This window comes from Populus trichocarpa, chromosome 17 (genome assembly GCF_000002775.5).
Source record: "Populus trichocarpa isolate Nisqually-1 chromosome 17, P.trichocarpa_v4.1, whole genome shotgun sequence".
NCBI classification, from domain to species: Eukaryota; Viridiplantae; Streptophyta; class Magnoliopsida; order Malpighiales; family Salicaceae; genus Populus; species Populus trichocarpa.
Genome location: NC_037301.2, coordinates 9,709,429 through 9,781,517, shown reverse-complemented (window position 1 = coordinate 9,781,517; position 72,089 = coordinate 9,709,429). Strand labels below are relative to the sequence as shown.

Sequence of the window (72,089 nt, the reverse complement as noted above, 5' to 3'; positions counted from 1 at the left end):
CTTAATGATTGTTCAGAATATGGTTGTGACTATGAATAGCAGTGTAATTCATATTCAAGGAAAGTCTGTGCAGTATGATTTTTGATTTTGTAGTATCAGTAGTGTCTGCCTTCAATGACAACTCTCTCATGAAAGAATTAAGGAACCATTTTGTGGAAGTTAAAGCCAGTATTACTAAACCATGGTGTCTTGTAGGAAATTTTAACGAAACTATCTTTCCTTCTTATCGCAGAGGTGGAACTACTGAAAGCTTTCAGGGATTGTATAAATGCTTGTGATTTTCTTGAATTACCTTTAATGGTAAATGATTCACATGGTTTAGGGGCAACTCAGCTAGTCGTATTGATAGAGCTTTTGTATCTCCTAAATGGCTGAACAAACTCCTTTCCTTCTCTTTATGTGGTCTTGCCATATATGTTTTTCACCATAGGCCCGCTCATTTGATGTTGGATAAAACAAATGGGAGACCTAAGCCTTTCAGATTCATAAATTGTTGGCCGATGAGATCTGACTTTAAGAGAGTGATCCAAGATTTCCAGGGGTCAACTATGGAATGTGTTAGTGCTGGTGGAAAAGTTATCAAAGCTATCACTACAATATTTTAATTATAGTTTTACCGACTTAATTTTTCTATTGGCATGAGATTACCATTCTCTCAATAAAAGTTTTACCGACTAATTCACCAACACAATACATTTGTCGGTGTACCATTCGTCGGAAATTCCATCATCTATCGCTAATTTTGTCGGTAGAAAAATTATAAACCAATGGTTTTGCAGACGAAAAATGAGCGTAAAAAAACTTTTCCCGCTGGAAATTCACCGACGGAATAATTATGTCAGTATGTTTCCATCGGTGATAGTGGCATATGCAGTAATGTTTTTCCCGACTCTTTGGAATATACCGATGGATTGATTATGTATGTATTTTTGTCGGTGATTGTGGCATATGCAGTAAATTTTTTCCAACTCTCTGTAAAATACCAACAGATTTATTCTATCTGTAATTCCATCCGTGATAATTAAAAAATATTTTAAAAAATAAAATTGTACAGAATAATTAATATAAAATTGTATGACAAGATATATGCAACAAACCAGTTGATTTTATTTTATTTATACCAAAAATTTCAGATTATTCAATTTCATCTCATTTTCAACATCATAATATAATGTTTCTAATCATAAAATAGAGAAAAAGATCCTATAGATAAGCTATAATCTATACAAATTCAACGACTTCTTCTAATTTACCATAATAGTCAACTTCAAACTTATTACAAGTCGATCCCTTAACACAAACACCACTGTTATATGTCTTTCTTCCATGCTCGTATTCTTCAGTATGAAATACATATCCATTGATAAAATACTCATTGTAGCACTTCACTTTTCTTTCAGGACCCAGACTTAGTAAAGACAATGAAACACTAGCATTCTTTCTCATTTGATAAATCTTGTACATCAAGTACAACAATGAACAGTAAACAAGAATTCTGTAACGAAATTAAGCACCATGATAGATAATGAGTTTGTGATAGTACTTACATGTGTTTTGAACCACGTGGCAAATTGTTCATCTTATAATCGAAAGATTTGGGATTCGGTCTGCTGTGAGTTATTAGAGAGTAAATATTGTCGATATTGCCTACAATATTTTCAAAATTGTATGAGTTTGTGATGTTACAATAAATAAATAGTCCATTTATAACAAAGTTTAAGTAGTATATATACTTACTGAATAAAAAGTCTCAGTTCATCATAGTTAAATAGCACATAATTTTGTGCTTGTTTGAACTCTATTTTAGACAAATATCTTCCTCTTACAATATTTTTAGGTGTGGGTCGTCCAGGATTGAAGAATATTGACAAGTTCCCACTCAAAGGCATTTCACCTCCATCATCATACCGTGGAACGTAGTTGATTCTTATTGTCAAATGAGGCTCGAAATAGTATGAGATAAATGTTGAGATCTTCTTAACAATATACGCCTCACATATCAAAGTCTCAACATGCGTTTTATTCTTAATCTTTTTTTTTAGTTGAAAAAGTACATGCATGGAATTAAACAAATAATTAATCAAGAAAAACAATGAAAATACATTAATAATTACAACATCTGTAATATCTAACCTCTCAAATGGATACATCCATCTATAATGGATTGGGCCTTCAACTTTTGCCTCATACAGTAAATGTATGGGTAAATACTCCATCGAGTCAAAAAACGATGGAGGGAATATCATCCCAAGTTTGCATATTGTCTTGATGATATTCGTTTCAAGCCTCTCAATGTGATGTGTCTGCACCTTGCTGGAGCATATATCTATAAAGAAATAACTAATCTCCATGAGTGCATCTCATATCCCCTTTGGCAACAAATCACGATAAGCTAATGGAATAAGTGTTTGCATAAACACGTGGTAGTCATGGCTCTTCATTCCATACAATATGTATTTTTTCATATTAACCAACCTTGATATGTTCGAGGCATGTCCATTGGGAAAACACAGACTTTTAAGTCATTGGTAGACTAGTAGTTGTGTATTTTTTCTATAGCGAAGCTTGCTCTAGGCTTTGCGACCTGTGACCCATCAAAAACCAACTCTATATTTTTACGGTTACAAAACAATGTTATATCCATTCTAACCTTCATGTTGTCCTCTGTCTTCCCCTTCACGTCCATGACCGTGTTAAAAATATTCTCAAACACGTTCTTTTCTATGTGCATTACGTCAAGGTTATGACGAAGGAAATTGGTCTTCCAATAAGGAAGCTCTTATAAAATACTTTGTTCTACCCAGTTGTGGGTCAAACCAAAACCAGGAAACTTCTGCTTATCGGATTGAAAACCAAACACAATGTCACCATACTCTGACATCATGTCATGTAATTTTTCACCAGAAATATGTGGGGGTGCAACATCCTTTTCAACTCTACCAACAAAGAAATCATTTCTGTTCTTTATGTATATGTGATTCATTGGAAAAAAACGATGGTAACAATAAAAAAAAGACATTTTACCTCCGTTTGTTAACGTGAATGCCTTGTTGTTTTCCATGCAGCCCATTTTATAAGCTGGAAAATCATTAATAGTCTACATCAAAGCTGACTCATCAATCAACGATCGAAGAAAAACATCTATATTCCGGCCCAGACTGTTAGGATCGGGTATGACCAAAGATAAAAACATGAACTCTAGCCTCATACACATCCCCGGTTGCAAGTTGTAAACTATAAGTATAACCGGCCAGCAAGAATAAGGAGCAGCAAATGATTCGAATGGATTAAATCTGTTTGTACACAACCCAAGGCACACGTTCCTTGATTCAGCTAAAAAGTGAGGATGCACATTGTTAAAGTGTTTCCATGCTTCACAGTTAGAAGGATACACCATCACTTCATCCACCATATCATGTAATTGGTGTCATGTCATGTGCTCAACAGTTTTTGGTGACATGAATAACCCCTGCAGTCTAGGTGTGATTGAGAAGTATCTAAGTTTTTTATATGCCACGAAAGTCTTTCCCATGCTAGTTATGGGTTTATAACGAGAATGCCCACATGTCATGCACTCAGTCAGCTCAGCATTTTTAAGGTAGTACAGCATGCAGAAGTTAGGACACATGTCAATTTTTTGATATCCTAAACTGAGAGGTTTCATCATGGACTTGACAGCATAGAAGTTCTCTTTCAACATGTTCCCTTCAGGTAAAATACTTCTCGTCTATTCGATAATTCTGTCATAATCAGCCTCACTCAACCCATAATCTGACTTGACGGTGAACACCTATGCAATGACCGATAATTTACTGTGATTTTTGTAGCCATCTCATAATGGTTCATCAGAATCTTTCAATAGATCAAAAAACCTGGTTGTGTTTGCATTAGGTTCTTCTTCTATGATTGGACATTGACTAACATTACCTTGATTCATTCTTATTGCATCCATAACCATATTCATGTAAGGATTATTGTTGTCATATACAACTCCATGCACGTTGCTAGCACTAGAAGTTGACCCAACCATCTTTTCTACCATGCTCTCGTTACGAATAAATAGTTCTCCATATGCATACCAACACAGGTAATCCTCCATGAACCCTTTATGTAGAAGATGCATCATTACAACATCTGGATGCAGAAACTTTTTATTTTTACACCTCCTGCATTAATAACTAATACCGCCTCCACTAAAAGTTCTCGAAATAGATGTTGTGAAATTAATAAAACCCTGAACCACATTACAATAATCCACCATCTGCAATTCTTGGGGTGAATCTCGATACATTCATGAATGATCATTCATGACTTCTATCAAACCTCTATAAAATAATGATGACAACATGTATTAATTAACTACGTTAAGTAAATAAATTTGCAAAAATATTGGTTTAGCTCAAGATTATCCAACTTACTTTCAAACTTCTTTTAAATATTCATTATCAATTATCTGCGTCCATACAAATTTATACACATTAATTTACGGAAATTACAACTCGGCAATAAAATTAATAAAAATTAAAATGGACCCGTTAAACAAGCTATTATTTATTTCATCACAACACACCTAAGTCGGTAATTCGACATAAGTTTCAATAATTTACAAACAAATATAATTTTACAAAATCTAAAACAAATCATAACAAGTACAAAATTATAAATCCATACTATAAGTCTGGTTGAGAAAAAACAATACAACAAGTAAACATCTAAACAAAATACATATACTAAAAAAATATTCAATAATAATATAGTTGACATTTTAATGTTAAAATTAAAAAAAATATAGATTTACTTACTAAAATAAAAAAAAATCCGCAATAAATCAGAACACGGACACTATAACTACAAAAGTTAAAGAAGGGTGACTTGTGTTGAGAAGAGGAGGATATTTTAAGGGGGGTTGTTTGCAGTTGGGGGTGGGGGGCAGTTTGTTTATATGCAGGGGTAGGGGAAGAAGAAGAAGAAATAAGGGAGGTGAGGGTCAATAGTCATGCTATATATTAACTTTTTACCAAAGGAATCACTGATGGAATATTATGTCTATGAATCCATCAACAATTTTGTCGATGAAGTGGACACGTCACTGTATGGACATCCCGGTTTGAATCCCTTTGTAATTTCATCGGTAAAATCGCTCACAAAAACTTCCACGTCATCGCACTTCTTTGTTTTTTAAAATTCTTTATATTTCGTTTGGGTTTCCCTCAGTATATACCAACAAAATGTTAATATTGGTATATACCGATGGTTTTAACGAGGAAATTGATTCGGATGGTAAATATCACCATAAAATACCGATAGAAAAAGTATGTTGATAATGCAGTTGGTATTCGTTGAATTTTTGGTATTGTATCAAAGTCCTTAAAGAAGGTTTGAGATCATGGAATAATGATAGGGTTGGAAATATTGATGAGAAAATCAAAGCATTGAAGTTAGAAGTTGAAAATTTAAATAGTATTAAGGATAGCATGGATTTGTATTCTGATGGACTATTTAGAAGCAATCAAGTCAGTAATGAACTACGTACCTCATATCAAATGCATAAATCTCTTTAGCAACATAAATCAAGAATACAATGGTGCAAACTTGGTGATAGAAATACTTGGTTTTTCATATTTTTGCTATGACAAGGAAGAAAATGAATGTTATTCTTTCTATTTTGGTCGATGAGAGGACTTTCTTCAAGCCTTCTAAGGTAAAGTTTGAAGTTGCTAGATTCTTCAAAGGTTTTTACTCTCTTGAAAAATGGGATAGAACATCTTACTCAAAATTAAACTTCCAGAAACTTTTGTCATCTTCAATTTTTGTCCTAATGGTGTTAGCTTCTTTTTCATTAAAAAAGCATGGGATATAATCATTAGTGATATTCTTAACATGGTTGATGATTTCTATCTTTTAGGTGTTCTCCCTCATGGTATTAATAGCTTATTTATTACCTTAATCCCTAAGGTGGTTGGCTCTAACGATTTTAAAGATTTCATACTTATCAGTTTTATTGGAATCCTCTACAAAGTCATCTTAAAGGTGTTAGTTATCAGACTAAAAAGTGTTATGCTTGAAATTATTAGTGATTGCTCAAATGTCTTCATCAAGGGCAAACAAATCCTAGATAGTGCTCTTATTGTCAATAAAATCATTAACCACTTAAGTAGAAAGAAATTAAAAGGCTTTCTCTTTAAACTTGACTTTCATAAAGCTTTTGATTCTATGATTTAGAAATATCTTGATAAGGTTATGGATTGTATGGGATTTAGTTCTCATTGGAGAGGATGGATTTCATAGTATGTCTCAACTGCTAAAGTTTTAATTTTTATGAATGGTTTTCCAACTCTATAGTTCTCTATAGAAAAAGGGCTTAGGCAAAGTGATTCTTTATCACCATTTCTATTTAACATTGTAGTAGAGGGACTTAACAAAATGCTTAAGAAAGGTTATGATTTGGGCTTCACTTAAGGTATCGGGTTTGGTCAGGATCAAATGAACATCACTCATCTTCAGTTTGCAGATGACGCTCTCATATTCAGTTCATATAATTTCTCCTTTCTTCAAAACATTAAAAGAATCCTTCAATGTTTCGAATTGATTTCTAGCTTGAAGGTAAATTTCTATAAAAGCTCTATAATTGGAATTGGAATTGATGATGATGTTGTTTCCTTCATTGCAAATAACTTCATGTGTTGGAAGGAAAGGCTACCATTTAAGTACTTAGGATTGCCTACTAGAGCTTCATCATCCTATATTATGATGTGAAAGCCTATTATCACTAAAATTAGTAGTAGATTGGCTGCTTGGAAATGATATTTTTTGTTTATTGGTGTGAGGGTTTATGTGATCAAATTAGTGCTAAATAACCTTTATATTTACTATCTCTTTTTGTACCCCATTCCAATCATTGTAGCTACCAAAATTGAAAATCAAATCAAATCAGGTGAGGAAGGAAGGAAGGAAGAAATTGTGTAATGTTAAATGGACCTCGTTTGTTCTTCCAAAAAAAACTAGGCGGAATTGGTATTAGTTCCATTCTTAACAAAAAGAAAGCTTTATCACTTAAATGGTTTTGGAGATACTGATGCTCAGATTCAGGTTTATGGAAGAATACCATATGTAATCTACACAATTAGAAAGCTACTTTACATTTGCCTAATGTTAATGTTAATGTTAATTCCAGTGGAAGTACATGGTCTATGATCATCAAGATTTGTTATAGGGACGATAAGCTTTAAAATATTATCAATAAAGAAGTTTGTGTTTTGGTTGGGAATAACATGGATACTAGTTTCTGGCATGATGCATTGCTAGGGGATTCTTGTCCTGCATCCATTTTCCTGGACTTTTTAGCCTTTCAAAGGATTAGATCTCCTTTATTGCTAACATAGGAATGTGGGATGACTTCTATTGGATATGAAATTTTAGATGGAGAAGAGCTCTAAAAGAAAGAGAGACTGGGGCTTTTAAAGTTCTATTCAACAAATTATCTTGTGTTATGTTAGACTATAAAGTTGATGATAAACTAATCTGGAACCTAATTCTAATAGGGTTTATTCAGTAAAATCCACTTGTGGTTTGCTATCACCTTCAAGCCAGATTAATCTATGCAATTCTTTCAATGGTATATGAAAAGGATTGGTTCTTTTTAAGGTTGAAATTTTTTGTTGAATGACCATTTTTGGCAAAATTAATACTGGAGATGTGTTGGTCAGAGCCTCTCATAGAGGCAAGTGAAGTTGGTGAGTCGTATGATGGGCAACTATCTCCTACGGTTCGGAGAGGACTCAGTTATTAGTTAGTACCCTCTTGGTTTCAGGGTGGACTCTTTCACTCTATTTTATTATATACACTTAGCGAAAAGAATGTTTTTTGATACACATAGGACATGGATTCTATATGAACCAATGGAAGGTATTCTTAATGCAAGAGATGCTAATTGTCTTTTACGTTTGGGCTCTGAGGAAACTATTAAACACCTTCTTATACATTGTTATAATCATTGATATATTTGGGAAATATTTGTTGATTGGTGGGAACATCTTGTCTATGGGAAGTTTTAAAAAAATATATGGTTTATGTTGTTATTTGCAATCTTATGGTGTCTTTGGTTTGCTAGAAATAAATTTATCTTCAATAATAGGTAGCTTGATTATGATACCATCTTTCTTTTTATTTAATTATATTATATGTATGGTTTAAAGCTTTTTTTTAGAATTTTTTATTGTGCCCTTGATTTATTAATTTCAACTAGAGGATTGGCCTGTTGGTCAAATACCAAGTGTTCTAGACCCCCTCATTTCATGGTATCCTCCTGAACCATATACATTTAAGTAGAATGTTGATGGCTTTTCTATTGGAAAACCTTATCTTGTTGGTATTCGTGGGTTTTTTCGTGATCATAATAGCCTTGTGATGGGTTTTTTCTCTGCTCTTGTGGGAATTAAAGATTCAAATGAGGCTGAATTGCATGCTATAATTAAAGCTCTTAAATTATCTTATACACATGATGATTTTTTTGGTAGAAATTTCATATTTAAAACTGGATTATGTTTTTATGGTAAATTGGATGAATAAGCTATTTATTAGGTCATGGAGATTTCATAAACTTTTTATTCTAGCATCTTGTTTCTCCTCACAGTTGGGCTCTTTATCTTTCTGTCATATTTTATGTAAAGCTAATCATATGGTTGATAACTTTGCAAAACATGGTGTGAGAAGAAACGCTAAATTCTATTATATGGAACTCCCTGCTAATGTTTGGATAGAAGTCTTGGAAACGCCAAGTGTTAGTGAAGATGAGCGGGTAGCTATCCTCATTAATATAGCTGATGACTGGAGAATCCTTATTAGAAATTATTTACAAATAGAGGAGTTATTAAACATAAACGAAGCCGTTCGAATGATAGAACGCACATCAGGGTATTACATGATTGACGACATCTTCTATAAAAGATCTACCTCAGCTCCATTATTGAAATGCTTGTCCCCACAAAAAAGCTCTTATGTCTTGCAAGAAATATATGAAGGCGTATGTGGCTTACATACGAGCTCTAGTAGCTCAGGTGACATAAGCAGGATTTTACTGGCCAACCATACTCTAGGATGTCATGGACCTAGTGAATAAGTGTGATGAATATTAGAGGTTTACATTCATAAAATGCCTATCCCCTTCAAGCCCACAATGATTCACAGATAATGGTGTTGTTTCTGAGGAACATTTACAAAAAGTCATAAATAGCTTTATTGTTATATTGTTTTCCCTAATTACTATCATCAATGGTAGATAATCAACACACTCCTAGAATAGAATGATTTACTGATTTTCTTGTCACAGTAGATACTCTAACCCCCACACATCTAATTCTTCAATAATTGATGGAATAGATACAGCTCCTCACCTAGGCAGTTCTGGGAAATCAACAAGCGAGAGAAAATCCATCACCACTGATTGCAGCTCCTCCTCAACAAATTGCGGCAACTGTACACTCACCTCCACAACAGCAAGCCCTACCTAGTGTCCGTAGACGATTATATTATCCAAAAGGATGCGAAAAAAATGATCCAGTGAAGAATCCCCAACCTCAGAGATCATCAAGACATACCAAGAGCATACACGCCCTTGTGACACTCGGACACAAAATGGTTATTTTAGGCGACCATCTAGACAACGTAAAAACGAGGTAGTCCACCTATCACGCCATTCTACACCATGGATATCAAGTTCCCTTGAGCTCGATAAGCATAGGAGTGGCAAATAGTTAGAAGAAAAAGAAGTTCAAGTACGTGAATATATTAATTAACCGCTATCTCAAACACTAAATAACATTTTATTTATTTATCTTGAATTTTGGACATCATCACATCTAATTCTCATAATTCTCATAGTACATAATAGCTCACATGAACATATAACATCATCTAAACAAATAAATAGTTAAGCCTTAATCGTGCCAGGATTCTTTGCATAATGAAACAAAATCACACCCACTAAATTTAATAAAAAAAATTTAATTATAATCAAATCCAAAATAAATGTTAAAGGTGAATTGGTTTAATATTTGGTACTAACCAAAATGCTAACAAATTCCTATTCTAATGTTTGTTTTCTTTTTACTTAGACCCTGTTATTTTTTGCATTTCAAAAGCGCTTTTGAAAAAAATTGAAAATTTTGTACTTTTTTTCATTACTTCAAATTAATTTTTTTTTTTATGTTTTCATTTCATTTTGATGTGCTAATGTCAAAAATAATTTTTAAAAAAATAAAAAAAATATTATTTTAATGTATTTCTGAGTATAAAGGCACTTTAATTACGAATGTACTTTCAAATACCCTCTTAATCGAATAGGATTTATATAAAGATACTAGGAGAATAATTAATAAAAATCAACAATTAACTAATGGATTCTAACCAAAAAATTTGATTGATAATTTTTCAATAATTAGAAACTCAAAAAAGTATAAATATTCAATTAGAAACAAGTTGAAAACTCACCCAGACAAACTAAAGGACCACTTGAATAAATTGGGCATCCGTAAGCTAATTGAACTAACATATTTATTTTGTGTTCCCGCAATGTTGTCAAAATTTATTTATTGACAATATGTTGTTAACCAATCTTCTCCCTTCTTACAAGAAAGAAAGGGAGAAGCCCTGCACTTTCAAACATAAGGCCTTAGGATGACATTGGAGACAACTAGAAGTTAGAAGACCCACCTTGCGATTGCTGCAAAACCTAATCAAATCTAATGCTAAAGGCACAAAGAAAGGCTTATGTGCCATTCCGGCACGCGCCATTTCTACTCAGACCAAATGCTGTCTCGCCCTCCTCTCCTCTAGACCTCATTAAGCTCTTAAAACTGTCAGCTGATACTAAAAACCTCAAGGTTGGTAAAACAATCCATTCCCATTTGATCGTAACTTCCCGAGCCACAGAAAACAGCATAATTGAAGTTAATTCCTTGATAAATTTCTATGCAAAAGTTAATCAGGTCTCCATTGCCCACAACTTGTTTGATAGAATGCCTGAAAGAAATGTGGTTTCTTGGAGTGCTTTGATGACTGGGTATTTACTCAATGGGTTTTCTTTGAAAGTGATTAGGTTGTTGAAAGATATGATTTCGGAGGGTAATGTTAGCCCGAATGAGTATATATTAGCAATTGCGATTTCTTCTTGTTGTGATCGTGGGAGAGTTGAGGAGGGTAGGCAATGTCACGGGCTTTTGTTAAAGACTGGGTTCTCGTTTCATAATTATGTGAGGAATGCTCTTGTATCTATGTATTCTAAATGTTCGATTGTTCAAGATGCAATGGGGGTTTGGAATGAAGTGCCTGTAAATGATATTGTTGCTTATAATTCGATTTTGAGTAGCCTTGTGGAAAATGGGTATTTGAGGGAGGGTTTGGAGGTCCTGAGGAGTATGGTCAGCGAGTCTGTGAAGTGGGATAAGGTTACTTTTGTTAATGCTTTTAGTCTTTGTGCTTCTCTTAAAGATTTGAGATTGGGTTTGCATGTTCATGGCAAGATGTTGACGAGTGATGTTGAATGTGATGCATATGTTAGCAGTGCAATCATAAATATGTACGGGAAATGTGGAAAGAGTTTGATGGCAAGGGGGGTCTTTGATGGTTTGCAAAGTCGGAATGTTGTGTTATGGACAGCGGTCATGGCTTCTTGCTTTCAAAATGGTTGCTTTGAAGAAGCACTGAATTTATTTTCAAAAATGGAGCAGGAAAATGTAAAATCAAATGAATTTACATATGCTGTCTTGTTAAATGCTTGTGCGGGCCTGTCTGCACGAAGAAATGGGTCTTTGTTACATGGACACAGTGAGAAGTCGGGCTTTAAGCACCATGTTATGGTTGGAAATGCTTTAATAAATATGTATGCAAAGAGTGGCGACATTGAGGCAGCTAAGAAAGTATTTTCAGATATGATGCATCGTGACATCATTACTTGGAATGCAATGATATGTGGCTTCTCACACCATGGGCTTGGAAAGAAAGCTCTTCTTGTGTTTCAAGACATGTTGGCTGCAGAAGAGCATCCTAACTATGTAACTTTTACTGGGGTTCTCTCTGCTTGTGGCCATCTGGGTCTAGTGCAAGAGGGATTCTATTATCTGCACCACCTAATGAAACAGTTTGGTGTCCAACCTGGATTGGAACACTATACTTGTATTGTTAGCCTTCTGAGCAAGACAGGACAACTTAATGAAGCCCGGAATTTTATGAGGACAGCACCAGTTAAATGGGATGTTGTTGCCTGGCGTACTTTGCTCAATGCATGCCATGTCCATCAGAACTACGGCTTAGGAAGGTGGGTTGCAGAATTTGTCTTGGAGATGGACCCTAATGATGTAGGGACTTACACACTGTTATCTAATATCTATGCCAAGGAAAAGAGATGGGATGGAGTTGTCAAGGTTAGAAAGTTGATGAGGGACAAAAAGATTAAGAAAGAACCTGGGGTGAGCTGGATAGAGATTGGAAATGTCACCCATATATTTACTTCGGAAGACAATAAGCATCCAGATTATGGTCAGACTTATCAAAAAGTAAAGGAACTCTTAGCTATGATTAAGCCACTGGGTTATACTCCAGATATTGGTGCAGTACTGCATGATGTAGAGGATGAACAGAAGGAATATTATCTTAGTTATCACAGTGAGAAGCTGGCCATAGCTTATGGACTTCTGAAGTTGCCATCAGAAGCATCCATCCTTGTAATTAAGAACCTTAGGATATGTGATGATTGCCATTCAGCTGTGAGACTTATTTCAAAGGTTACAAACAGAGTGATAGTTGTTAGAGATGCCAACCGTTTCCATCACTTTCGAGATGGGAGGTGTTCTTGCTTAGATTATTGGTGACAATTAAAAAAATTGCATGTACTCATAATACAGTGGTTGTGGCCTTGGGGATCAGCCTCCATGGTGGCTCAAGGATATTGAACATGTTAGAAGCCCTACCAGAGCGATAATGGGTAAGTTGTGCAAATGAATAGTATCTCCAAAAGGGTCGGTAATTTTTCATTTTTGCTACCTTTTCTGTGAATGGTGATTATGAATGCATTGGTTACATTCAGGTCATGGAAATCATGCTTTGTTATAGACTTGACTTGACCTAACTGGACTGCTACAGCTTCAAGGTAAGGTCCAGAATACACATGTCGATGCTGATTGAATTATAGAAACGGCTTCACATGAAATGGGGGCAGAAAGTACATCAACAAATTATTGAATCAGAATTCAGTAACTTGCTAACCGAACTGGATATGAGGTTTTATTAAGTTAATTATACCTCAATCAATGCTGTAGATTTGCACTAACATTGATTAAACATAATCATATCATGCTTTATGATTTGCTTTCTAATACTTCGCTCTCTTTGTAGTGTTTCTTTTCGTGATTTACTCTTGTTAGTGCTCTTAAGTAATATTTCCACTTATGGAATATTGAAGTATGGTGCAACCTGTTTAACTAGATCCATGTCTGCTTTTATGAAAGCCATTTTTTTCTCCTTCTATATTTTAGATAAATATTAGCGTATTATTAGATGCTTTTGTTGGAACTGTATATAGCAGATCAAGATATTTCCCTTGTTTATTATGCAACTGAAGAATATCTCCAATTGGTTGCTGCTGCGACTGGTGGAACTGGCAAATAATTTTCAACATGATTGATGAGGTAAAACATTATTATTATTTTTTTTTCCTGAAAAACACAAATGATTTGTGTAAAAGTTCCTTTTATTCATTCTAATAAATTGATATTATGTTTGTATTTTTACATAAAGGTTCTCGGAAGTGTGAGATATTCTGGGGGCAAGTTTAAAACAGAGCTTTAATATGTTCAACAGATGCCTTTCTGGAAGGACAGCCACTGTATTCTTCGAAGTATAGCTGATCAGGCATGTTGTTGAAATAACAATTGGCTGTTACAGGTAGCTTTTATGTTGACTTTGGATTTTCTTACACCAATATACTGTGACAGTAAGTATGTGAAGTGATGTTCAATGTCAGACAATTTCTTCCAGAAATTAACTATTGTTGAACTATGAATTTCAGTTGGACTCGTTATATTACAAGAGCATGCAGGGCTGGACGACCTTATTATAATCAATGCAATGCATCTTCAGAGATTGTAAAGGCTATAGAGCCATCAACCAGAATATAATTTCTTGAGAGGAGCCTCCTATATAATTTTTCTCTCTTAAGAAAATTGTAGTTCTAAAAATAGTTTGAGGTTTGTCTTGCTCGTATTGTCTCTCATTAAAAAAAATATATAGGTGATACGGACAGTGAAATTATCATTTTATCCTCCACAATGAAAACCATATAACTTGCTTTTAGGAGGGATTATCTTTTCAACGAGACCTATTTGTCATTACCACATTGAATGAAGGTAGATTGGTCTCTTTACTCTTTTTTTACACAATGTTTATGTAATGTCTAAAATTCCTTTTAAAATTAAATTTGCTTAACTAATAGGGCAGTGATATTTTTGATTTTTTATCTTTGTTAGCATAGTATAATTACTGAGATGCTATTAAAAGCTAAAATTCTATAGCTTATGCCAAGGAAAAAAAATTTATCCTTTTGTTATTAAATTTTTTTTTTGTTAATATCATGTGAGGTTAGGGGTATTTAGTTTTTTTGATAAATTATTTTAAAAAAAATATATATTGTTTGTGTGTGTAGCGCACACGCCAATTGATTGGAGGAGCTCATCCCCTTTAGACAGCATGTGTGACGCCTTTCAATTACCAAAAATGATCAACCACAATCTTCTTCGACTCCTTCATTAGAGGCACATCCAATTGAGTAGCGTGTGTAAGGCTTTTCGTTGTAGTTTGATAGCGGTTGAGATTTTTTCTCCCTTTTTTTTTCTCTTCCCCTCGAAAATTGTGTCATCCCAGCCAAAATCAAAGATTGTCCTCTATTTTCTTTTTATTTAAATTGTGGTCCTTATTTTTTTATTGTTTTTTATTTGTTTTTAATCTTTTTTATTATTTTTTTAATTTCATCCCTTAACATTTTGTTTTATTTGATTTTTATATAAGATTTGGTTCTTATTTTTTTATTGTTATTTAAAAAAAATATAGTTTTATCTTTTATTAATCGAAGTAATTTAATTTTAATATTAGATTTGACTCTTATTCTTTTAGGCTTTTTTTTTGTCTTGGTTCTATTTTTTAAATTGGTTTTTTTTTTTCAATTTCACCCTTCAATATGAGATCAGTTTATAATTGGGCTTTGCTAATTTTTTCAGTACAATTATCCTGCTCTCATTATCTGGATCATGAGTATAAGATATTAACATATCGATCTTTTTTATGTTTTTTTTTCACTGATTTAATTTTCTGATTTCATTATTCAACATTGGATGTATTGAAAATTAAATTTTTTTATTTTATTTTATTTTTGTTTTGCTTTCTATAATGATAACTCGGCTTCATGGTCATGGTCACACATTTGCAATGCTAGCTCGGATTGACTCGGGGTTTTATATAATTTTTTATTTTATTTTTATTTCAAATTTATTTCTTATTTTTTTAATTGTTTTTTTTTAGAATTGTTTTTTTTTTTTTAATTTTCAAACTTCAACATTGTATTGTTAAGGATTGGATTTCATTATATTTTTTGATGTGATCATCTCTGTCTCATGACTCGATGTTAGCATGGATTAACATTGTTTTTTTTTTAATTTTGGGAAAATGCTTTTTTTGGCTGTGCTTGAATCAATCCAGTATAGCCTGCTGTAGATAACTGTAACCTCAGTAAATTATGCAGATTAAGCCATTATATTATTAAGCCGTCAAAGTCAAGCCCGCCTAATGCAGCCAGTGATCCATAGGCCGTTGTCTGATCGCTTTTGTTTGTCTAAAATAGTTGCCGACTTGCCGTGGAGAGATTCCTGCTCATAGGTTTAGATTGATGGCTGTCTGGCTAATCCTTCTAGCTGTCTCCTTGGAATTCATCTCAGTTTTCCTTGTATGACTTTCTTGGCTTTTAACAAATGAAAGTGCTCCTCCTCCTCCTTATGAAGTGGAATTGCATACTCATTCGTCGTCTTTATTTTGGAGCCAGCGGTTATGAAGGTGTCTGTGTAACTCTGATTCTTTGATTATACTAATAATGGATGGATTCTTCTTCTTTCTCTAGTTTTCTTCCTTGTCGCAGATTAATGTTATTTATGCTGCTACTGAGGCTGCTTGTCCTCTTTAAAGCATGGCCAAGACACTAAGAAACCTGAAGGTACAGTGAATGCTTCTTTTCTTATTTCCAGTAAGTATGACAAAGTAAATAACCTCAAGTTTCAGAGATACTGCCCTATAAAAGCAACACAGCAAGTATGAAAAGATAAAGTTATGATAAAAAAGGATCACATATAAATTTTAATTTAAAATTTTATTGTTGAATATTTTATGTTTAGCCAATCAAGTCAACTCTCTGGAAGGTTTACAACTTCTTAAATAAACTTAAGAAATTATCTAAACCAATAAGGAAACCCGAAAATAAAGGAAAAGTAATAAAAATCCTAAACAAACTAGGAAAAAACATCGGATAAAAAATTATATTTAATAACATAAAAATGTGCATTAAGGAAAAATCTCCAGCATCAATCCACCTGAGTTGAAAAGAACTCGTCCTCGAGTTTAAATTACTCTTGCCTTGATCTCGTGAATGTTCAATCAAGACTCTCAACCCTTTTATTTCTTTTCTTCAAGTATATAATAATTTTAAACATCAACTTCAGTCTCTTCATCTTAAAATTTTTGTTTCTTGAGTACCTTACATGTTTTTTTTTTTACTTAACCTCTATTTTATCAACAAGTACACTATAAATGATATCATCACACTACCATTACTGTCGTTGTTTATAATCATCATCAAGATAATCATCTTCAAAATAAACATCATAAATTAATGGAAAATAACAATTCACATTTATCTTACTATAAATAGGAGTACTAAAATCTTCATGATACTCATCTCGATCAAGAAGTTGTTTCCTATGCACATGCTTCTGAAACGGGTTTTCAAAACTAGTTATAAATCTATAACCACTCTTTCTTCTGATTCCCTGGGTTTTTACTTTTGCCAACTGATGGGTTAATTTATAATATGTCTCTGCATGTCTTCTATCACAGCTCCTGAACATTTATCTCTCAAAGGGAAACCTCACCATGTTATTAAGTAGCACGCAAAAAACAAAATAAACTAGAATTTCAACACCTGACAAGCAATAACCTAGGATTGTTGGGTTCTGATATCAATTGACATATCAGAAGCTACGCAAGAAAAAGAGTAAGCACAAGAACAAAGAATTATGCTGACAAATAGATCTCATAGAAATTCTAATTTAAAATTTTATTACTGTGTATTTTATATTCAGTCAGTCTACCTCTCTATGAGGTTTATAAATTCTTAAATAAGCTTAAAAACTAACCTAAACCAACAAGGAAACTAGAAAGAAAGAAAAAACAATAAAAGTCTTAAACTAACTAGGAAAAAAACATCCTAAGTAAATCTGGAAAAATAATAAAAGACTTATAAAAGAATATGAAAAAAAATCATAAACTAACTAGAAAAATATAGCAAATCTGAAATAGTAAACTAAACATTATCGGAAAGCCTTCATGATCTTCTATTGGATGTCTAATAAAAAGCTTCTAACCTTTTACATGTCCAGTGCTTCTATCATAAACATCATATATACTAGTAACATATTCATCCTCCTTAGCAATAGAAATAATCTTATCATTATGTTGAAAACTATGTGCAACAACTTTTGTAGTAGATCTCTCAAACTCTAAATCAAGATTTAGAATAATGTTATCGTCCTTAACAACAACTAAGTTGTTTTCTTTTTGCAACACACTTTTTTTGTCAGCATTAAATCCACCTTGAAATTCTTCAAACATCAACTTTGGACACTTGATTATTGATAATGAACAATAGGTTGGTCCATTTATTTTTTTATGGCTGGAAATTTCTACTACTTCAATATCTTTAAAGTTAGCTCCAAAACATTCTTTCAAAGTATCAAGGAATTCTTCACTTTAATGAGAGAATCCTTGTATATTTCAATTTACTGATTTTTAGGCTTTATGAAAGTTCCAAGCTCAATGACATCTTGAACTCTTTTCTTATCAAATTTTGGTGGTTGATTCTAATACACACAAGAATCAGAATCATAAAATATATTTGTTTCAATATCATATTCACCCCGATTAAAAAATTGTCTTCTTTGTTCAAGCCTTTGAAATGAGTTTTTAAACTAGTCATAGATCCATAATCACTCTTCTCATGATCCCTCGATGTCCTCATCTCTGCCAACTAACAAGTTAAATTTGTAATATTCCTCTGCATGTTTTTTACTACCAATTCTTGAACATTTCTTTTCAATTATGTCATTTATCTCTGCGTGCCTTCCATCACTAGCTCCTGAATGTTTATCTCCCAATAAAAAACCTCCTCATCCATTCTTACTTAAATATGTTTTGTTATGCGACCTCTTCCAATCTTGGTTATGTAGTGGCACACAACAAATAAAATAATCTAGGATTGCAACACAAACAAGCAATAACCTGGTATCTTTGAGCTCTAATACTAATTGATATAGGCAAAAGCAACACAAGAAAAATATCAAGCACAAGAACACTGAATTATTCTAAAAAAAGGATCACATAAAAACTTTAATTCAAAAGTTTTATTACTGAATATTTTATGTTCAAGTTGTCTACCTCTTTAATAGGTTTGCAACTCCTTAAATAAACTTAAAAACTTATCTAAACTAGCAAGGAAACCCAAAAATAAAGGAAAAACAATAAAATTCCTAAAAAATTAGGAACAAAAAAGCCTTAAATAAATATGTAAAAATAATAAAAGAGTTCTAAACCAAATAGAAAAAAAAATCCTAAACAACCTAGAAAAATATAGCAAATATCAAATAGTAACTACTAAGCATTATCATAATGTCTTTTCGATCTCTGATGTGAAATTTTAACACAATAAAAAACATGACCTCTAGAATCTCTTGACAAATCTTTAGCCCAGCCCAGAGTCGGATCAAAAATCATGCCTAGAAAGTTGCATATTAGAAAATAAAAAAAAGTCTCTTATGTTACTTTGAATTAAGTAATGCTTTGATTAAAAGTGGAAAAGAGAACCTAGTGCAACTTAGCAATGAAAGTTCTATAATATACTCTCATTGAGCTTGTTTAATACCAATAATTTTTAATTTTAATGAGCTTATTGTATCACAAAATCAAATATTTTCATGTTCATCTATCTTTTAACTTTGTGCTTTAATATTTATTTAACCTTAACAATTATTTTTATGATTTATTGATTCGTATAATTTTCATTTTATTTTATTAAATGTATGTATCAACTTTTCAATTAAATATTAATTTTTTTCATAATGCCAAAAATTATTTTTAAAATACCTATACATATCTTTAGCAAATAGTAGCTAAAGAAACAAAGTCGAACCAATTTCTTTTGTAGGGGAAGTTCTTGCCGTTTATAAACACCTGATTTAAAAGATGCTTAAAAGTGTAGTAGTTATTTTTTAAAATGTTTTTTGTTTGAAAATGTATTAAAATAAAATTTTTAATTTTTAAAAAATATTTTTAACATCAGTATATTAAAATAATCTGAAAATACTAAAAAAATTAATTTGAAGTAAAAAAAATAAAATAAAAATAAATTTATTTTCATCCTCTATGACTTTTTTCAGCTGACAGATAAGTTGAAAGTGATTATATTTATTGGTCAACGTGTAATTAATATTTGATCATACTAGTTATTTGAACTGTATTTTATCGTGGGTGGAAAAAAAAATTAGCAAAAAAAATAAATTCTAATTAAAAATTAAAAATCTTATATGTACATCTAATTAAATAAATTAAAATTTATTCATTTTAATAATAATAAAAATTAACATTTTTATTCGACTCGTTTTGTTTCGTTTCGACCCCATACCCACAAAAGTTATAAAAAAAATAATGAATTATACCCTTTTTACAGTTAAAAAGGTTACCTTTTAATATGTAACTTTAAAATATGGGGCAAAAGTCAACGATGTTAAAGAACCGTTGTCTGCACCTGAAAAATAAATCGGATTATTTTTGGTTGATTTTGTCGTTTATATTAATTAAAGTTAGTATATATAAAAGAAACTTCTCGACCTAAAAGCGTTGACTTTTATAATTGTGGTGGCTAATACGTGTTATTTTTATATATAAAAGAAATTTCTCGACCTAAAAGCATTGACTTTATAATTGCGGTGGCTAATATATGTTATTTTTATATAGAGACCATAGAGTTGTTCGATCAAGGCATCTGAGACTGTCAATAGCTAAAAAATTGAGCTCTTCCGCTTCTCAAAAAATTTATTTTTCCTACTTTTCCTTGCAGGTATCCATAGAGCAACTAGACATTCAAATTGAATACACACAATAAAAGGGAAAAATAATTTAAAGAAGGAAAAAAATCAAAATAAATGCTGGATTTTGGGTTTGCTGTGTTATTAATAATTCACAAATTAAGCTGTATTCAACAAAAACTATTCTCCATGAATTTTACAAATTCATTAAAATCTATTCTTCCATCTCCATTTTCATCAAAGGTTCTGATAATCTTTCTGCACTTCTCCAGCTGAAGTCCTTCCTTCAATCCCAATTTGTAGAAAACTCTCTGCAACTCACTTGCATCAACAAAACCATCTCTGTTGTGGTCAAAAACATTGAAAGCTTCCTTTACTTCCTCCAGGCTGGGCTCCTTCTCATCAAACAGCTGCGAAATCTCATCAGAGCCCATCCACTCCTTAAGTTCCTCACTTTCACTGCTGCAAAAAAGTCCCAGGTTTTCCATCACCATCTCCACATCTTCTCTGCATATACTCCTTTCGTCTGGTCTCTTGTTGTCAAAGCAAGACTCCTGGGTTTGCTTTGATAACTCAGAGTCTTGGTTTCCATCATCATCTTCCCAAAGTTCTGAGTTGCCAAGGCCTAGTTGGGATTGGAGAAAGAACCAAAATCTAGCTAAGAACTTCTGAAGATTACTGAACCTACTAAAAATCAATTCAGACAGGACAAGATGAACCATTGTAAACAATGGAGAAAAGGATTGGTTAGCGTTTGATGATTCTTTTTGCAGTATGACTAAGCTGCTGACTAGTTGGGAAGCGTCCATTGCTCGAGTAATAACAATTGCTGCAAGTAATGAAAGTAGAAGGCTAATTCTCTAGCTCCCAAGAAAAAATAAATGAAGAATGGTATGCTCTGAGGGTGGCTGTGTAACTTGTGCTCTTGTTTATTTATATAGGCGCAACAAAGAGGCGGCAGGGGAACGCATCAAAGCTTCCGCTTTCATAGGAGGTGGAGGGGAAGCTGCTTGTATGTTGCCGTAGAAACAAGGAAGAAGAAAAAACACGAGGAAATGGTCATAAAGGTCCAATACTTGGAGGGAAATTTCTATGCTCCTGCATCAAAAGGAATAGGAAATCTGAGCAGGAATGTTTTATAAGAAAAGTGGGGTTGTTTTTCATTCGTCTGTTTCTATGTTGATAGGAATGATCTAGGAATTTTCTTGATTTTCATCAATCCTTGTTTGACTGGTAAAAAGAATTATCAACTAAATAATTATTTAGTCTTTGTGTTTTGTTTTTTTTTTTTAATATATAGTTGGTTAGTCTCTTTATTGATGTTTATAGCATAGTATCTTTTCTCATAGGGTGTTGTCACCTTGACAATTATAGCTCAAAGGAAATTGCCTAATTAATGAAAGCTTTTGGGATTGTTTGATCATTTTCCAAGAAATTACGAGAGGTTTTAAGGAATTGACCATTATGGACGGTCAAAGGATTAAATTATTAAGTCAACAAGAATACAGGGATTAAATTATTATATACTCAGAAGTATTTGCAGTTTCTTGGAAATAAGAGATTGAGAAGGTTTTCCATTATTGCTTTGCGTTTTCCATGCAGTGATTGTGATATGACACGAGCTTTTGTAGCTTAATGGTACGGTTGTTTAGTTTTTGTTTTTTATAGTATTTTTTATTTAAAAATATATTAAAAAAAAGTTGATTTTTTTTAATTTTATTTGTTTATTTAAAAGAAAATTAAAAGACAAAAACAAATAGCTTATAAGTGTCCAGCTTGTGTCACCCGCTAACCTATAGTTTTCCTTATTAATTTTCTTCTCTGGAGTAGTATGGACTTTGGAAAAAAAAAAATCTAAGTCTACTCTTCTATAATTTTCCATCGTTGCGGGCACGGTGGTGCGAACCCTAGAGTAGGGGATGAACTCAAGTGCATCCTTTGATAATTTGATCTATGAAAAAAACAAGGTCAATCTTACTTCAGTTGATTTATTCCATACTACACTTTGCATTTTTTCCAGCAATTAAAATAATCGTAATCATCACTTCTAAATCAAGTTTCAAATATATATAAAAATCTTGATAGTTTAAGTTTCAATAATAGAGGTTTTTTTTTTCTTTTTTTTTTTATTAACATGGGTTTTCGAGCTAATTTGCACGTACCTCGACTAATCTCACGGGCCCTGAAGTTAAATATTATATAAGACTCTAGTGGCCCTGAGATTTGTGGAAACTAGACCTCTCTCTTCCTTCTCATGGAGATGACCCAAGGAACAAGTAATGCATGTTTGTTTTTGTTTTTAAAGTTTTGAAATTTTTTATTTTAAATTATTTTTAAAAAATAATTTTGGATCATTTTTATTAGAGAATAATATAAATCATATCATGAGACCTCACCTAACAGCTTAAGCTTTTGAATTGAAATGGATCTTTGACAGTTTTGATGTACTGATATTAAAAATAAATTTTAAAAAATAAATAGATAAATAAATAAAAATACTTTATAGAAAAAATGCTTCGACAACCTCTCGAAACATATAAATGGATAGGTAGAAACAAATCAAAAAAGGACAAATAGCTTAACAATTTCCATGGAACATTAAGAATGGAGAAATATATTTAGGTTGTGCATCAAACAATTTTGCCAAATTGCTGATGTGAGACATCTAAGCATTGTATGTATATCAAGATTGTTAATATCATTGAAGAAACTCCTAGCTAGAAATCCCTTAAATCTGTGCCGTCCATATCAAGTTCTAACATGATATGCAGCATTGTTTTCATCATACTTCAATTTTATTTTATTTTTTCCTGCATATCTGCAATATTCATGCTTAGTGATGCTAGAAAACAAAGATCTCCTGTTAAAGTATTGTCAAGAACTAGATCATACTTCATTTCTTTTATTTTTTAATAATATTTTACTTTTAAAAATACTAAATTGCCCCTTACTTTAATTCATAATTACAAAAACAAATCAAGATGAAATGACAAAAAAGCCCTGGATGCAAGCCTAAGAGAATTAAATTTCAAGAGTAATTTAGGCATTTTATTTTTTTAATTAAAATGAAAGCGTGAAAAGGACTCTTTAATAATTTTATCACGAATATAATATGACTGGGATGTGTTTAGTCAATTTGATAATGAAAAATTGATTTTATAAAAAAAAACAAACACATTGACCCTCAAGCCAAGGTATTTGTTTTTGTTTTAGAATAGTAAAAATAATTATTTTATTATGAGAATTTACATTGTTCAATCTACAGCATAAAATATGGAATATTAATGATCATTTCAGCTTTCAATAAAATTTTCAGCTTTCAATAAAATTTTAAGAGTTTATTTTTTAATGTTATTTTTATTTCATAACTTTATGAGGTGATTAAATTTATTTATTTATAATTGTTATATTTTATTTTAAATAATAGTTTGATATATCTATAAATAAATAAGAAAATATCTAAATCAAACGAAAAAAATACGGCAAACATTAAGATTAAACTTGTATATCAAATTTGACATCCGATTAAGTTTTGATTTTTTTATATAATTAAATTTATATTTAATTACAAAAAAAAAGTTGTTAAGATTTTATCATTTTATCGTTACTAATTTTTTTAGTATAAATATATTTTATATTGATATTATCACAAGGCTCTATTCTTATCACTAACATATTAATGACTTTTATTTTCCAACTAAATTATTTGGTGGCATAAATATATCCTTTTTTTCCAAAAAAACAGTGAATTAATATGATTAATCATCATATATTATAAGCATATGAATCTCATTAAGGCTGGGCTACCAATCTAATTAAGATGATGAGCTTAACTATATTCATTATCGTGAAGGATTTTACTGGGCTTTCCTAGAAATGAATTTTTAAACACAAAGCAGGCCCATTGGGCCTAGTAACAACTCAAGACCACTCCGATCTCTGGCTTGCCCATTGATGGAAACAGCCTATCCATTTATTGACATAAAGAATCTTCGAAATGAACTATCGAAGTGGATCACTGAAAATAATATAGTGTGGTGAGGATGCTAATTTTGAAAGAAAAAAAATAGAAAAATAGAAATGTATTTGTTTAAAAAAAATCATAAAATATATAAAAATAAATTTATTTTTAGAATATTTTAAAGTAAATTTATGTACTTTTAAAATAAAAAATATAAAAAGAACATGTTTTCAAAGATAATATTTTTTATTTTTAAAATATCATTGTTAAAAACTTTCAATTCCAAATTTATCTAACTAAAACATGTAAAAATAAAAATAATTATTATCATAGTCTTACAACCTAACACAGAAGTCGATTCGGGACAAGACTCAGGTCATAGGTCGATTTAACTCGAGTTAGTTTTAAAAATAAAAGTGGTTATTATTATAGTTTTAAAATTCAATTAAGGAGTCAACTCGGACAAGGTCTGGGTCACGGTAGGGTTAACCTAGGGCAAGATCCAGATCACTGGTCAGGAGGACAAACTCGAGTTGACCTAGATCAATGCAATGATAAAAATAGTTATTATCATAGTTTTAAACCCTAACTTGAGGGTTGGCCAAGGCAACGCCCAAGTCACGGGTCGGAAGAGTCGATTTTGGTTGACTTAAATCAACGTATAAATAAATGTGGTTATTATCATGGTTTTAAAATACGATTCAAGAGTGGACCCAAAGCAACGCTCAAGTTACAGATCGAAAGAGTCAACCCAAGTTTTTTATTAAAAAAAAATCAAAACAACCTTATTTTGACCAATTGTTTTTATAAAAACAGTTAATAAGTTTTTGACCGGGTTAGATGAAGTCGATCCTTCTTTTATTTTTCTTGAACTCAAACCAATTCAAACTCTTAATTCAAACTCTTAATTAATTGGATTCTAAATTAACCCACTACACCTGTCTAAATTTTATAATTAGAATTATTATAATATTTTTAATTTCAACTCTTATATATCTTCAACACGGGAACAGTAATCAACTAAAAGGGTTGCCGCTGAATAAAAAATGGCTGAGAAAAGTGAGAGGACAAGCATAGCCAATGATCCATGCTGCAGTGTGCATTGAAGGAAGAAGAGATCCGATAGCAGACTGCATTCAACAAAGGCTGACGACTTTGGAATCCAAAATTGCCTGCGGCTGTCACTTCATTGAACTCTCTGTATTAAATTCTACATTTTATGTGTGCTCATGGTTTAAACCCAGCAGCCTCAAGGCGGCTGTATTCTTTACAGCATACGAACCCTTTGGACAATTTGAGATTTTAATAGGAGTTATAATTTAAAATATTTTTTATTTAAAAATATATCTTTTTTTTTAAAAAAAATTATTTTTAATATCAGGACATTAAAATAATATAAAAATATTTAAAAATTAATTTTTAATAAAAAAACATTTCAAAATTTAAAAAAATACAATTTGCATCAAGTTTCGAAATTATTTAATTGACCAAGACCTCACAATCCACCAAACACAACCTTGGAACAGTTCAAAAAATAAAACAGCACCGTTTTCAGAATTTCCTCTTGCAGTGGCCTCCTAATCCCCATGCAATTTAAATGATCAAGGGCGAATTTCTTTAGTGAAATAATATTATATTGTTGTTGGTTTAGTGAGTTTTCTTTAGTGAAATAACATTCTCATTGTTTTTGCTCCGAGTGTGGTTGTAATTGTTGTTTTTCTATATGTATTTAGTAAGACTTATTTTTTAAAATGATGTACAACTAAAATTAGATGTGATTATTAGCCATAATTATAAGAAAAAATTACAGTAATTATCTTATAGTTTAGCCATTTTTATATTAATCATCCATGTTTTTTAAAATTATAATTTATTTCATTGATAAGTGTAAAATAAACTAAATTATAAAATTATTTAGGATGTGAACTGTTATTTTAAACTGTGTAAATGATAAGTGTTTAACCATGATTTTTTTCTAATATAAAAGCATCATATTAATGCTTTTCTGATGGTTAATATGCCAAAATTGTGATGGAAATAGCTTTTATTTTATTTTATTTTGGTAAAATACTTTTGGTATTGAGATGGGAGTAAGAACAAGCACAAAATCCAAGCCCATACAAGGAAGTAGACCAAGCCCATGATTTGCAAGGTTAGCTTCCAAGCCCTAGAATGTGATTTTATTTGTTTTTTGAACATTTCATGCATGTGATAAAAGCATACTTTTTATTCATTTAATTATTTTTGGTTCACCTCCCTTTTCATTTGTTTTCCAGGCAGTGCATCAAGAACAGCACTACAGTAAGAGAAAGGAGAAAGAAAGGATCGTTACAACAAGAGAGTCAACATTGAAGCATCTTACTCACAAATTACAGTTTGCCAAAACAACAAAAACAGAAAAACATAGCCAATATAATTCTGGAAACCACTCTGTTTTACAATAAAACAAAAATTTGAAGAAAGACACAGCTGTATATCAATCAGCCTTGTGGAGGACTGTATATATAGCCTGTTTTGGGGTTGGTGTTGGGCTTCGGATCCAAATCATAGTCCAATTCATACATTCCCCTTGATTTCCCTGCAGTTTCCTGGGAAACAAACAGGGATGCGCTTTTAAAATGATTAACAATAACTATTATTATAAAGGAAAACATAAAAAGTAGAGGAAAGAAAACCAACCTCTAATTCAACTGAAGAATCTCCAAGCTCGTATGTCTCAATCACTTTCCGACTGAATCCTTCAATTAACACAAAAAAAAGGTGTTAAAACCACAAAAAGGAAGAATCAAACAGAACAGAAGAGAAGAAAAATGATTCCAGATAAAAGTTTGCTAAGAGAACCCATCAAGAACTTGTAACATACCATGTCCATGAGAGAAGCTGGGGAGAGCCAGAAGAGCTAAAACAAGAACCACCCTGAAAGAACAAGACCAGCCCATCATTTCTTGCACAGTTCTGGAAAAAGGGTATGCCTCAGACTTTATGTATATGTATAGTTTTTGGGGAATTGTGAAACCGCCCCGTCTACAGATCCAAGAAAGAGAGTTTTTAATGCCTTCTTGGGAGTGTAAATAATAGTTCTATCGCTACAGGAGGTTGTGGCACTCGGAAGAAATTGCTCTGTTTTTGTGTAGGGAATGCAGGGTACCTGTCAATAAGGCGTAGACCCTAGTGGAGGTTACAGCTTGATTATATAATAAAGAGGTATAATTTATACATGGACATGGAAATTGCCAAGGAGGTTTGAGTTCTATTTACTCATTTTTTTTATACAAGCTCTTCTATTATTTAGGTAGTTGAAAGCATCAAATTTGGTGTTTTATCGCTTGCAGTTGACCTTTAGTCTATTTTAGTTGATCATTACTTTAATTCCTTAGTTCTTTGCTACTTTCTTATGGTGGTTACACAGAGGAGTGTCTTTGTTTCTCGCCTAACCTTTTGAAGTTGATACGACTACCATTAACAAAAGCTAGTTGGTTAGGGTGAGTGAAAATATTTTCACGGATTTATCCCTCCCATCAAGAAAATTAACACTAATTATTAGAGGTATTGAAATTTTTTTTCATAATTTATTAGTTATTATCAAATTAATTGAAAATAAATAAATCTGTTTTCATCTCAACTACACAATAAAATAATCAAAGTATTCTTAGAATAAAAGAAATCCAAATTGAAATCAAGAGGTAATTTTATATTTTCACAATGATTTTTCATAATTATCAATTTAGATTATGAGTCTTTGGTGTAGCTGGTGTCCCACCAAGTAAAATCTAAATGTACTTTTACTTAATTTTGTACTACTTTTATTGATTTATAGAAACTTATAATGAAAAAAAATATACATTATAACATCTTTTCCAACTTTAAAATGTAAGAACATTTTACATACCAAAGGATATTTTACAAAATTTGGTTAGTAATGATGTGAAAAAATAATATTAATAAATAATGTTGATGACAACGATTAATGATATAAAGTGGTGGTGGTGGTGGTGGTGGTTGCGATAATTAATACAATGATATAATGGTGATAATAGCGAAATGCTAGATTGACTATGACAGATGTGAAAATGGTGATGGCAAGATTGTAATTATTGAAATTATTGGATGATATCGTAAGTAGATTATTATATATATAATATTTTATAAAAAATTTATGAGCTGAAAATATTTTTTATTAAATTATCTAAATTAAAAGAGTTATTGTAAAATATTATTTTAGGCTTTGGTATTTAAATTTCTTTTATTTCTTATGTTGTCATTTGACATTGCTTAGATTTGCAATTGATATTGGTAATTTGTTTCCATGCATGCATGTGGTGGTCCCGAGGTGTCGGACAAATTTTTCATCGTGGCTTTGTTAATTCTTGGTTTTGTGAAAAATAAAATTTCATTAATTTAAAATAATTAGATCTTCAAGGATAGAATTCAAAGGTTGAAGAAATGTTCGGCCACTTTTATTCTAGCTTCGAGGACTTTTTTGAATTTGAGGGCCCAATTTGCAATTCGGTCTCTTAACCCTTTCTCTCCACTTGATCCCTGCATACTAGCTATATTTTGAATTTGACTTGTGTTTTGATTTGTTTTCCTTCATACGGGATCGAGAAAAATTTCTAGTGCTCAATTTTATGAAATAAAACACAATTAGGCTAATTAAAACTAGGAAAAGTATGTAGGGAATGGGGTAAATAGATTGAGAAAGTTGGGTGGTATGTGCAACGCATGTACTAGCGGGTAGGAAGTGTCCGCGGTATTTAAGCTACTCGTGAAAGATGATACGATGGATAAACAATCACTTCTAGAGAGGCATTCAAAGTGTCACTTCATGTTCTTTCTTGTGTGTGTTGGTAGAGACGTATTGATTGGGCTCTGACAATATCTTTTTTTTCATTTTACTTTTCTTTTTTTTCTCCTCATGAACTGTGTTGGCATGCAAAATCACAAAGGTGTCCTGTTATTTGTTTATTGTATCAAATTTAATCTTTATTCTTTTGATTACTATTATTTTGTTCTGAATCCTTTTTTGATTTATTTTTTTCAATTTCATCCCTTAATATTTTATTTTTATTTCAAATTTAGTTCACATTCTTTTAATTGTTATTTTTGTTTTATCATTTTCTTAATTGAATTTTTTTTTCAATTTTATCCCTTAATATTTTATTTTATTTTCTTTTTACGTAACATTGATCATCATTCTTTTGATTGATATTTGTTTTATTTTGGATTTTTTTTTGTTTAATTTTTTTTTTGATTTTATCCCTTATTATTTGGTTGATGGGGAATTTGGTTTCTTGATTTTTTTAAATAACCTAAAACAAGTTTTTCAAATCATTACTAAACTATTCAGTACTCTATTAATACTATATTTATTTTGAATCCTTCATTTATTTTTTTGTATAAGTTTATATTTTGTTTTTGTCCAAGAACTATCCGATTATTAAATTTGAATCCTTAATTAATTTTTTGTAGTCTATATTTGTTTTTGTGTTATATTATTTTTTAGGGTAATATTAAGAACCAGCGAGCATCAATTTTGAGACGAGACGGGAATATACTTATCCCCGAGTGCTGTTAAATGTATCATCCTTCCCTGAGCAGAGAATCTAACATGCGCTTGATGCATAGAAAACTCAAATCGAAATCTCTCCATCCCCTCCCATTAGAACCTGTCTCCCTGCTGAGCTCCACTCTTCATTAATTTAACTATTCTGTTCTTTTATAAATACATTTTAATAGTTGACTTTTCGTTGGAAACTAGATCTACTAGGTGTTCGCGCGCGTGTGAGAGAGAGAGAGAGTTAAAGTGAGGTATGGTTGTATTTTTTTTTATAAATAGGATGTTTGATAGCGTGGCAATGATGTTTTTAACGTATTTTTATTGAAAATATATTAAAAAAATATTTTTGATATTAGCATATCAAAACGATCAAAATATACAAAGAATTAATTAATTTGTAGCAAGGAAAAATATTAAAAATTTTCACTTTTTTCAAAAACACTTTTAAAATGCAAAAACAAACGGGCTCTAAAGCACAAATCAAATCTCACGAAAAGCAAAAAAAAATACATGTTTTTTATTGTTTTTTCTCTTAATCTCATTAAAAAAAAAAAACTCAAACACACCTCATCACATCTCTATCCCAAACCTAACCTAAATTCCTAGCGTTTTTTTTTTTCAAGTATCAAAAACGTTTTTAAAATGCAAAAATAAATGACTCTAAAGCACAAATCAAATCTCACTAAAACCAAAAAGAAAATACATGTTTTTTATTGTTTTTTCTCTTAATCTCATAAAAAATACTCAATTACACCTCATCACATCTCTATCCCAAACCTAACCTAAACTCGGAGCACTTTCTTTTTTCCAAGCATCAATATATTTGAATGGATATTTTTCCAAACCGGCAAAAAGACTTACCAATACGACTTAAAAGTACTAATTATTATTTCTTAACAATGAAGCGTCTATTAAAAAAATATTAATATGTTAAATTGGCTGTCTACACATAATAAGCTTTATTTTCTTTAAATGGCAAAATTGAGACATTGAAAATCATTTGTAGCATGCCCTAAATCACAACTATGAAATGATCAAATTGGAGGCATGCGTGCCATGCATGAGATAATTAATCCCTTTAAGAACATGTCAAGCATTAATCATGGATATCATTAATCACAAGATAGCAATGATTCATGTAGCTTGTATTTGTTTTTATGGTTAAATTTTGTTTTGATAATTTTTAATTTTTTTAAATTAATTTTATTTTAGTGTTATTAATTTTTAATATGCTGATATCAAAAATAAATTTTTAAAAATAAAAAATATTATTTTAATATATTTTCAAATAAAAAATAAAATTTAGATACTATGCATGGGAGTCCTGTACTCTAAATCATAGTTTTAAAACCCGGCACGGCTGACCCGGGGCTGGAACCAGGCCGGGTTGAAGAAAAAACCCGGTGTGACCCGTCAAGACCCGGTTGCAACCCGTTGACTTTTTTTTTATTAAAACGATGTCGTTTTGATTTTTTTAAAAAAAAAATTGACCCGGTCAAAACTTGAAATCCGGACCTTGAACCGAATAGGCCACCAAATCAGGTCTAAAAACTATGCTTCAAATGGAAAACAGTGTTAAACCGCAAAAAAAATAAAAATGAATGATTTTAGGATAAAGACGGGCAAATGCTTTGGCCTTCCACATTTTTGGATTTTTTTTTCTTGTTAATGTTAAATTAATAATTGATTCGTACAGTAACAAATTAGGTCTTATTGCACTAGCATTGAAGACAGGTTGGAAAGGAAGAAGTCTTCTTCTTTTCTTTTCTTTTTTATTTTCTGGGCAAAGCCCACTTATTCTTTCCTTAATTGGCTATCACAGACTTAATAATCAACCTTGTTAAACACCTTTATAATTAATGGATCTCTGACTCATCATGCCCTGCCTCCACCCTACTTTTAATGACTTAATTACGAGCTTAATCACATTACAAAATTAGAAATACAATAGGCTGGAGGGTTGACTTTCCCATTGTTTAGCCCTTTCTTACATAGTATTATATATTTATGTGATGTTCGAAATTTTTTAAAATATTTTTTGTTTGAAAACATATTAAAATAATTTATTTTTTATTTTTTTAAATTTATTTTTATCCTTCTATGCCTTAGTTAAAAAATTTAGGAATTGAGAATTTTTTATAAAGATATTTTAAAAATAATAAATAATAAATATTGTCTTAATAGACTTGTCTTCCTTGTACCTTCCGCTTTGGAAGTATATAAATTCACTTTAAATTTGTTATATAGACATATTTGTTTTTATATCTTTGTTTTTATCTTTTTCTCTTCAACCAAACATATTTTTGTTTTTATTATCTCTTTTTTTTTGTCTCAAAATAGTAACCAAATACTACCTTAAATAAGATAATGTGTCATGTTTGTTAGATGAATTACATATAGTATTTGCATTATGTAAGAGGAAAATTTGAATTTATTTTTGTCTTTTTAGAGTTATACTTAAAATTTGAATTCATATTAATTACATGTAATGTTTGCAGGACATAAGAGGAAAATATAACAGAGATAAATGATATAAGACAGGACAGGAGAGAAGAGGAGACATAATTGTGTTTGGTAGTGGTGTATAAGATATTATAGAAATATTTGTATCCTATTTAATTGATAGTGGACAAGACATAATAAAATATAAAAAAGTTTATTTTACCCTTAATATGTATTATTGTCAAACTTACATATTTAAAAAAAATCATTAGATATTTTTTTTTCACGTGTTAAAACTAATAATATTATAATAATCCTAGTTATAAAACTTGGATTGGCCTGACAGATCGATCCAGTACCTGGCCAATGCGGGACATGAACCATTTTGAGTTTAAAAAAAATAGAGAAAGGATTAATCTAAACTGATCCGGTCAAAAACCCAGGTCGATCAAGGATAAAACATGGGTCAAAAACCCATTATCTTTTTTAAAAAAATTTCTTTTGTAAAAAAGAGGTAGCTTTTATTCTTTTTTTTTTTTTTACATTTGAGTCAACCCAAGTTGACCTTCTCGACTTGTGACCCGAGTCTTATCCTAGGTTAAATTCTAAGTTAGGTTTTAAAACTATAACAATAATCATTTTTATTCAAACATTGACACAAAAAAAAAACCCATGTTGACCCCCCGACCCGTGATCCAACCTTGCCTTAATTCTAGTTTTAAAACTATGATAATAATTATTTTTCTTTATATATTAAACCGGGTTGACCCTTCTAACCCGTAATCTTGCTTGCCTCAGATCGACCCTCATGTTGATTTTTAGAACTATGATAATAACCACTTTTATCCTTACATTGACCCGAGAAAACCTATGTTGATCCCTGACCCATAACTCAAGCCTTGCCTTAGGTCAACCCTTGAGTCGAGTTTTAAAACTATTATAATAATCATTTTTATCTTTACACTAACTTGGTTCAACCCAGGTTTACGCTCACAGCCCGTGACATGGAACTTGCCCTGGATTAACTCTTGAGTTGGGTTTTAAAACTATGATAATATCAATTTTTATTCTTATATATCTCAGTTAAACAATTTTCAAATTAAGATTTTTTTATAAGGATATTTTAGGAATAATAAATCTTGTCTCTAGAGACTTGTCTTCTCTGTACCTCTTGTTTTGAAAGTACATAAATTCACTTTAAAATTGTCCTACAGATAGATTTATTTTTATGTCTGTTTTGAAAGTACATAAATTTACTTCAAAATTATCCTACATACATATTTATTTTTATGTCTTTATCTTTGTCTCTTCAACCAAATATGCTACCTTATGTAACATAACATGTCATCTTTGTTAGATGAACAAACCATTCAGAGTTACACTTAAAATTTGAATTCATATTAATTACATGTAGAGTTTGCATGACATAAGAGGCGAATATAACAGAGATAAATGAGACAAGACAGAATATGAGAGGGGGCAAAATTGTAAAAGATAAATGAAACTTTTAATGAATAGAACTTTTCTTAGTAGTGAATTAAATTGGTACGTTAGAGGACACAAAAACATGATTATAAAAGATATATCAATATATACACTATCTTTTGAGTATTTTTCAAAATGACTATTATATTTCTCTATAAAAAAACAAAAAGGATCTTGCAAATGAATTATGAGAATGAATTGCTGATGAAATTAAGTAAAGGACAAGGTCTTGGTGAATATGTTCACGACTTAATCCTAACTCTAAGTATATTGAGTAACAATCATCTAAGACTGAACTTGTTCCCGGACGTAATGATAGTCAACTTTGATGTGCTTGGTTTGTTCATGAAATACTAGATTAAAAGAAATATGCATTGCGGCTTAATTATCACAACAAATAGGTTGAGGGTGAGAAAACCCAAATCATCAAGCAATGTTTTCAACCATATAGGTTTAAAAGCAATAGAGGTCATTATGTGATATTCAACTTCTACGTTGGAACATGCAACAACCAATTGTTTTTTACTTTTTCACGAAACCAGATTTCCTCCAACAAATATACAATACCGGTAGTAGAATTTTATCAAAAGTATTTCCTACCCAACCCACATCAGTAGAATCAAGTATCTGTGTGTGACCATGATTTTGCATAAGAAGGATCCGTTTGACAATCATCATATCAGTTGTAGTGGGTGAGTGCATGAATTGACTCACAATACTAACCACACTTATATCAAGTCGTGTAATTGTAAGATAAATAAGCTTTCCTACTAGTTTTTTTTATAAAGCTAAGGTAGATCAAAAACTCCCCATCTAAGTTCAACTAAAGTTTGCTATCTAGAGTCTTTGCAAGTTTGCATTCAAGCATATCAGCTTAATGTAACAAATCAAGCATATATTTTCGTTGATTAAAAAACAACTTTTTGTGAGATGGAGCAATCTCTATGTCAATGAGATATTTGAGAACTCCAAGATTTTTAATAATAAATTTCTGATAAAGAACCCTCTTAAGATTGGTAATGGCTGCATTATTATCACCAGTAATAATAAGATTATCAATATAAATTAAAACCATTGACCTTTCATCAGACTTGGTATGAACAAATAATGAGTTATTAAGATTATTCATGGGCAATAGTGTGGGGATAGATAACATGTAACAGGATCAAAGTATAACATTCTCTATAGAAGATAATTTAATGATCTTAAATATAAGAATCGCTTACACAACCGTCACATGAGGCTTTCCATAGACATAGATGACCTCTCCATAAGGAATTCTCATGCGGATCAATTCAGTGTACATGTCTTATGACAAACACCTACATATATCAACTTATGATAACAGTTACTTCCTTTCATAAAGAAAAGAACATAATATGTACAAATCTCTACGGATCTAATAAATATCTAGTATTTAAGAGAGCATCGATTATGAACATTTTAGGAACAATGTTTTGATGCAATAGGAATCTCATAATTATAATAACTTTATAATTTTATTTGCAAAATATTTTTGTCTCATGAACTTTATCTTTACTCTAGATTCATAAATTAAATATTAGATTTATTAATCTAATATTATATGAACATTAAAGATAAATTAAGCATTTATTAATAATAAATATATATTTACATGAATATAATAATTTCACGTGTAACCAATCGATCGGCTATAGGATATATTACACTAACACAAACATTGACGCTCTGGTAAGTCCTAGATCCAAATTAGCTCGTGGGATCTTTCATTGATCGCATTGGGTTTGATGTTGATTTGTTGGGCCTTTATTGATAAAGGAGCTATTGAGATCAATATAAATGGTTTTTTTTCTAGTTATTTTAGGTATGCCAAGTGGTTTGTTTTCAGGATGACACAAGACACAGGAGTGTTGGTAGGACTTAGGAGTTTTTCTTACAATATTGATGTTTGTTCACTCTTTAGATGGTATTTGAAAATATAGTAGTAATTGTTTTTCAAAGTTTTTTATACTTGGAAATGAATAAAAATACTATTTTTTTATTATTTTTTTTAATTATTTTTGACATCAACCCATTAAAACAATCTATAAATATAAAAAAAATAATTTTAAATAAAAAAATCAGATTTTTAAGCATTTCCAAACGTATTCCCAAACCGTCTTTAATGGCTAAAAATGGAAGGATTTTCCCATGTCTTATTTAGGCATGGAATGAGGGATTTTGCAATGCATAACTAGAGGTAGACTCCAAACTTTATGTGGACATGATTCGTAAGGAATCTGATCCCTCAGGTCCTAATTCCCAACCATTTCATTCTATTATTTTTTCCTTCTCTTGCAAATTATTTGGTGTGTTCGTGTTCGTTGTAGACTAATCGGAGAGGAGACTAGCTAGCTAATCATACAGGTTTACTAAATTCCCCTTCTAATAATAATAATAATAAAAGCTAAATATAGTAACAATTAAAATATTAGAGTTAGTTGCAAAAACCAAAACAAGGGCTTCTGACCAATATAAACAGTGTCTTGAATCGATAACATGCACTGTCTGCAAATAAACAACTTATGAATTATTTTTAGTAAGAATCCCAGATTCTAAACAAAATCGCTGAGGTGTGTTTGGAATTGTGGTAACGGTGGTGGTGTAAAATATTTTTTATTTAGAAATACATCAAAATAAGTTTTTTTATTTTTTTAAAATTATTTTTAACATTAATACATCAAAACAATCTAAAATTATTAAAAAAATCATTTAAAGTAAAAAATAAAATTTTAAAAAACACAGTTTGCACGCGAAACTATATTCTCAAACACACCCTAAAACAAAAAACAGGGAAAAGGCAGTTACTTTTCAATACAAGCAAAAATCTTACATGAAAATCCTTTCATGCACAGAAATTTTGGAGAATATAAAAGAGGATGCCTCCTCTTCTACTCATAGATAAATCCTCGCCATTAACGTCACCATAATAAATTCATCGAGGGAAAGGAGAACCACAAGTTTCTCAGGAGTGTGATGATATTTATTATTATGGGAGTTCCAACTACAACATTAAAGTTTTGTTGTACTTGTAGTCTGTCTGTATTATTTTTAAAAAATAGATATTTTAGTTTTAATTTTTTTTTATATTTATATTTTAAAAAATACATTTATATCACTATCGTAGCAAAATAAGAAAGCAGATATAGTAAATCCAGGGACCATAATTTAGCAAATTCAGCATCAAAAGAAACGAAGAAGACTTTGAGCATTAGAAATTAGGAGAGAAATAAGAGGCGGGGAGGTCGTCACTTCCCTTCATCTAAAGTGGCAAAATGACAGAGAAAGAAAGGGAAGGTTGAAGGAAGCAAACCCAGAAGCTTAAAGGCATCACATGTACTGGGTCCCTTTAACAGCTCATGGCACACAAGAATCGTGGCCCGCCTTTGCCGAATATTAAACACCAAATATCTCTACGTTTTTCACTACCCTGTAGATGCACGTTGACTTGATTTTGATACATCAACCCAAGGCCCTTTCTTCTTCTTCCTTCTACCAGTAATATGATAATTTGCTGTGGATTATCTTGGATTTCAGCATATTAACATCATAAAATTAATGTATACGAACTAATCGGTGCACGAAAGGATCATGATGGAAACTCGTATGGAAATTATAGAGGGAAATTATTTATCTTCTTAGGCCTTGTATGATTAACCATAAGTAGTTTAATTAATTATGCTATCATAGAGTAATCCATGTCTGGTTTAGGGTTAAGAGGATCACAAATTGTGTCCTTTTTCCTTGTTACAGATAGTATGAGCGGTTCAAGGAAGAAGCAGAGAGAAATATGAAAGCAATAAGAAATGGGAAGAAAACTTTCCACGTTTTGGTGCCAGTTGTTTCGTTCGATTCTTTTGTATAAAGAAAAGGAAAGGTGTTTGGCCTTCTCTGATAAGAATTCAAGTCTATCTGCAAAGGGAAGGGCCTACATCAACCTTTTGTCTGTCGATTTCGCAGCCCTTATCTTATCTGCCCTCCATATTCAGAGATGTGGAATAATATTAACTTCCCTGTCTTCATTCAATCCGCTTTTAACTGTATCCTTGGATTTTTTTATTTTTTTTTTCCTTTCTCAATGGAAATGGACAAAGGAGCAATCTCCAAACCTATCGCCTGAGTTTGCTGCACAGCTGAGCCAAGAAGCTGCATTTATTTGATCAGCAACTGTGTGATAGCTGATGACAGATGACATTGTTGATTGGATATCCAACTCGAAAGGAATTAGATTCGTCATGTTGCCAATGATATATAGAGCTTCAAAAAAGAGCTAGCATAGAACATGCATTTAGTGGTGAGCTAAACAGGGGAGTACTCTCCATATATTTGAAGTCCCAATAAAAACGAAGAGGTTGGATTTCCATTCCCAAATTTATTTTAGTACAAAAGGGATTCTTATGCTACACAAACTCAATTCTTTCCTAAGCTCTCACTTTCTCACTATTTCATATATAAATATGTACATTAACTTGGAAAACCATGTAAGTGGACATCCAAAAGCACCGTCCTGGACTGCTTCCAGCAAAAAGATAAATACCTAACGGTGGCTACTGCTGCTAGCTAGGATAGTTCTCTTCTCCTCTGCTCTTTCCTCTTATAGATCGACTGCAAGGAGACCATTGACAAATGATGCCAGTGACTGAACTGCAAACCTTCAGTTTATGAAGCTGTTAAAGTTGAAACACCAGAACTTGTTTCCACTGCTCGGAACAAATATCAAGTTAAAGCTACCCGAATTATGAGCTCTCCTGAAATTTGAGAGATCTAGACAATGCTGCAGGATTAGCGTGCAAGACTGGAGAGGTTTCGGCTGCGCGATTCTTCTCAACCTTTGAATCAAAGGCCTTAAAGAGTCCTCGGCCACCAAATGAGCCAGGCTTATCATTCTTAATCCCAAGTGTTGTCCATATAGAGCTTTTTGCGGCTTCTCCTGGGTCATCAATCCTCAGCGTTTTCGGAATCCAAAGGCATCTTTCAGTGTTCACCAGCTCTTCTTTGGAGTTGCTAGGTTTGAGCAAGTTTTCATCTCTTGAATGTTTCCCTAGGGTTGGAGAGTTAGGGTCAGAGCTCGAGGAGGTTTGTTTTGGAGAAGATGGTTGAGGAAGCCAAGGGACATTCCAAGCACCTGGTACAGTACAACCCCAATAAGCTGCTGCAGGATAGAATGGCATAGGAAAACTGGAAGGGCAAAAGGCAGGTGGGGGTACTGGGGAGCTCCATTGAGCTGAATTCCAAGGGTAAGGCCAGGGAACTCCAGGAAAACATGGTATCTGAGGGGGGTAGCCCTGATAATTCTGCATAGCTGATTCTTTTGACACACTTTTGCCAGCTTCATCGCTTGAATTTGACACAGTGACAGAAGATCCATTAGAATGGTCATCACCGTTTTCACCACCTCCATAAGAAACTGGGACCCTTAATGCTTCAGGTTTATGAAACCCATTCATTGTGCAGTTCCGCATTGTTTTATCAGCAAGATTCAATACCGAAGCCATTGATTCATGAAGAGGTGCATCAGAACCAAAGGTTAGCACTGTTCCATTAGTTTTCAGTGAAGGATGGTGGACTCCATTTGGAACATCAGCTCGACCATTCTGAAGAGCTTCAGGAATGGTTATGTGACGGTAATGAGAAGCTGAGTTCTTGTTTTTGCGACGACCAGCACCCACAGGCACATTCCTCATGGTACCGCCAGCTGTCCAATATCTCTGACAATTCTTGCAGAAGTGTCGGGGTTGGTTCACGTTGTAATTGTTGTAGTAACAAAACTTTGTGTCCATGCTATTACAGCGGGGGCATGGAATGATCTTGTCTGGTTTCTTCAGGGTTTTCTCTTGTGAATTACTTGTATCACTCTGTTCTTCTTCAGTGTTTGAAGTTTTCAACGCCGTGCTCTCTTTCTCAACGGAAGGTGTTTTAGGGTTTTCACTTGTCCCTGAAGTTGCATCTAGATTTGAAGACTCTTTGGCAGCTACAGGTGAAGCTCCATCTTCCTGGTTCTCAATTGTTGTTTTACCCACCGAATCCTGAATTGATTATGATACAATTAATAAATATAAGTACCAACACTAAATTCTTGAGAAACAAAAAAGAGAACACAGGCTTTGAATGGAGAAAACAGTTCAATTTAAGCTAAAAAAAATTATAACTGACAGAATCTTCACAGCAAATATATATTTTAACTCATTAAAGCTGAACACAAAGTGAAACAGATGAGAGACATAAGGATAGGTAGAGTGCTTCTGAACTTCTTTTTTTATACATATAGGAAATTAAAATGAGGTTTATCCCATCTCAATTTCTCCAAATGATAGTGGTTTGGGTTCAGTGACATTTTTTTCCTAGAACCATTAAGCCTAAACTAGATGCTATGCCCATAGCCAACTCAATCGCTCACATGGACTATATATTTATTTTCGAATCATCTCAAAAAGGCAAGAGAAGATAATTTTGTAGAACAAGGTCGAAGCATTTCTTATTCAAAATAACAAAACCAAGAAATGATAAGCATTTGTGTTTTGACACACTGAACAAGCCAGAATGGTAAAAGAAACCAAATTATGCAAATCTGAATAGAGCAGAATAACAAAATGATAAACTAGGAGATGAAAAAAGATTTTGCTGAATCACTTTTTTGAGAATCTAAGGGCAGAAATATATTGATCCAAGCTCCTCTAACTTAAAAGTAAGCACCATTAATCTTTTGTCCTTTAAAGGAAAGGAAAATTGACAGAAACCCCTACAAGGAGGCAAGCTTAGGTAGACAGTAAGCATGGATTGTGGTGTGAAATTTCAACTGCAAGCATCAAGGACACTCCTTTTTTTCTCCCTTTATTGAGATGAATAAAGGTAATATTGTTAGACAAATTATAAAAAAGTCAGCCTGGAAATTCACTAGAAAAAATATATAGCAGAAAGTATTTTAAGGCGTAATTCAAAATACCAGCCACTTTTCATGTAACAAAAAAGGATTTTTGAGGGGAAAATTGGTTTTCAATGATACACATATGGAAGAAAGAACACCCATTATATCTAACAATTCAGCACCCAGAACCCAGACGGTCAAAAAGATTACTGAATTTGCTTAAATTAAAAACACAAAAATTACCTAACAAAAATGGCAACAAATCTAATTTTCCCATTATAAAAAAAAAAAATGATTCTTCAGTGAATCATCTAGCTAGTTACTTGACAAACTAGTTATATACATAGGCCTGCAATCTCCAAAGGAACCTGAACCAAATCAATCATAAGCATAAAACAAAGAATCCCAAAGCACTGACTTTTCCAAACCAAAACAAAACAGTGGAAAAGAAAACCCATTAATTATTTTGATTTTTTAAGAAATGGGTCTCTCAAAATCCAAAAAACCAATCAAGATCAATAATAACAATCATTTTACCTTATCATCAGTTTCTGTATCTTCTTCTCCATGATCTCTTTTATCATTGTTATTATAATCGTCAGTAATATTGGTCTCATCAAGAGAAGAGTTTGCACAAGAAGGACGGTCTTGATCTTGACTATCGTCGTCATCATCATCATCTGTGGTGGTAGCAGTAGTAACAGAGATCTCTGGCACTTGAATAGTCTTCCCGAACAGCTTAAATGCCTGGTCTTTTGGCTCCGACATTTCTGCCTGTTTTTCTTTTATTGAACAACTAAAAAAACTGTAAGCTTGTAGAGAGAGAAAGAAAGGGGGAATACTGCTATTTTTAGAGAGAGAAAAGCGTGTAAAGATATCAGACACCGAGCACCATGTGTAAACGTAGACTATATGTGTTGTGTTGTGCTGTGTAAAAGTTGTGTCGATGTGTTTTTGATCCGTTTAGGCAGGTGGGTGGTGCCACGTCGGCAGTTAATAGTATTGGGTACTCTGGCGGCTGTTATTATTTTTTAAAGTATTTTTTTTAAAAAAAGAAATAATAATAATATTTTTTTTAAATTATTTTTAATATTTACATATCAAAATAATCTAAAAACATTAAAAAAATAATCTAAAAAAATAAAATTAATTATAAAATACGGTTTTAACTTTTTAACCCGAAAAAGAAGAAAAAAGCAGCTCGGTAGAGCAATTCTGAACCACAAGTATTGTATGTGGCCTTGAAGGAAAGAGTTTATCTGTCTTCTCTTCTAGATTATCTTCTTGGCAGCGCTCTTTTTACTTTCAATCCTAGTCAGCCGCCCCTTTTCAACGCTTTCTTATCCTCTCTAAATAGTAAATACTATTATTATTATTATTATTATTATTATTATTATTATTTCATATTAAACAATTCTCTGTTGAATTGTAAAGGAAATTGATTGATTGTTTCATACTCCTTTTTCTTTGCTGTTCATCATTTAATAGAATTTAAAAATATTGCCCTATAGTTTTTATGTTAGCTGAAATTGATGGATTATTGTATGAATAAACTATTATTATTATTATTCATGTTATTGGCTTTGAATCTATGATCCAATTAGGGGTGAGAAAAAAACTAAAGAATCGAGAAAACCGAGAAAATCAGAAAAAAAATAACTGAAAAAACCAAACCGTAAAAAAAAACCTATTAAACCGATTAAAATTTTGAAAAAATCGACCGATTCAGTTCTGTTTCGGTTTTATAAGCCTAAAACTGAAAAAATCGAACTGAATCAAACCGAGTCAAACCAAAAAAACCAAGCCAAACCGGAAACACCGAGCCAAACCGGTTTGAACCAGTTTTTTTCCTAAAAAACCGAACCAAAACTGGTCGATTTGAACCAGTTTCGGTTTTGGTTTTTTAAAAAAAAATCAGTTTGATTATTTTTTTTAATAAAAATCGAACCGAACCGAAAATAATCGGTACTAGATCCGATCAACAAATAAATTGTGCATCATAAGTTAGTTTCAAAATAAATAATAAATAAATAAACAAGTTGTCTCGTAAGTAGTCTTATTATAGGTGCGTTGTGATTTGTTTTAAACATGACTTAGAGTGTAAGGTTTTATTAGGAGGAGGGAACGTAGAAACTAAGCTAATTTTGAGACCTTTTTCTTGTCTTATTTAGGGGGGGGGGGGGGGGGGGGAGGCATAAAATTGTTCTTCTTGATTAAGAGATTTATTGAATTTTAAACCTTTTTTCTTGACTTCTCTTTCCTTTTAAATCTCACTTGACTTTACTTGTTGCGTTAGGTAGCAATTTAATGAGTTTTTTTAATAGTATTTTACTTTATGAAAAAGCTTGTAAACGTGTATATATATATATATATATATATATATATATATATATATATTATTTGAAGTACCATCGCTTCCAACATGATACCATACATCTAATTCGGGTTTTTAGTTTTTTTTTTTTTCAAGAAAGATTTGAAAAAAAAAACTAATTTGGGGCAATTTTTTGTCCTTTACGAACAAAAAAAACCTTCTCGATGTTGCCCAATCATGGTGTTTTTCTCGAGTGGAGCAATTTTGTGGATGAAATCGTGTGTTGGCCTTTTGCTCCACTTTGAGGGCTTTGTATTTCTTTCTCTCTTGTCATGAGAGATTGTATTTGGTAATATCTCGTGTCTTGTCATGAGTATATTTATTTAATCCTATTCGGGATGTTGGTAGAGTTTCTGAAAATATAATAAAAAAAATAACCTTAACCTTGGAGAAAAAATTGAATGATAAAATAAATAAATAAAATATTAATCCCTGTTAATTTTTTAAATTTATGACCTAAGTTGTTAGATTCAAAATACATACATGAAAAAATCATAAAACTTAATCCCCAACAAATCAAATATTAAAGGATAAAATTGAGAAAAAAAATCAATTACACAAAAGAATTCAAAAAAAATAGTAATTGAAAGAAAATCAACTCTAACAAAAAGATAAAAAAAAATCAATAGAATGAGGACTAAATTAGAAAAAATAATATACCATAAATTTGGATTGAAGGATAAAATGTAAAACTAGTAAAACATTTATAAAAGGACCAAGAAAAAATTAAAAACTAAAAGAATAAGGACTGAATTGAAAAAAATAATACATGACAAAATGAAATTGAATGATGAAATTGAAAATAAATAAAACTTTTAGAAAATAGTTAAGAAAAAATAAAAAACCAAAAGAATAAAAACTAAAGTTAAAATATCAACAACAAAGAGGATCAAACAATAATTTTCAGAGGATGAGAGAGAGAGAAAAGGTTGTGCCAAAGACAAACCGCTCGCTAAGCTGACATGTGTTGCATCAACAAGAAAATGGCTTGGAGTCAATTCAAATAACACGATGAAAGAGTAATTTTAGCTATAGAAAGGCACCACCAAAAACACACGGGTACCTCTCACGCGCTAGCACATGCCTCATACCCATTAGCTTTTTTCAATAAAATAATATTTAATCCATGTAACAAAACCAAATTGTAAATCATGAAACTGATAATAATTAAAAAAAAATAATTTTAGTGAAAAGACTAAAAGGACCTGGACGTATGCTTTGTATCTCCAGAGTAAAGTTGTCATTTTATCATATTTAAAAAAATAAAAATGCAAAAATATCATGATAATTTCAAAAAAATTGACTTTGATAATAATTAAATAAATTTGCTGTTTGAAAATTTTAAAAAACATATACATCCTCGTCAATTCCTTAATAGTTAATTGGTTGTGTGAAAAGTTAGAAATACATTTTTTCTCCTCTTTTTTTTTTTTCTTTTTTGAGACGTAGAAAACGGACTTCCTTTAGAAAGTAAAATTATCTTGTGGTTGCACTTTCTTCAAATATCCTCCCTTTATGACTAACCTCCTTCGTTGTTGGATCTAAAGCCCTTATCTCAAATCGGAATTTCGAAGAAATCTCAAACACTTTTCTCCTTCTTTTGTTCACTTTTTTTGACATTTTTTTTTCCATATTTAGACTTTATTTGACATTTCTTGTTTTCTTTTTTGGTCAACCTGAATGTTGGTGTAGTGCTGGACTAAAAGTTATTCATTTTTCAATGTTTATTTATTTATTTATTTAGGTAATTAATCAAGGGTTGTATTAATAAGAGTGTGAGCTTGTGGACTATGAGCTTGTTAAGAATATAAGATGATAATATTAGTAAAGTTGTATTTGAATTAAAGGTTTTAAATAGATAATAATCATCTTATTCTATTTCCTATAATAATTATATATAAAAAACATAATTAACTCTTTTAAATGTTATAAAGAGGTGAATTTTGGTTTTGGACATTAGTTTTGCCTTAATTAACATGTTTTCTAAATGATTTTTAATGTATCAATCCCAATAAAATTTATTATGTTTAAACTATAATTATTAATATTTTTATATTAATGTGTATATCCGGACAAGTTTTCGCGCTCCTCAACTAATCCCACGGATACTGAAGTTAACGACCATGTAAGTTTCCAGTAACTCTGAAACTTGTTAAACTCGAACTGATGACCTTAAAGTTATATCCCTTGAAGTTTATACTTATCCATACTTATTTAACAGGGGAGAGGAAGACACAAAAAGAGATAGGAACAAAGCAGAAAATTAACCAATAATTTTTTTAATAAATAAAGATATTTTTATCATTTTTAATAAAAACAAATATAATATTTTATCTCTTCTTTATATTAATTCCGTCATTATTAAATAGATATTAATAATTATAACTTGAATATCACATCATCTTCTTACTATTTCGTAATTTAATTTATTAATCACATTCACATCCCACGTGCGGCCTCAAGAATCCCATGTGAGGAGGACCCCACGAAGCTGATAAAAACCAATTTAACAGAAATAGCTTTCTGCCACGTCAGAGCCATATTCCAAGTAGGCCCCGCCACAAAAAGTAAAGTGAAAAGGCACTCTTCTTCAACTCCTCCAATCCCCGTTGAATCCCTCGATTTCGACACACGTGTTCCCAAGTATCACGCCTGTAAAGCACCCACCAAAGATTTCAAAAAGAATCTACTTCTAGTGGCTCAGCTTTTTCCTGGTGAAATGGAGAATTCATGAGGGGCTTACACGTGTGCAAGTTGCAAAAAGCTGGTGGCCATACTAATTAGATAAACTAATACATTAATGTAGGGACTAACACGTCAATAAGTAAAATAGTATTTGAAGTGTTCTTGGAAGTTGGAACATCCGGTGATTGGACTTTCTGTGCAATCCAAACGTGTAAAAGCAAGATTGGTTGGCACAGAAAAGCCAATACTTTTGTGTACACGTGTCAGGTTGGTAAGTATCTAATAGATGCTTTTCAAATCCACCACTCGGGTTGAAAATAATAATAACTCTATAAAAACAAATTGATACCAATTAATCATACAGAAACCAAATGAAATATATAACACATACTAATTTGAAATATTTTAAAAAATATATCGAGATAATAATATATTGAATATATTTTTATTTTATGTTTATTTTATGGCTTAAATTATTAAAATCACAAACTATATCATAAACTCTATTGGATTATATAATTTTGTTTATTTTTTTTATCTAAATATATGGTAACAAAAATAGAGATTTTTTTTTCTAAAATTAAAATATGAAATTGAAAAAAAAATAAATGAAAAAGAAGAAAAAGATGACAATATATTTGATAAATTTGGGTTTTGTAGTTTAGTTCAGCAAACCTGTGACCCGGATCACGGACTTAGAGTGTGTTTGTTTCTTGGAAAGTGGTTTTTAAGAAACCACTTCCAAACTTTCCTGTGTTTGTTTGCCATTAGAAAAATTAGTTGACGGAAAACACTTTCCGGTTAACGAAAAATATTTTCCTGTCAAAAGAAAATTTGACTTGATTTTCAAGAAAATGTTTTCCTTTTATTTTGGGTGGAAAACACTTTTCAGAAGTTATGAAAAAATTAAAAATATCATATTATTTGCTGATTATGTCAAATTTGGTTCTCAAACTTTTGATTGCTATATATTTTGTTTGAATTTTTTTTTTCTTTTAGATTCATCTCTTAAATTTTGATTTAATTTGATTTTTATATTAACTTTGATCTTTATTTTTAAGATTGTTATTTACTTTTCTCTTATTATTTTTCTAATTAAAATTTTTTATCTATCAAATTTGGTCCTCATTCGTTTGATTATTACTTATTTTATTTAAAATAATTTAAGAAATTATAATTATTATTATTTTAATTTTATCATCTTTCAATTTTTTTATCTGTTCGATTTGATTTCTATTATTTTGATTATTATTTATTTTATTTGAGATAATTTATGAAATTAGATTTTTTTTCAATTCCATTCTCATTTAACTTTTTAATTTGTAAGATTTGTTTCTTATTGTTTTAATAAAGTTGAAAAAAAAATAAAACATTTATAAGCTATTTTCCAGCTCATTTTTCATAACATAACCAAACACTAGAAAGTGTTTTCCAACTTATTTTCCATGACACTATCAAACATCAAAAAATAATTTACTTTCTTGGAATTCACTTTTCAAGGAAACCACTCTCCAAAAAAAAACTATTTTCCTGCAAACAAAAGGGTCTTAACTAAGTTTAATAATTTTGTTTTTTTAATTTATATTTTTTTCTAAATACATGAAAATAAAAATAAAGATTTTTTCTTTATTTTTTAAGGTTGAAGAATTTTATTGCAATTAAAAATAATTAAAGAACAAAGGGAAATTAAGGCCATATTTGTTTTCCGGAAAGTGGTTTCCAGGAAATCACTTCCCAAACTTTCATGTGTTTGTTTGCCATTAGAAAAGTTGGTCAAAGAAAAACACTTTACAGTCAAAGAAAAATTTGGCTTGATTTTCAGGAAAGTGTTTTTTTGGAAAATTTGGGCGGAAAACACTTTCTGGAAGTTGTGAAAAATTTAGAAATGTCATATTATTTGCTGATTATATCAAATTTGGTCCTCAAACTTTTGATTGCTATATATATGTATTTTGTTTATAATATTTATTTTTCAATTTTGTCTCTTAAAATTTAATTTTTATATTAACTTTGGTCTTCATTTTTATAATTGTTATTTGTTTTTCCCTTATCATTTTTTTATTGAAATTTTTTATCTATCAAATTTGATTCTTATTCTTTTGATTGTTATTTATTTTATTTGAAATAATTTATGAAATATTAATTATTATTATTTTAATTTCTTCATCTTTTATTTTTTTTATTTTTTAGATTTGATCTCTATTATTTTGATTATTATTTATTTTATTTGAGATAATTTATGAAATTATATTTTTTTTCAATTTCATTCTCATTCAACTTTTTAATTTGTAAGATTTGTTTCTCATTATTTTAATAAACTTAAAAAAATAAAACATTAATAAGTTATTTTCCAGCTCATTTTCCATGACATAACCAAATACTGAAAAATATTTTCGAACTTATTTTCCATTACACTACCAAACATCAGAAAATAATTCACTTTTCCGGAATTCACTTTCTCGAAATTCACTTTTCAAAAGAAAATTACTTTCCAACAAACAAACGGGGTCTAAGGGAAAAAAAATGTAATTGCACGCAAGCTTGGTCTGGATAGACCAACACACCTAGACCATTTAATTTTTTTTTTATGTAAGGGAAGAATAATTTATCATTTGTTTTACCCAAATCTTGGTCACTAGTGGTTGCCAAAAAAATATGAGTTGTTTTTTTGGGTTAAAAAATGATTTTCGATTCATTTTTATCTAAAAACACCAACATTCTTTTAATACCAAATAAATAATTTATCTAGTTAAAAAACCTCAAAAAGTTAAAGAGCACAAAACCAAACCGAGTAAAATTTTTATTTCTTGGTGTTGATCTATTGTTTTAGGTAAAATTGAAGTTCAAAACAACCACCATTAAACTTTTATTGTTGAATGGAATTTATTGGCATCAAAATAATTTTTTTTGTGTCCAAAATTCATATCAATTGATGAATTAAATTCAAATCACATATGGAATTGAACTTAATTTCAAATGTGATTTGATTTCAAAGACAAATGTTGCTTTAAAAATAATTATCATTTAACATTTGAAGACGAGAAAGATCTTTCCAGGAGTAGAATATATATATATATATATATATATATATATATATTTTGCATAAATCTATTTGCAACTCTATCAAAATTTATTCATGTAAAATAATATAATTTATAAATAAAATCATATCAAATTTATAAATAAAAGAAAACTAACTTCTCCTCTAAAAAGAATAGTGAGGAGGTGGCCTTTTTTTTTTTTTTTTTAGTAATGCCATCTTTCAATTTCTTGTATGGAATTTTTTTTTTAATTTTTTAATTTAATATGTCATTTTTTGGTATGCTATCTTGGGTTGATACAAATTATTTATTTTAATTATTTTTATTTAATATTTAGTTGTTTAAGAATTGAGTTTCATAATGTTTTTTAAATTTTTGACGACAGTTCCTTTCGTGCATGTTAATCATTTTTTTAATAAAAAATAGTCTATTTATTATAATCAAATAAAAATAACTTATTAAACTTAGTAGGGTCAATAACCCAAGTTATTACTATTTTTTTTTACTTTTTTTAAAATACATTATCAATATCTAAATTTTTTTTTTTGGTGTTAAATATGGAAGAAATAGAAACTGTGGCACCGACAATAATTTGTTCAAGTTTTTGGTCATTTGCTTACTTGGTATCTTTATTGCCAAGGAAGACATGTAAATGACTAATTTATCCATATTGTGAGGATCTAATTTAACCAAATCAATTGGAGGGGTTGCACTGGTATTTAAGCTATTTTTTATGGAAATATTTTCCATGATTTTATATGAATTTTGTTAATATATCTATTTTAAAAAAAAAAACTCTTTTTCTTTACCGTTCGTCACTTGTTGTGTAAATCACAACTTGCAAGACTTGTGTATTTACAATTATATTTACTTTAATATTTTATAAACGCACATATAAAGCCCAAACAGAAACTGCGGTGAAGCAAATATCTTGAGATGAGAAGAATCTCAGGCCCAATCTATTGGTTTTTTCATTTCGACCCACAACAGGCCTGGCCCAGTTTATTACGGAAAATCCAGAGCTCATTCTACTTTATTGCCCACGAGGGTCAAAATGCCCAATAAATTGGACGGATTTTATCCATCCAAGGGTTTCTCTTTGGTAAAAGAAATTTTAAATTTTTTAGTGTTTATTTTTGAAAATATTTTTTTAAGAATAAAATGAATTTAAAGATGTAAAATATTTTTCTGTGTTTGTTTTTAGTAAAATATTTTATAGGAAAATAAGCCAATAAAAAATATTTTACAATCAACCTTTAAATTTAGTTAATTTACTGGAAAATATTTTTATCTTATAAAGTTCAGTAAAATATTTTATGAATAATAATTTATTTATAATATCATCCAACTATTTTAATCATTATCTTCATCTCACCACGACCACCATCTTCTTTTTCACTACCACCACGACTAATTTACTATCATCATCACCACCTCTTCAACCATCACCTTCTTCTTTTTTATTGTTATTTCATCACTACCATCACCACGACCATCTCTTCCATCACCATTATCATCTCACCACCATCATAATTGAGAAATATTTTACAGAAAAATATTTTTCAAGCCCAATATTGAAATATTTTTTACAAGTACAACATTTTATGCAAAATAAGCGAACCCTAAAACGAGGAGATAAAATATTAGGCCTCGTGTTAAAAAAAAGAAGAGAAGAACATAAGGACATATTGTAACTTAGTACGCATGTTGACACATAGTTATCAAACTCGGCTTATCTTGATAGATTGACTTAATGACCCTCCTTTCTAAGAGATTATCCAAGTTAGATTCGCTTCTTAACTATCTAGGGAGTTAACTCGATCAACTTGGATGATTTGATGGGTTAATCCGAAACTCGATCAAAATTTTAAAGAGATCCAATCAATAATCTTTTTTATCTAAAATAATATTGTTTCATTAATAAAAAAAAACATAATAGGGTCGAATCAATTCATTGATCCATGATATAACCGATTCAACCCGCAACCCAAGCCTTTAATTAAGTATTATAACTATGGTGAGCATAAACATGCTATTGTTAATTATTGTTGGTAATTCTTATTTTCTTATAACAAACACGTCAAATACTTCGTAACTTTTATAGCGCACTTATGATCAAATCTAGACGTGCAAAAACTTGAATAGAAAAATTAGGAAACAAATAGAAAAGACACGTGCTAAATTATTATGACTTCCCAACATTAGTATTTTACTAAAAATAAATACTTGGGGTGTTATGTTTACAACTTGTTAAGAAGCATTGAGTAGCATTAAAAACTCAATTTTTATATATTTTTTTGCATTAAATTTTAATCTTTATAATTAAATTACTCACTCCTCTAAAAATTGTGCAATTAATTATGTTCATGATTTTAAACACTATTCTATGGTTTAATTTTATGAAACTAAACTATAATTATCGCTAAAAATAACGGTTAAAAAAATAAAAACCAAAGAGTTAGATAAAAAAAAAAACAAAAGAAAAAAAATTGTCGGAGAAAAAGAAAAAAAAATTGTCTTCGCACACAATCAGATAAGAATGCCATCAAGACAATTCCATCGTTATCACGGAAGGCCACGTCCACAGCTTGGTTGCCGCCACACGCGTTGGCACAGTCATGCGGCCTTCTTAAGTTGATTGCCTCCAAACTAGCAGTCTTTGGTTGTCCAAAACAACACGGGTTTGTGCTTCCTTATCAAAAACAAGTCATGGTTATGAATTTCGTCTTTAAAAATGTGGTAGCATATTTTTTTAAAATATATTTTTTTATTTTAAAAAAAATTATTTTTAATATCAGTACATTAAAAAAAATATTATTTTAAAACAAAAAAAAATTAAATTTTTTTAAAAACACTTTTAAAATACAAAAACAAACAGAACATAACATCACTAAGGTAGATTGAAAACATTTTTTTTTCACTTACTATTTTTTTAGAAAAAAAAAAAGTTTTTGTGAGATTTATTATAAAGAGTTTTCTCTATAAAAAAAACTCTAATTATATATATTGTAATTATGAAAATGTATTTACATGAACTGAATAACATTACTATATACGTTGGAGGAACAAATTCCAGTTTAAAGAACAGGAAGAAAGTCAAAAGAAGGAAAACATATTTTATATATAATAAACGTAATCTCTCTAAGAGTCCCCCACAAATGAAGAGTCAAAAGAAGGAATATTTCTCTCTACGCTAAGAAAGTTAAAATCAACCTAAGAACCTCTGGTTTTGACAACTAACAATGATTGCGAGTGCTTTTCAAATAATTTTTTGTGTTAAAATGCATGCTAATGATGTTTTTTCATTTTTTAAAAATTATTTTTGACATCAGCACATCAAAAAGATCCAAAACATACAAACCATATTAAATTTTAATAATAATAAAAAAAAAATTCAAAATTTTTGGGAACGCAGCCGCAGCCGCGTTCCCAAACGTTCTCTAAGTCAAGCATAACGACCGTTTTTTCTTCTTCTTGTATTTGTTTTCCCCTGAGAATGGAGCATCCTTTTCATTTCCTTTTATTATGGACAATCAAAGACTTTGAAGCATCTGAATTGTTGAAATCGGAAAGGAGGAAGAAGAAGACATGTAAGTGCATGAACTGTAAGGCCTTGGATAATTCTCCTCTTCAATACCTTTTCTAGTGGAGCAATGAAGTTGTCGCCACTGTTGTCTTTACTGCTGTTCTTCCATTAATTTCAACGATTCTGGCAGCTGTTTTGACATTTTAATTTCAATCATTCTCCCTATTAGCTTACAGATTTCAGTCTGGAAAAAGAAAAAATTACACGATGAAGAAGAAGAAGAAGAGCTACTCCTGACACAGACACGCTTGGTGCGTTGGTTTGGAAAACGTGAATGACTGGAGAAAGGGAAAGCCACGAAAGATTGTCATCTTTCCGCGTTTTCATAAGAGGGGTTTGTCGTGGGTGATGTTAATTTTTTTTTTCTATAATATACATAAATCAATGAAAAAAAATATTAAAAACAAAAATATCAACAAAACTAAGTGATATTATCAAAATTCATGAGTAGAACCAAGTGGATAATCATTATTTGATAGGTGGCTCGTGCAACGCTGCGGACCTATCATTATTTTTATCACAGAAAAGATATTGAGATGATGTATATTTTTTTAAAAAATAATAAAATTCAAGATTATAATTATTGAGTCGAGATCCAAAAATACTAGAAAGTCTAAATTTAGCAAAGCCAGAAAACTAAAAGCAAGACGATCCATGTTATTTTAAAATTGACCACAAAAATCTAATAGAAAGCTAATAAAAAAATAATTGAATGGTAAATGATGGAAAAAAAGCTTTGAAAGCAAAAAAACCATGAAAACCCGTGTCCGCGTCAACTTTATTAATTGAAGTCAATCTCTTAAACCTGTAAACCGTTAAATTCTACACCCGGACTAAACTAAGAAACTTAACCCGACCAACCTGCGACCCGAGATATGAGATGGGGATAACCTGACAAAAAGGAAAGCTGAACAAATCACAAAGCTCATAGCCCAATAATTCAATGTCAAATGATAAAAATGAAAAAAAAAAATCTAAAAAGGATTAAAAAAAATACCAAGCTCCAACCATGTAAATCATTGAAACTGGTGAACCGGGTCATGAGAATGAGACAACCCTGTAAAAGGCAGAAATAATCACAAAGCAAAATCCTCAATTATAAAAAAAAATTAAAAAAAATAAACAATGAGGACCAAATCTTGCACCAAAAATAATTGAAAAAAACTAATTAGGGACAAAATTAAAAACAAAATAAATGAAGAAAAGGATAGAAAAAGAGTAATGAAAAAAATAAGGACCAAAATTTAAAAAAAATGAATTAAAACTCTTATAGGATAAAATAAAAAAAATGCAAAGGATAAAAAACAACAATTAAAAGAATAAGGACCAGATTGTAAACAAAAAACAAATTAAATTAAATGCAGAGAAGGATGAAATTGAAAAAAATAAACTTCAAGAAGCAATAAAATCAAAGCAAATAGAAATTAAAAGAATGAGGACTAAACCCAAAACAAATACAAAATGGAGGACAAAACTAATTTTTTCAAGGCTTGACACAAAAACCAAGATCCAGGAGATAAAAACGAAGGGCAGGAGAAAAAACCCCATCGCCGTTGAACTGTTACCCGCCTTAGAGCACGCGCCACTCAAGCAGCTACACAACATCTTTGCGCATCAAATACATACCCACAATCTATGAGATATGAGGATGTCAAGATTTTAAAAAGACACGATTATCTCTAATAATATTAGGCCAATCTTGATTAAGGAAAAAATGTTATTGTGTAGCCATTTGAAGGAATTCATAGCTAAGTACAACATCAATCACTTAATATAAGGACATTTACTAGAGGAAAGCATTGTGGGTATGTACTTGTGATTTTTTCTTTATCGTGTCTTTTTTGCCTTTTAACTTTGTGTTTTAAAGTTGTCATTATTTTATAGTGGTTATTGTATATGGGTTTGAGATAAAATCTTGAAAGAGAGTTGCTCCCTCTTCTTTGCAATTAAAAGATTCTTATCTTCTAAAAAATCTGGCTCGTAGTCAATTCAGGTGGTAGTTACTTGTTTCTGAAAGGAAGAGATTGAATAAGTAGAGTAATCAGAGGAAAAATAAGAGGAGGTAAAGTAAGATAAGATAAACTTCTAAGATATTGTAGCCAAGATGATAGGTCGATCTTGAAAGGGAAAGTGGGACGATAAGGCCCTCTCTCAATCTCTCAAGAAACTAGAGCTCTCTCACAACTTACTCCTCTTTCTATTTCTAGTACTTAAACTCTAGTTATAACTCTACCTAAGAGTAGGAGTGTGACTCCCCTACCCTTTTTATAAGCTAAGGTTAAGGTAACCTAATAAGGGGCAACACTCTAATTTAAAGAGAAAAGTCTAGGCATATGTTTCGCTTAAAGGTTGGGCTAACTAAAGAAGAGGCTCGTACTAGTTAGTCTTGTTAAGGGAGAACCTTACTATTAGGAAATAAATGAAGATGTCATTAATGATGTTGTTCACTCATGTTTTATATATCTTTAGGGATGTCGATAAAAGAATGAGACAATACGACAACTAGTTGAGGCTGCTCAGGCTTTGAAAATGGTTTTGAGTGAGGATTAGCATCAGGTAGAGAGACAAGATAGAGTAAAGCTGAGAAAGAGCAAAGAGCTTATGTCTCATACAGGCAAACTGCCTCTTCTTAAGAGGGGAGGTGGACAACATTATATCCAGTTATATAAGAGAGAATGAAATTTCCCTAGAAATAGGTCGATTAATAGATTCATTTGGTTTGGTCGGGGGGGTTCAAATGCTTGTGGGAGTAGAGCTTGGATAACTTCGGGAGGTAGTTCATCATAAACTACACCATAAAGCCAATTTGCTTTTCCTCATTGTGATTTGTGTAATTAGTCACATCCTAGAGACTATAGGGTGATGATTGAGAGGTGTTTTGTTTACCGACATGAAGGTCATAGATGGTGGGACTGTCATTATTTAAAGGATTGTTGTCATTTTTATTAAGAGTACGGGCTTTTTAGGAAAACTGCCCATACTGGATGCAGACACAGAGCCAATCGCAGTATATTATAGTGGATAAAATTGTGGGAGATCATACAAGGCCTGCCCAATTAGGAGATAATATTAGTAGAGGTCGAAGGTGAAGATGAGGTGAAAGTGGTAGAGTTTAAGGTATAGTCTATTACCTTGACCATGATACAACTAGAGCCTCATCAGATGTGGTAGCATGTACAATATTGTTTAATGCTCAAGAAGCTTATGCTTTATTTAACTTGGGAGCTACTCACTCCTTTGTATCTTGTAAACTTATAAATAAATTACATTATTGGAAAAAGGGTTAGTAATAAGTACATTATTGGGGGAAAGAGTGGAAATACATGATGTATATAAAGGGTGTAAGGTTCAAATAGGGGCTTATAGCTTTGGGGTAGATGTAATACCATTGAAGATGCAAGGGTTTGATGTTATTTTAGGGATGGAATGGTTGGGCATGTATCATGCTCCATTGGATTGTTATTCTAAAACTGTAGTTTTAAGAATGATGGATGGAAAGGAAATAAAACTTAAGGGTGAGAGAAATTTAGTGTCAAATGGGTTAAAATCAATTATGATAGCCGAAAATATGATGAGGAAATGATGTAAAGCTTACTTAGCTTATGTTGTGGATATGAAGAAGAAGAGTATTAAGTTGTTTGATATTCCGGTAGTAATGTAATTTCCTGATTTATTTCCAGATGAATAGCTATGATTACTTTCCAGACGAGAAATTGAGGTGTCTATAGAAATTATGCCAAGAACGACACCTATTTCTCAGGCTCTTTATAGGATGGCCCCTATTAAATTAATAGAGTTGACATCTCAACTACAAGAATTATTAGAGAAGGGATTTATCTGAACAAGTAATTCATCTTGGGGAGCTCCCATGTTATTTGTAAAGAAGACGATTGTTTGAACCTTTTGTTTTTGTATAGATTACAGACAATTGAATAGAGTGACCCTAAAGAATAGATAATCATTTCCTATAATTGATGATTTGTTTGATCAACTGAAGGGAGCATGATTATTCTAAAAAATAGACCTATAGCTTAGGTATCATTAGTTGATGATAAGGGAGTATGATGTATAGAAGACGACCTTTAGGACTCGTTATGGACATTATGAGTTTTTGATGATGCCTTTTGAATTGACCAATACCATGACTATATTTATGGATTTGATGAACCGAATTTTTAGCCCTTATTTGGACAAGTTTGTTGTGGTTTTCATTGATGACATATTGATATACTCATGTTCTTCAGCTGAACATGAACAGCATTTAATGGTTGTATTAGAGCTTTTAAGGAAGAATGAGTTGTACGCTAAGCTAAGCAAATGTGAGTTTTGGTTGAGAGATGTGGTGTTTTTGGGACATGTAATATCAGAAAAAAGGATATTTATGGATCATAGGAAAGTGAAAGTAGTATTGAAGTGGGAAGACCTACGAATGTGATGAAAATTCATAATTTCTTTAGATTGACCGAATATTATTGAAGGTTTATAGAAGGGTTTTTAAAAGTAGCCTCTCCAATGACTTGACTGACACGTAAATGAGTCAAGTTTGAATGGTCTAAAGAATGCGAAGAAAGTTTCCAAAAGTTAAAGAAAAGATTGACTTCAGCTCCAGTATTAACTCTTTCAGAAGGATAAGAAGGGTTTGTCATCTACAATAATGCTTTGAATAAGGGTCTGGGTTGTGTGCTTATGCAAAATGGCAAGGTTATTGCATATGCTTCTAGGCAATTGAAACCACATGAAGTGAGCTATTTGATGCATGATTTAGAATTAGTTATTATCGTGTTTACTTTAAAGGCTTAGAGACTTATTTGTATGGGACACAAGTATAGATTTTCATTGACCATAAGAGTTTAAAGTATTTGATGTCACAAAAGGAACTGAATATACGCAAAAAAAAGATGGATAGAATTGATTAAAGACTATGATTGCAGATGCATTAAGTTGAAAGAATAAAGCTGTAGTTGGGGGGATTTTGGTTGGAAATAGAAGGGAACTCTTAGAATTAGCAAAGATGAAAAATTACTTAATACGGGATCTAGATGATCCTTGCTGGCTCGACTAATGGTACAACTAATTTGGTTGGAAAGGATCTGAGAAGCCTAAGGAAAAGATGCAGAAGTAATGTAAATTAAGGATCAGCTGAAAAGAGACCATGGATCTATCTTTCAGATGAAAGAAAATAGGATTGTAGTTTTTGGAGAAATGATATATTTATCTGATGATAAGACCTTAAAGTATGAATTCCTAAGGGAAGCTCATATGAATTTAAGCTTGCAGTGCATCCGAGGAACACTAAGATGTATTGAGACTTAAAGGATTACTACTGGTGGCCTAAAATGAATAAGGAAATTACATAATATTTGACTAAATACGTTGTATGCTACCAAGTTAAGATAGAACATCAAAAGCATGCGAGAAAATTACAACCTCTTTCGATTCCAGTGTGGAAATGAGAGGATATTACCATGGATTTTGTGTCTCGACTACCAAAGATTAAGACGGGGAATGATACAATCTAGGTAATTGTGGATCGATTGACAAAGTCTGCCTTATTTCTACTAATAAAGATGACTAATTTAGTGGATAAATTGGGGAAAATATATGTGAATGAAGTGGTTATATTACAGACTCCTAATTTCTATAGTATCAGAAATGGATCCCCGATTCACTTCTAGATTATGGCCAAGTATTCAATGTTGTATGGGTACTAAATTGAACTTAAGCACCGCCTTCCATCCACATACTAATGGATAATTAGAAAGAATGATCCAGATATTAGAAGATTTGTTAAGATCTTATAACCTCGAGTTTGGACGCCAGTGGGAGGATCACTTACCCTATATAGAATTTTCATATAATAATGGTCATCAAACTATGATTAGCATGACTCCATACAAAGCTTTATATGGAAAAAAATGTCAAACTCCTTTATGGCGGGATGAGGTTGGTGAAAGAAGACTGTTGGGATCAAAATTAGTGCAAATGACCATCAATAAGATCAAAGGAATCATAGAAAGAATGAAATAGGCCCAAGACATATAAAAAAAGTTATACATACAATTACAGAAGACCATTGAAATTCCAAGTGAGGGATCAAGTGTATTTAAAGGTTGCACCTTGGTAAAATATTATTTGGTTTGGAATGAAAGTTAAACTAGCGTCAAGATATATAGACCCATTTGAAATAGTAGAAAGAATTGGACTTGTTGCTTATTGATTGACATTGCCCTTACATTTGGCCAGAATACATAATGTATTTCATGTATCCTTGTTTTGGAGGTTACCAAGGTCCCCAAACTTCTAAGAATATGACAATAATGGTTTAAATGTGTATTAAATAATCTGGGTTGTTACATAATTTGCTTATAAGTTATAAGGGTAACACTAATTTTAAAAACTAAATTTAAAGGTTAGTGTTTGATGTAGGTGGAAGCACAAATAAGATAATAACAAGCACAAAAAGAATGAGTTTTGGTCGAAAATAGAGTTAGAACATAAGCACCCTAATTCATAATTTATTTATGAAATAAAAAGTTTAATAAGTTTTATCTAGGTTTACAATCATTTAAATAGGTCATAAAAATTGACCTTAACATAGAATAAAATCAAAATCCTAAAGCCAAAAGAAAAATAATAAAAAATCTAAAATTTAACAGAAAAAAACAAAAGAATCAAGGAAAAATTACAAAACTGGCTAAAACAATATTTTTGGGACCTAATTTAAGGGTCTTCTAGATCTCGTCTAATTATAACAAGTTGGGCCTCCTATAGAGTTGGGCCTCAATAATCCTCTGAAAAAAATTAAGTCTCATCCAATACTCGAGTCAAAAGTTATGATTTATTATTATTATATGATGATATGGCTTGACCAAACTTTTTATTTTTGGACATAACTTTGTCCTACTGATCCATAAAAGCATCTGCTAGCCTATCCCCATAATATATTCGGGGCATATCTCCCTCTAGTTATAATAGATCTCCATTTGACTGTTCAAAACCTTTTATTTTTTGCTAGTCTGCCTATATTAGTCTAGTTTAGGAGCGGATTGAATTTGATTTAAGGTGTAAGAAAATAATTTTCATAAATATATTTTTAATCAGAGTTTGCATGACTTGTGTAAGATTTTAAAACTGTATTGCGAAGAAACTGAAATCTCGATACATAAAACGCAACCTTCTCACGTTTAAAGGATAAAGAAGATACTAATCATGAGGGGTAGTTCAACTGGTCAGACCTTGAGTTTGCTCCCCAATGGTCACGAGTTCGAGTCCTCTCAATACCACTGGAGGCTTACATGATCGTTAACTTCAGGACATGTGCGATTAATTAAGGTGCGTGCAAGTTGATCCAGACACCCATGCTAATCTAAAAAAAAAAAAGATAAAAAAGATAATATGTGAGAAAGGTTCATTGCACTAATGAAATAGAGAAAAAAAATAGAGATACGCAGCAATGAAGTCAACACAGCTTTAAAGATAACGTGTTGTTGGCAAACGTTGTGTAGAGGTGAGTTTGAATAATTTCCATATTATGTGGTTGACTATATTGGGTTTATGGTGTCAATACGTTGAAAATGGATGACATTACTTCTATTTCTACGTGGTTGATTGAGAGTTTGAAAGAGAGACCACACGCGTAAAATATCCATAAAACCTTTCGGCATGTGAAATTGGAAAAAAGATATTATATAAAATTATATTATTATTTTTTTATCTCGCAATATTTAGTAATTTGAAGATTTTTGACTACCATGAAATTTGGAGATTCAAACTCCCATAAAAAAAAAAAAAAAAAAAAAGAAGAAGATTCAATTAGCTTGAACCTAAGGGCACGTATTAAACGCCATCAATTCTTCTTCTTCACGCCTCTTTAGGGTCAGATAACACATTAATTGTTATCAACATGCCACGTCGATACATACATACATACATACATACATACATACATGCTACATTGTTGGTATATCTGTGTATGGCCTGAGGAAGATGACTGTGACGGAAAAAACTAGAAGAAAATGACTTAGCAACCTCTTGACATAAATAATATATTTCTGGTTTTAATGGCGATAGGGTAAAGAGCTAATATTCCATCAATATCTTATTGAATTTTTTTATTGGGTTTTCTTGTTGACTAACGATTTATCTCAGAGATTTCTGGTTTTAATGTCGATTGGGTCATGGCAGTTGATCTTCCATGGTGGTGGAAGGACGGGAGACGGTTCATTGAATACTAGTTTAGATCGCGGTAGTGTTTAGAAATGAGGTAATGGTTATTTTTTTAAGATATTTTTAGTTTGAAAATATATCAAAATAAAATATATTTTTTTTATTTTTTAAAATTTAATTTTTTCATCAGCAAATTAAAATAATTAAAAATTATAAGAATATTAATTTAAAACAAAATAAATTTTAAGAATTTCAAAAGTTTTTTTTAAATGTAAAAACAAACACGGTAATAAAGAGAAGTGACTAAGAATGTAAAATTTATTTTTTTTTGCTTCAAGTTTTTTTTTATATATAATTTTAGATTGTTTTGATATGTTAATGTTAAAAATAAATTCTAATAAAATAAAAAATTATTTTAATATATTTCTAAATAAAAAAACATTTTAAAAAAACAATGACTATAACCTCAAACATTACATAGTATTTTTCAAAATTATTGTGTTTTCCGGAGTAACATGGAATTTAAAAATAAGAACATTTCATAATATAAAATCATTTTATAAATTTCACGAGATGCACTAAGTTTATAAAGTTTTTTATAGCAATGTATCAGCTTCTAATTAAATATTAAATTTTTTTTTATCGTTTCTAGATTTTCATGCATGATTTTAATGCACAGTAATTTCTTTCCTACACTTTAGGTGTGCGTCAATCTAGTTTAATATTGTTGAGATTAAAATTTTTTTAAATATAAAAAAATTAATATTTAGATTGTTGAAGATTTTTTTATATCATGATTAAACTTGGTACAATAGTTTAAGTTTAAATTTTTGTTCAACTTGACTCTTTATTTAACCTAGATTTAAAATTAAATCGTATAAAAATTATTCCGATATGATCTTGTAAACTGAGTAGATTCAAAGAAAAAAATATCTAAGAAAAAAAAAAAGTGAGTCAGGTCCACCCTAACTAACTTGCAATTTAGGTTATGAACTCCATTAATTTGAATTAATTGTTTTATTACACGATAAAAATATAAATATCAATTTACAATCAACTCAATACTCAACAATAAAATTAAATAAAAATCTAACATTAAATGGTGTGATTAAAAAAAGAAGAAAAAAAGTGCCAATTTAAAAGAGTAGGCATTTCATTAAACCCAATACAAGTTACAATGATGCTTCTAAAATCCTGACTTGACTATTTGCTTTACCCAGCTTTTAAATTTAATTATATGAAAATTATTTTAATGTGATCTTGTTGTTTAGGTAGATCCAACAAAAAAAACTCAAAAAAAAAAAAAGAAGCAAGTCAGTTTCACCATAGTCAACCTGACAAACTTGTAACTATAGTTATATACTTTATTTATTTGAATTAATTTTTTTATTATTATATGATAAAAAAATATAAAAGCTGATTTATAATTAATCCAATATCAAATTATAAAAAATAATAAAACTCTACCAATAAAGAATAAAACCATAAAAAACCAAAAACAAGCTCATGTTGCTAGGTTGATCCTGCAATCAAACAACCAACCAGACACCTTTCTCTTTCTTTCTACTTTCCACAACTTAACTCATCATCTTAGACTTACTATGCGTGTTTTAATCAACCAAGTTAAGATACAAATTTGTTATAAAATATTTAAAATAAAAAATTAACCTGATTTGCTCTTTATATGAACAGTTAAACTAATCCCATCTGATTTAGTAGTTTTAGTAATATCAATTTTTCCAAACATGAATGAATATTAACTAGTATTTCAATTATGTATTTATTAATTAAAAAAAATGACTTGGTAAAATTACTATCCATCAAGTTTGGGAATTGTTTTTATTAGTTGAAACATAGCTTTTGCATTTATTATAATAACCTGAAATATATCTTTTGTATATTTTTTTCCTTTCATTATATTCTATTAATTATGTTGTAATAGTTATCATGTAATATAACAAACATTAGAAAATTTAAGTTTGGTTAATTCGAAACAAACTTTAAATATCATATAAAATTTAAATACTATCAATTTTAAACAAGTTAAAGCTTTAACTTCATATTTTAAATATATTATAAACTCAAACTAAGTTCAAGACAATAATATTTGATGTTGTAGTAGTTTCTATTTTTCACCTAACCACAAAGAAAAAACTATTTGATTAACTAAATAAATTATATTTTTTATATTCATCCCCAAACATAATAGCGTTTCAAACTTTATTTTTATAAAATGTAAACTAACTTCATTTTTACTCATGAAAACCTGTTTTTTTTTTTTTTTTACATGAAGAAATTCATCTCGCGGCTGTTTTAACAAAAACATATATTTTCTTAAACTTATTTTTTTTAAATCATCAATAAAAATATTTTTCTTAAACCTTTATTTTATACCAAAATAAAGTTAACAATGGATATGTTTAATTATGATACTAATAATTAAAAGAAAAAAAAGGGAGGCCAAGCCCATACCATGTACCCCACCAAATCATTCGTACATCATTGGTTAAAGCCCACTTCATGTCAACCCCCGTCTGTGCCTTCCATTCATTTCTCTTTAACGTGTAAGAAAGAAAGACCTTCTCTTTATTTATTTATTTATTCATATACTTGTAAACCAAATCATAATTTAAAAAGAGAAAAAAGAGCAAGGGATAGCGATAGATTAAAGCCAGTTAAATGACCCTTCCTTGTCTTCTCTGCTTTCGTCTTCGGCTGGGCAACTTCATAGCCGGCCAGGCCTCTTAAAGTTAAAAGCTCAACGCGGCTAAAGATCGCTTCTTTTTTTCCTTTCTCTTGGTGGAATCAGTCCAATCTTAATTGAATTATATGGTCCTCTCTCATCATTTCTTGCTCTTGTTCTTGGAGAGACACTCACATAGGGGCACTGACAAGAATACTACTGTCTTTTGATCTTCAAGAATACGTGAGATTCTTGATCTTTCCGATATTTCACGAGGTGGGTCGATCTTATTTTTTGCTCTAGATTGGTGGGTTTCAATTGCTTTTGTGATTTGGACTGGTTAAGATTGGTGGGTTTGAGTTTTTCTTTTTATTTCTCTTAAAAATTATTGGGTTTGATTGAAATGGTCTATTTCCATAGCTCGATCTCGGTCTGCAACTCAGTTGACCAATCATCAACAACTTCCATGGCAAATCCTGTGAATTCCAATGAGTTTAATCCAAAATCAAGGCACAACAATAATCATGTGCATAAGAATAGGAAGACAGCGAATGGTTCAAGTTGTAAAACTATACCTGTCTGTGATCGATCTCGATCAGCTGTTATTGATGTTGTGATCTTGATTGCTGTTATTGGTGCCTGTGGATTCTTGTTATTTCCTTATATCAAGCTTGTAATTCTTGGTTTGATTGAATTTGTCGCTGCTATTCATTATGTGGTCAAAGAAGAGGTTATGAGAAACCCACTGATATTTGGATCTATAGGGATTAGTACTTTTTGTGCCGGAATAGTTGCCTGGATAGTGATTTTGTGTACTACTAGGAAATGTGGGAATCCAAACTGTAAGGGTTTAAGGAAGGCGGCAGAGTTCGATATTCAGTTGGAGACCGAGGAGTGTATGAAGAATTCTAATGGTACTTTGGTGAAAGATGGGCTGAAAAGGGGCCTTTTTGAATTGCCTCGTGATCACCACCGTGAATTGGAGGCTGAATTGAAGAAGATGGCACCGGCTAATGGAAGAGCTGTTCTTGTGTTTCGAGCAAGGTGTGGATGTTCTGTTGGAAGATTGGAGGTTCCAGGAACTAAGAAGCCAAAGAAGATCAAGAAGTAGTAGTTTACTTTTATTGTTAATTTTATAGGGACGATACAACCAATACAGGAGTAGTCATAAGGGAGAGAGGAGTGTCTTCTCCAATGGATCTTCTCAGAGCTATCTTGTCCTTAAATAAGCTCGTGGAAATAAGTTGTAAGGCATTATATATATATTTGGTTATAGTGGAGAATATAAGTCCTTCCTTTCATTTACTTTATTTGGTATCATATAATAATCTGTTTCTTTATTCCTGCCTTGGCTTCTCCATATTTTGTTTTGATATACTCGTTTGTTGCAGTTTATCGAATCTCTTTGAAATATGTTATGGTGATTGTTCTTGGTTGACTTTAACCCATTTATGTTGAACTTCATAATTGGTTTGATCCTATCATAAACTAGCAGTTGTTGAATAGACGGATAGCAATTGGACTTAGTTCGGATAAAAGTAAAGGGCGGAGATATATGTTATCCTTTTCAGTTGCATGATTGATAGTTCTGCATAAATGTGCTTTGGCATCTATAATTTTTTTTATGATTGATGGTTCTGTAAAGATGTGCTTTGGTATTCATAAATGATTATGTAATGGAAAAACATGAACCTTTGGGCAGTGATTGCATAAAAGTGTTAAAGAGTCATTAAAGTGACAAAGCTTCTGTTCTACACACTGAACTTTAGCATAAGTTTTGCATGACATTGAGCAATGGTTATTTAACTGTACTATACAAACTTCAAAATTCTAAATAAGCTGCATTATAATAGGTGAGAAGTAAATTTTGCAGCACGAAAAGGTATAAAAGTAAGGCTCTCTTCAATAAGTTGCATGTTTATAGCTTCATTTTCTTTATTTGGTTTTACATATGATTTTCAAATTTGGCATCAGAATAGGAAAGAAAGAAGTAACAAGTTTTTCATAGAAATGTTTTTCAGCTGCCTTGTCCAGGCAATTTTGTGTCCCTAAATAAATTGTACGACCTTGTTAACACTAAGAAGTTGGCTCGTCTGTAATATTATAAATGGCCGTGGCAAGTCCATATGAATATTTGTTTTTGGTTGGTAACAGAAAGAAGCTCCCATTGGAGAGCCAAAATGACCTTTTATCAATTCTATATTTCATTATTGTTATAACTTCAACAACACTGTTTTCTTTTAAGCTGAAGGAAAGGTTTAAATTTCCTCTCATTTCTTCTGGATGAGCTCCTTACAGTTGAAGACTGCACCCTCAGAGTTTGAGTGATTGATTCATTTTTTTTGTGGTCTAAATTCACTGACTTATAACTGATGTTCTTCGTTTCAAAACTAACTAGAACTTTTATCTTGTTTGTGGTTTTATACCAGAATAATCTTTACCCAAACAGACTTGTTTTACATGTATCAACTTCTCAAGTACATGCTTCATGTGACTTTAGTTATTCTGCAGGACATTGACTTGTTTGTTTTGTTGCTCTTCTCCTGATTCCTTCTTCAGTGTTGTTCATCCATTACTTTCATTTAGCGCCACCTCTTTCATAACGGACCCTTCACAAAGCTCTGTTTTGTACTTCAATTAAATGAGTTTTCTTGCCAGCTTGGCTAGAAACACTTGACTTCGGCCGGAATGTTTTGAAGCAATGGGAGTTCTTCTGGAGTCTGTTCAATTATTATTGATTTAGTTATTGCATTACCTCCAAATAACAACGAATTAGCTATTCCAATTTATTTATGTGAGGAAAACATAAAATATCTGTTGCCCTGAGTATGATGTGATATGTGTATCTGATTACCATGCTTTGTGAGATCTTTCTGGATCAGATGGTAAGATATATTTTACTTGATCCTATTTATTGATAACCGCAACCCAAATATTCAAGGACTAGATGATTCCAAAGATGAAACCTATTATATAAATCATGATTGTGAAGCATATGTTGTTTCTTCTTGGTCCTTCTATGCCTTTTGTTAGCAAGTCGTATGAGCAGTTTCATGTAGTGATGTGCACAGGAGGTCTTGGTAGCCAGAGTTATGATAGTTGCTGTTGTGTTTTCTGCCCCATTTCTTTTCCTGTTCTCTTGTGTTGGGCACGAGGGCTTTTCTGGGAGCAGCCGGAGAGAATTTGATCTTGTTTGTTTTTGTATTTTAAAAATATTTTTGAAAAAAATTGTTTTATTTTTTATTTTTTTCTTTGCTTTAAATTAATATTTTTTTTAGTGTTTTCAGATCATTTTGACATGTTAATGTCAAAAATAATTTTTAAAAAATAAAAAAAATATTATTTTAATGCATTTTCAAGTAAAAAATATTTTAAAAAATAATTACAATTACACTTTCACACTCTTTACAAAAAAATATAGAACAACAAAAGCCTGAATAACAGCCCACATTAAAAAAAAAAATTCGTGGTTTGCATTTTAACATTAAATTATACGGTGCGTTTCAATAGTGATGTTTTATTTTCTTTGTGCTGGATTATGAAACCAGCCACAGTGTTCCCCCTTCTAATTTTGAATTTGTAACAACTTTCCCCATTCGACCCTGTCCTCATGGTCAATTTATGGGAATTTGAATCTGAAATCTTCCACAAATTCCTACATGGCGTCAGCTGGAGATTGATTTTTCCAGTGGATGAGGATTTGTGTGGCGGCTCGATTCCCTTTCTTCACCATTCTTCGCTCCTGCAAGGGATTCTCTTTTGTGAGGCAGGGAAGAGTTGAAGTAGTCACGTGATTGCCCAGATGTTTCTTCAATTGAGAGATGCGGAACACTAGGTGAATAGCAGCTGAGGCAGACAAATTAAGTCAATAGGCCAGAACTCCAATTTTGTCCAACACTAGGTACAGACAATAGTATTTCTGAGCTAATTTTTGAGAAATTTGATGTGCTATAGTAGTATGACAATAGGGTTGTAATTTGAGATAAACGTAATTTCTCATTTTGAAAGTTCTTTCACCTGCTTTCTCATTTGCCTTGTGTGACATCCTCTAAGCACAATGTGCTTGATGTATTTCTTCCCTCATGGTTAAGTATCTAAAGCTGCCACCATAAAGTCCTTAGGAATAATGTGCTTGATGTATTTCTTTCCTCGTGGTTAAGTAAGTATCTAAAGTTGCCACCACGGAGTCCTTGGGAATGTAGGGTACATGAATAGGTGGTTTTAAGCTATACAATATCTCATAAAGAATAGTCTTAGTGGAAAAGTGGAAATTGGTGTTATACCCCTATTTCAGCCATAAGTAGCCACTTGATCCATTGAGTAGGATTTCCCCAACCATACAACAAAGATAGTTCTCAAGACACTTGTTTACTATCTCTGTTCGACCATCAGTTTGCGGAGGATAAACTGTGAAATAATGTAGGTCAACCCTATGTTGATTGAAAACTTGTTTCCAAAAATGACTAAGAAAAAAAGGATCTCGGTAACTGACAATTGTGGCTGGTAGCTCATGTAACTTGTAGACATAATCCATGAAGGTCTTAGCTATAGTAGCCGTAATAAAATTTGTTAAATTTGTTTACCACCACTAAGATTACCTCCCTTCCTTCATATTTAGATAACCTTTCATTGAAGTCCATACTGATATCAATAAAAGGTTTTTGAGGTATAGGGAGAGGTTGTAACATATCTGGATAGGTCATGTTTTCTCTCTTGTTCTACTGGCACACGAGACATTCCCTAATAAATTGCTTGATAAGTTTTTGTTGCCTTTTCCAGTAGAAAATACCCCTCACTCTCTTAGTTGTAACACAAATGCTTGAATGACCCCCCATGGCTGTATTATGGTAGAGTGAAATCAGCTTTCTATGCAAGGATGGATTGTTATCCATCATCACCCTTTTTTTCTATTTAGATAGCCATTAATCTACTAGTGTGGGTAGGAAGTTGGGTCATGTTGAAGATCCTATATAATTATAAGACTTGGGTGTTGTAGATGTCATACTATAAATAAAAATTTCTAAGACATCTAATGGATTGGTATTGTCTCAATATCATTATATTAAGAAAATTCTTGACAAATTTTCTAAAGGTGACTATGACATTGTCAAGACACCAACTGATATAAGTGTATATCTATTCAATAATAAAGGCAAGGGAAAACATCAATTAGAATATTCTCAAATAATTAAAAGCCTAATGTACATTATGAACTGCACAAGGCCTGATATTATTTACTCGGTTAACAAACTGAGTGGATTTATAAGTAATCAAAGTATGGATAACTGGAATGTAGTAAACAGGTTTCTCAAATATTTGAAATACATATTGGACTATAAGTTACACTATATTGGTTACCTATCGGTACTAGAAAGGTATAGTGATACTAGTTAGATGTTCAACAATAAAGATTCAAAAATCCACAAGAGGATATGCTTTCATACTTGGTAGAGTAGTTGTGTCATGTAAATCATCTGAACAACGTGTATCTTAAGATTTACAATGGAATTAGAGTTTATTGCTCTTTATAGAGCTAAAGAGGAAACCAAATAACTTAATAATTTTTTAGATGATATTTCATAATGGTCAAAACTAGTGCCAATTATTTATGTCCATTATGATAGGCAACAAAAAAATGGAAGGGCATAAAGTAGTATGTATAATGATAAGTCTAGAAATATATGCTATAGATATACTACTTTTAAACACTTGCTCTCGAATGAAATTATTTCTACCAACTATGTCAAGTTAAAAAAGATATTGTGGATCCACTATCCAAAGTTTATCAAGAGAGTTTATATATTGCAAAATCCACTAAAAAAAGGGTGAAGGAAGAGTATAACACAACATTTTTAAAATTTTTATATACTCTTCCTTAACTTATATTTTAGTGTTTTCTTCTCATTTCATTTTAATCTTTTATTTTCTCTGAAATCTAGAACTTAGGTTCATTTATTTAAGAGATATTTGAGTTACGTATTTTTTTGTTCAATACCTTATTTAGAAATTCATCTAAACTAAAGTAGTGTTGTTGGAATCTTAAGAGGTATATTGCAAATATCCTAGTTGCACAAAAAGCCTTAAAGATAAATAATTCATCATTGACAACAATAAAAGTTGTATTACTTTAAAGTGCTTCAACAATTAAGTATTCTTTGTTTTAATTTAAACTTATATATTTTTACTATTAGCATGCGTGCTAGGACTTTGAATTGATATCAATTGCAAGTTTGAATATATACTTAGCATGCATGCTAGAATTCTATTATTATATATATGTTGAAAGCATGTTTGTCATGAATTATTTTTTCCACATGCTTTTATATTTAAACTTGTATGAACTTTAGATTTTTCTTGAATATTTTTATGTTTTGAATGCTTTTATTATTATAAACTAAACATATTTTCTCACTAGTCTAATACAATTAAATAAACATGTTTGTCATAATGGAAAGATAAAAATAATGAATTGTTGCCTCAACTGTAGCAATAACAACATGCTTTTGAGGAAATTCAAGCAGGACTCAAAAGTATATCGGAAGCAAGAGGGAGTAAGACCACATCGTGGCAGAAAATGATGCAAGCAACATTGATAATTAAGGAGAAAATTAAGGAAAATGAACAATTAGAAATCAAGCTTAAAAATGCCCAAATTGAGATGGATACATTGAAGCAAACAAAGAGATGTTTTAAAAATAATGCCAGTAACAAACAAAATTGATTACATAGTAGGGTGACCATATAGTGGTTTTGAAATAAAGAAACAAAAAGCATTATAAAGATTTACTTATCCAACATGATGAATTTTCCTCAATCAGGCAAACCCTGACTACTAAGAGAGATGCTGCAAAACGAGAAGCATATTATTGGGCTTTTGAAACCATGAGCTATCACATGCAAGCTAAAGATGCCAAGAATTATATTGTAAGCTTAAGAGGCATAGCTCAACACTTTATAATAGGTTGATCAACTTAAAAAGATAAACTCTTGCACTTTTTTTTTTTTTATCAAATTTGAGATTGCATCAATAAAGTTGCATCATATCCGGGTTTAAAAGTGTAGAAAAAATGAGCAATGTAGCTTTGTTTAAAATAACAATTTTCAGAATGAGTTTGTTTTGTATTTAACAAGCTTTGTAGATTGTAATTTCAAATTAATAAAAAGATGTTTCATCACACTATCAAGACATCCAAGGACTTATTTGATATTTGATATTTGGTTTATGTTTAAATAAATTCTTATGAGAGAAATCTTCAATGATAATTTATTTTTTATCATTGGCAAAATTTCCCTTAATCAACCAAAACTCCTGTTGGTTTGGTGTCCTCAGTGAGTAAATATCAAGAAAGATCAACCTAGTCTATCATCATAATCATGATATAATAGGAAACTCGAATAATAACAAGTATACATACTCAATCCAACTTTTGCATTTATTTATACATTGTATTTATTTTTGTACATGTGGATATCAAATAAGTGTATGAAGAAATATATGTCATAATATGAAATTAACTTCCTTTTAAAATCCACAATACTAGATTTAGGTAGAAAAAACTGGAAAACAAAGAGAGATTACATCTAGAATAAAACAACTGAGAGAGATAGAAAGTTGAAAAAAAAGGTTGTTAGGCTCATTGGCCTACTTGAACGAGCAATGCAAATTATACCATCAAGAGAAGGAACCTTCTATCAAGGTGTGAACTCAAATAAAAATGCCAATTCATCCTAATATCTAGTTAGTGTCATAAATGCTATTAGGGTCATCTGTTTTTCCACTGCCAAACCAAAGAGCGCTTGGATCTTCTTTTAAGTACCAATGCATAACACATTTCCTATTTGTGGGCTTTCTATCAACATTAAAAGCCTAATTTATTCTAAGTATCGACCTCACCAGCATGCCATCAAAGTTTGAGAGAAAACCGCTAAAAAATCCTTCTGCCACTAATACGCCACCAGTAGTCACCATAATAGCTTATCAATCGTCTATAACTAGTTTTAAGATCATTCTTCTTCTTCTTTTCCTTTTTCATCATGTAGGTTTTGCATGCTATACTATTCAAAATGCAAAATAAAGCACACATTACTATTCATGCATAGTTATTATTCACTCATGTATTTTTATTTTATTTTTATTTACTTCATGTTAATGTTATTTTTGTTCATAAAAATGTGTTTTTTTTCCTTTTTACACACATGTGTGTGCAAATATTTATTTTTATAAAAATTAATAAAAAATAACTTCAACGAGTTTTCATTAAGTTAGCATCATGTTTTGATATAACTTGGGTTTCAACAATTACATGGACATGTCTCCTAGTTTTTAGGATTGATATTTTCAACGTCAAAACGAGTTAAAAAATAAATCGCGCGACAAGTTTTTGAGAAGTTAACATTATATCTTGATTAAATCTGGATTTTAATAACTAGGTCCACATGTCTTCTAATTTTAGGGACTAATACGTTAAAGAATAATTTTAACAATTATGACCTGTATAAAATGAATTTAGAAGAAACATATTACAAATATGCTCAGAAAATAATTTAAACAAAATTTAAGAGAAATATATAACTGAAATATGGTAAGTGTGATTTTTACCTACTTTTAAATATAACAACCCCTTGTTCATATCTTTGAAACTAATTCACATGCATATTTTAGGATTTTTGTTGTTTGAAAGCCCTTTTAAGGTTTTCTTTCTACCCATCTCATGCGTGCAAGTTTGTAAAACTCTCTTTTTGTTTTTTCTTGCCTAGCAGCTGCAATTCAAATTGAACTACACTTCTTTTTTGCATCGGAGAGCGACATACTCATTTTTTTAAAAGGGATTGA

The 72,089-nt window shown here is 31.0% G+C and overlaps 4 protein-coding genes and 1 long non-coding RNA gene across 14 annotated transcripts; 3 read left to right on the top strand and 2 right to left on the bottom strand.

Annotated features, from left to right (window-relative positions):
• Positions 1-10,566: 10,566 nt before the first annotated feature.
• On the top strand, positions 10,567-14,422 carry LOC7482482 (pentatricopeptide repeat-containing protein At5g39680). Of its 9 annotated transcripts, none has more exons than XM_052448267.1 (4): positions 10,567-12,979; positions 13,082-13,144; positions 13,616-13,682; positions 13,855-14,422. In XM_052448267.1, the coding sequence occupies exon 1, from the start codon at positions 10,743-10,745 to the stop codon at positions 12,864-12,866; it is 2,124 nt and encodes a 707-aa protein (XP_052304227.1). In that variant the 5' UTR covers positions 10,567-10,742; the 3' UTR covers positions 12,867-12,979; positions 13,082-13,144; positions 13,616-13,682; positions 13,855-14,422. The 9 variants fall into 9 exon arrangements, with proteins under 9 accessions (XP_052304227.1, XP_024444442.1, XP_052304226.1 ...); XM_024588674.2 differs by having other exon boundaries at positions 13,792-14,422; XM_052448266.1 differs by having other exon boundaries at positions 13,580-13,682.
• Positions 14,423-20,500: 6,078 nt separating this feature from the next.
• On the bottom strand, positions 20,501-21,406 carry LOC7482481 (probable calcium-binding protein CML46). The gene has a single exon (XM_002323829.4). It carries the CDS (start codon positions 21,197-21,199, stop codon positions 20,561-20,563), a length of 639 nt encoding a protein of 212 aa, XP_002323865.1. The 5' UTR covers positions 21,200-21,406; the 3' UTR covers positions 20,501-20,560.
• Positions 21,407-38,196: 16,790 nt separating this feature from the next.
• On the bottom strand, positions 38,197-41,649 carry LOC7495982 (cyclic dof factor 2). Its single transcript, XM_002323827.4, has 2 exons — positions 41,259-41,649; positions 38,197-39,882 (listed from the first exon to the last, which is right to left on the bottom strand). Exons 1-2 carry the CDS (start codon positions 41,487-41,489, stop codon positions 38,593-38,595), a joined length of 1,521 nt encoding a protein of 506 aa, XP_002323863.1. The 5' UTR covers positions 41,490-41,649; the 3' UTR covers positions 38,197-38,592.
• LOC127904505 (uncharacterized) lies at positions 39,881-41,594 on the top strand. The gene is made up of 2 exons (XR_008057756.1): positions 39,881-40,318; positions 40,355-41,594. It is a non-coding gene; the product is annotated as an uncharacterized LOC127904505 (long non-coding RNA).
• A 21,487-nt stretch (positions 41,650-63,136) lies between the features above and the next one.
• On the top strand, positions 63,137-64,596 carry LOC7495981 (uncharacterized protein At5g19025). Of its 2 annotated transcripts, XM_002324028.4 has the most exons (2): positions 63,202-63,532; positions 63,677-64,596. In XM_002324028.4, the coding sequence occupies exon 2, from the start codon at positions 63,723-63,725 to the stop codon at positions 64,365-64,367; it is 645 nt and encodes a 214-aa protein (XP_002324064.2). In that variant the 5' UTR covers positions 63,202-63,532; positions 63,677-63,722; the 3' UTR covers positions 64,368-64,596. The 2 variants fall into 2 exon arrangements, with proteins under 2 accessions (XP_024445098.1, XP_002324064.2); XM_024589330.2 differs by having other exon boundaries at positions 63,137-64,596.
• Positions 64,597-72,089: the final 7,493 nt, after the last annotated feature.

Bases quoted from the DNA above. Each gene is read 5' to 3' on its own strand.
- LOC7482482 (XM_052448267.1), top strand. From the start codon at position 10,743: ATGCTAAAGGCACAAAGAAAGGCTTATGTGCCATTCCGGCACGCGCCA.
- LOC7495982 (XM_002323827.4), bottom strand. From the start codon at position 41,489: ATGTCGGAGCCAAAAGACCAGGCATTTAAGCTGTTCGGGAAGACTATT. The intron at 39,883-41,258 runs GTAAAATGATTG...TAATCAATTCAG, and splicing joins ATACAGAAACTGATGATAAG to GATTCGGTGGGTAAAACAAC.
- LOC7482481 (XM_002323829.4), bottom strand. From the start codon at position 21,199: ATGGACGCTTCCCAACTAGTCAGCAGCTTAGTCATACTGCAAAAAGAA.
- LOC7495981 (XM_024589330.2), top strand. From the start codon at position 63,660: ATGGTCTATTTCCATAGCTCGATCTCGGTCTGCAACTCAGTTGACCAA.